The following is a 72,089-nucleotide window of genomic DNA, read 5'->3' as shown; positions in this document are numbered from 1 at the left end:
AATAAAGATTTTAAAGATAAGTTTCTCTAAGAAAATATGTTGGATGGCTAAGAGAACAGAATGTAGAGATGAAACATTATTTAAAATATATTTTAGATGGTTCTTTTTCTTCCTTGAAGCAAATTAAACTTAAAATAATCAAAGCCATGGATCAGGATAACTTGATTTTTACTAAAGGAAGATTTTAGGAATGCCCTTGTTTCTAATACAATTCTGTCACAGTGCCTGTGCTCTCCACTCAGAGCAGTTTGGGTTTCTGAGCTCTATTCCTTTGTGGTCAAGGTGGTGCTTTAAGTGTTTTCCGGACATTCTCTCTCCCTTCATTTTCATCTCTTCCCATTCTGTCTCTTACATTTCATTGTAGGGGGTGCCCTGTGTTCCACTGTCATTTCTCAGGAATTCTGCACAAATTGATACAATTGGCAGCCATTACCTATATATTCCCCTTAATTGAAAACCATATGGAGCTCACAGGAAAGTAGTAATACCCAGTTTTCTCTTGTCTAGTTAAGGCCTTTGCTTCCAAACTTGAAAAGCAGCTCCACAAGGCAGGCAAGGTCAAGAAGAAAACCGATCTAATTATCCCATAAATCTTCAAATAACAAGAACTATCAGACTCTGTATATATAATATAGAAGTGACCAAAAGACTTTAACAGTATGGGATCTTGCTTGGTAAAGGATTTCAAGAGACTATGGTTGGAATTAATTTATTTAGGGCAAGGAAATGAATCGCAAAATACAGCCAATGCTACCATACTGTGAAAATCCAGCACACAGGCACTACTTCTCCTGGCTGTCTTTTAGATCCCCTTGCATTTATTTTAACTAGTTGGACAAACCTTCAGACTTAAACTTTCTAGCAGTTGAGGGTTTTTCAAGGTGAGGGGTGAGGAGAAACAGGCTAGATTAAAGCAATGCAGACAGCTCATTCTGAACATGAGATTGAATTCAGCATACCATAGATAGTAATAAGCAGGTTAATTTCAATTAGGTGTGTCACAGATTTAAGGCTGTAAAGGCAATTTGGGTGACACATCCATGCTGAGGGGTTTTCAGAGTGAGCAGCCTTCTGCTGTTTCAAATAGAGGCAAATTATAAAACCTATGTTTTAAAATCTCTGTTTGGCTATAACAAACTGAAGTAAAACAGCTAAATTAGATTAAATATCTGTCTATGGTGAGCACACACACATGCCCCTCCACACAAACAGGCAAGGGCATCTGTCACTACTGAGAGAACGTCATTGCTTTCACAGGGAGCACTTTTTCCTCCCAACTTCTGCCTTGAGGTACGCCACACGCTCTTGTCCACTGGCAAAGACATTTTCAGTTCTCTGAAATCTTCCCAAAACTGAGGAGGGAAAGAAAAAGGCCTCCAGAAAAAAAGGGCTATGAACAATTAAGGGGAAGAGACATGGGATGGTAGATTAGGGCAGATGGAAGAAGGAAAATACATTGAAGATGGTGGTGAAGGGCAGGAGATGTATATCCCTTGCAGGGCTCAAGCACCCGTGCAAACCTCATGGATACCAGGAATGCTCATGGCATCCCCAAACATTCCAAGCAGAGTCACTAACCCAAAAAACCCTTCTTAGTTAAAATGCACTAGAGGCACAAGTCTTCAGAAGAAGAATCAGGGAAGGATTTAAACAACACAGTCTTTTTTCAAGTCTTTTTATTGCCCCAGCTCTAAGATTTACAGTGATCAGGTAAACAGGCACTGTCTTTGGGGGAAAAATAATAATAACTAAAAAAAAAAAAAAAAAAAAAATTGGAAGCATATCCTTCCTTGAAAATTAGGTTTCCTTTAAGACAGCTGGTTGTCATATTTTGGCAGAAATGCATATTTATTGAGTTTTTTCTCCAGCTGTGTTTCAGAACACAAGAAACTCTTCGCATCAATGAACCTGATAATACAAAAGAAGTAGCCCACAGGGGGAGTGCCTTAACATTTATGACTCTTCATTACTTTATCTAGCATTCTCAGACATTTTTTCACTAAGTATCAAGTCCTTTTACTAAATATAATACAATTTAATCAACACAATTTTTAAACTGATATTAAGGCAACACTTAAACTTGAGATGAGGATACAGAAGAAACAACCTGAAACAAAACAGGATTCACCAGGCAGCATGGAGTTCACAATTTGTTCACAGCCATATCTTCAATCTGCCACTTCATGTATCACAACTCCCACCACACTCTATTTCGAGAGCTGAGGTGGGATTAGATGAACACACAGATCATGAATCAGGGGGTTTTTTGCGTATGGGTGGATTTCACCTGCAGTGCTTCACATTTTGTATATTTTCACATAAAGAGAGGGTGACCATGCTTCTTCATTCTGTTGCCTCCTTTACGTAAATTTTAATGTAAATGTTAGCACATAGGAAATACAAGTAATGCAGTTACTTTAGAGAAAATGAATAGCAACTAGAAATAAAATATGCTGCTTGTATTGGAAGAGAGCAAGAATGCATCAGAATTAAGTTTGACTGCAAAGAGCCTGTAAATTTCAAACTATAATCTCTCTTTTATGTGGCTTAGACAATAGTAATTATAGCAATTTTTGTGAACAGTATTTGTTGAGCTACGTAAAATGAAACTGCACTAATGAGATATATTTGAAATCAGTAGGACTGCACTATGAGGAAAATATCCGTTGTGCTCCCTTGTTTCAGCTGCATGTGAAACCAATTCGGAGGCTTAAAATGTACGAGGAAAAAAAGCAGCGAACACTTGCCGTGTGCTACTTAGCGCACACTGTGACAGTGACAAATTCCCTCAGTGATTCTCAGGTGCCCTGTTATTATCTTTAACTGCCTTCTAGCCTGTCAATCTTCTGCTTCCAGATGGTATCGGTCATTCACACAGGCAAAACCTTGCTCAGAGGGACTTACACTTTGTGCTGGTAATAGGTGTTTTATCTTCCAGCGGGTTATTTGCCCACTATTCTTGTGGAATTCCACAAAAGGAGCGTCTCTGATTATCTGACAATTTATCTTTTGTACGGATCTTGTTGGAAATTGAGTTACTAGAAGGAGTTGGTTCTTTCAAAATGGAATCTCTCCCTGAGGCTTTCAGTGCAGGATAATAAGATTTCATCTTCTGCATCTGAGAAAGCAGGGGACAGGAAAATACCTACACCTCCAGAGTGCTTGATAGGGAACACCAGCAATTCTGTACACAGCACATTCTTCTGGGGTATCTAATTCTACAGCTGGCCCATACCGAAAGTGTATATACCCATAATCTCCACAGGAGCTCAGCCATGTTGTATATCTCCCTAGAGTTACCATTTATTGAGCAGAACACTTGAGGCAGGATTTTTTTTTCCTCATTTACTCTTAAGTAAAACCATGTTAATTTGTCCTTGACTAGGTGCTACATTATGCACTCACTAGTGAGAACACATTATCATGGTTCAAGGCACCACTAATTCCTCTTTGTGCTGGTGACACATCACTGTCCCACTGTCCTGAAGCTGTACCAGAGCTATGTACAGGTAAGAGCACATTAACACATCAAACGTGGTAGGCAATCCATCAACTCCATTTCATGTGATGGACTTCCCAATATCCTGACATTTTTTCCACAAATACTTTTGAAAACGATGTAATAGAAAAGAAATTGACTATTTTTCTATCTAGAACACCAGATGCCAGGTAAGTTTTGCATAAATACTGTGCTGTATGGCAATGTAATGAACAGTCTTCTTTATTAAAGTTCAGTTTTGTGTAAAGAGCTTAAAGTATTTAATCAATAAGAGACCTAATAGCTTACTTATTAAAAAGAACACTCTATATTGAAGAGACGTTCTTTTTATAGTTAATGGGCTAAATAAAATAATTGTCAGAATTCCTAGACAAAAGAAAAGAAAAAAATTGTTTCCATGAGTAAGTTAGAACTGTGGAATTCTCCAATTCCTACAGTCCATGCTGTGACTTTTGTTTCTTTGGATTGATTTGCTACTTTTTTTCAGCTGTTTAAAATATCTAAAGCATGGAAAAATACATCAGTGGCATAAAAATGGAACAGGTGCTGCCCATCTGAAGCTGGAGGGAGAAGAGGAGAAAGCTCGGTTCTAAGAAAAAATAAAAAAAAAGGACAAAGACATTGATGCTACTGAGGTAGTGCAAAAAAATCTGAAATCCAGGTGACATTTTTAAACTCAACACATTTACAAGTCAACTTTATATAAGAGACATTTTGTATTTTATTTTATTTTATTCTTTGTTTTGTTTTATTTTATTTTGAATGTGATTCCCAAGGCCTTAATGAGTTACTTTTTATTAAAATTAGTAATCAACACCTGAACAAGTGTTCTGAGAAGTTATGTAGGAGATTTATGATTCGACGTGGTGATCTTAGAGGTCATTTCCAACATTAATGATTCTGTGATTTCAGGGCTTGATGAAGTTAAAGAAGAGCATTTCCAGGGGGAAAAAAGCCAAACACATTTCTTTGTTTTTTTCTGCTGGCCAGAATCCATTCTTTTACTAGAACTAAATGAATTGAAGGACTGTGACAGCTCTCGCTAAACCAAGTATAACATTGCATGCATCCTCCACTCAGCACTTTTCTGTTTAGAATTAAAAGAGAAAACAATTAAGAATGGAAGTACAGTGAAGTCTACTAATTACAATAACGCCTTCAGGAGACAAATCAAGTTGTCTAACATAAATATGATTTAAGATGTTTTTTTCAGGTCATATCAGTAAAATGTCCCAGTTGCTCTCAACCTCTGTCAACCCAAGAGTGACTGGAAATGCTGACTGAGGGCAATGGACTCACTGCAATGTCTTTGAAACATACTGGTTTTAGGTCTCATATATAACAAGAAAATTCATTTTCATGTTTTCTCCTTTATCTGAAGTACACTTGTCCCTTCAAATAAATTTGTTCTCAGTAATAAGGTCCTGTTACCTCCGAACCCATTTTTCACATTCTGCAAGGGGAAAATACTTTTATACTATTTTCATAAGGAAAAACAAACAAGCCACTTACAAAAGCCAAACAAACAAAATGTTGATAAATGTAATGTAACACTGATAGTAGTACTGGAAATTAATACTGGAATGTTACTTTCATTTCCCATAGTTTTTTTTTTTTTATTTTAGTAAAAACAGACAGCTTACAGCTAACTTATCTGTGAGTTTATATTTCTGTCCTTTCTACTCTCCTTTAGTAAAAATATGAGTGTATATTCTTACATTACAGGTTATTTAATTTTAAGTTTTTTGAAGCTTAAGCCCCATGTCATAACTTGACTGCAAAACAAAGACACTGGTGATCCAGTTTCCTGGCTCCTCCTTGCTGACAATAAATTCATTATGCATAATGCACTCAACAGCTCGACCTTTGAAGGTGTAAATCTTTGTACCTAGACAGAGTTATTACTAAGTTTATTAAAACACTGCCAAATGTAGAGTACAACCTTTCTTTCTTGGCTGAGGGTCTGGTCACAGAAGGTTTTTATTGCACAACCCTCCCACAGTTCGTCACATAGAGGTATTTTGAACTAGCTGACACCACCAAACCTACAAGAGACACAAAAACAAATACCAAATAACAAAAATAGCATGTTTTATGTAAAAAAAAAAACCCAAAACAACCTTTCTTCCATTAGCAATATTTCAATTATAATGAGACCAAAATGAGATCATAAATATTCATTTTAAGCATGACTCTTGCACCATCTTTAGCAAACTTTTTTTTTCAAGATATAATTTTTAAATCCTCAAACTGTTCAATATAAGATACCTCTATTTTTTTTCAGAATATGAATAAAACTGAAGTGAAAACATACTAGAATTAAGGCCAGATTTCCTGAATCCTAAAGTCCCTCTATCTGCCAGAGGTAATTAAATTTGGCTAGACATTGATGTCAGATTTTCTTACAAGCAGCAGCAGAAATGGAAAATCAGAATGAGTGATTACACTCATCAGTGTTCCAGAGACAATAAGAGAAATTTTTTAAAAAATAAATCTTTTCTCTATGAAAATATTTGCACCCTGTGTATGAAATTTGCATAATTTAGTTTCATGACAGTTTTGGAGTCAAGCAGTAAAAACTTTTAAGGTTTTGGGTGAAAACAAAAAATGTGTACATTTACACTCATATTAAGCTTTGTAAAAAAATACTTTTTGTTTAGCAAGAAATACTCATACAGAAAATCCTTTCTGTCACAGCTTAAACTATGTTAATTTTTCACTCACTGTCATTATTCTAAGGGTTTATATTTTTGGGTGTTTTTCTCCTTGTTCTTTATCATTCCATTTATTTCACTAAAACTCTTAGGAGAGGTTGCAGAAGTAATTTGTAGCTGCATAACAGCTGGTTTAGATTTTGTCAGGATTTCTGTTACATTTTAGTGTGCTTTCAGATTATGTTGTCTTGTGCTTAATGTGTGTAATCCATGTCTGTATTAAGAGGATACTTGACCGCATTTAGTGTAAATAGTGGTGCCATCCAGTTGCCTGAAAACAACCACTAAATCAGCTCACAATTAGCGTGCTTCACTTTATACCAGGGACGAGGACTAATTCACAGTGCTAAGGATCACGGCAGCAATGCTTTTAATTAAATAGAACATCCCGGTTGCACCAAATGTAGGCCTTGAATTCTGACACAGTTAAATTGAAAGATGGATAATCCCAGCAGTCTTTGAATTGGTAATGCTGTAACCAGGAATAGATTAGAAAAGATTTTTTTTAATTTTTATTTTAGAAATAATAATAACAACAACAATAATAACAAAATATTGAACTGGTATATGGTACCTACAATGCAGCTCCCTTAATCCCTTTCGGATGGTTACCAATACATTAGCAGCCACTATTAGTAAAAAAAAATTCCTGTGAATTTTTGTCACTTGCAGGGGCTTTCATCAGAAACGCAGCTCTGAATCAATGTGCACTATGTAGTCCTATTTCTAAGTGCCTCATGCCTCTTCCCAGCACAAAGAATAGGAAGGAGGGGGCAGACAAAAGTGACGTTAGTTACCTTGGCATCTCCAGTACTCCCCAGAAATTTAGTCATCCACAGCTTGGCCCCAATGCTATTCTGAGCACTAAAGGCACAAGGCACACGACAGCTGAGATGAAATGCATTCAGCCAAACCACCTCCCTCCCTCCCTGACCTGCTCTCTCTTCAGCTGGGATATGACTGAACACAGGCAGGTGCAAAAAGGCCAGTGCACTGTGGTCATTTATCTCTTGCAGTCATAGATTTGGAATATAAGACAGAGCCTCATATAAATACTCCTACCTTGTCTTCCCTCTTTTTGGCTTATTAACATGGTTTATGGACCACAGCCATCCAAAGACAATGCAAACAAAATAGTTGCTTTTCTGAATCACAGATTATTTCTTTTTTTCAGTTTTCTGCAGAAACCTTCTGTGAGATACAGGCACATAAGTACCCAGAATATTCCTTCAGAAGCTCCAGGAAATCTCCCCAGGAATGGTGCTGTGGATGAAGGAAAGTACATAAAGCTGTTTTAAATGAAACAAATCAGGCTCAGTGATGTGGTAACTTCTCACTAAACATGTTTTTGATTGCTTATGACCCTCTCTGCTCTGAAAAGCTGCCTTGCACCATCATTTCAAATTATTTTGACTATTTCTTCAAATTATAATCAAGTGAGGTGCCGTGAAGGAACTGCACAGACAGTGCTGCAAACAGCATTACACAGAAGGCACAAGTTACTGCCAGTGAGAAACCAAGGCTCTTGCAAGTGCAGTGAAGTTCTGAGTTTCTGTATTTTCTACAGCAAAGGACAGAGTGCCCGGTTTTCTGTGATCCTTGTGAGAAATCCCACTGCCTGGCCTCGGGTATTCAGGGGGGCTCTTTGCTTACCAACCCCTTTGCCCAGAGCGGAGCAGCACACAGGTACATTGGCATGTGCTGCTTGTAGCTTCCCCAGCTTGTGCCTCAGTCATACCCACCCCAGACACCCACTGAGGTGACATGCCAGCACCACACACCCCCTGACATCACCTGTCACCATCTCACACCCTCTGATGTCACTCACCAGCATGGTACACGTCAGAAGCAGAACTGAGAAACTGAGGTGAGCTGTCATGGAGCAGCCCAAGACAAGGGATGTCCAGCCATCCAATTTATGCCTGTCACCAAAGACTATCCAAACTACCCGTGGGCTTTGTACCGCCAAGCAGTAAAATCTAGAATAGTCACATGGCAAATCTGGAAACTTCATTTAGCAAGAAAAGGTGATTATTACTGTTTTTATTATACTCTTCCAGTCCATAATACAAAATTATTTTCTTCTCGGCTTCTTTCCTAGATAGGACTCATTACATTTAAATGACTACCCTGTGACTAGCCAAACATTAATGATTGTGAAGATGAAAAGTATAGTTTATATTGTGACAAATGAGCTCCCTGTGGCAGTTACAACCAGTTATTAAAAAGTATACCTTCCTTACAAAAGTTTATTGTGATGCTCAGGAAAGTGTTTTTTTTACCTAATGGCAAAAATTCACAAAGCAGTAAACAACATCTGACTGTAAGTTTGCATAATGTCCAAAAAGCTACCATTAGGTGTCCTCTATTATTATATTATTTGTGCTTTGTTTCAGATGCTTGTGTTTGTAAATATGCTATTTACTACTTTTAATATGAATGCCTGGCATTTCAATGGGACATGCTGATGGACTACTCATGTCTCTGGAAAGTTAATGCTACACAAATCAAGTAAGCTTTACAGGAACTTCATTTTATAAGTGTAAGCAATTTCTATAAATGTCAAAATATCTCATTTCATCATTCTGGGAACCAAATGCTTTCCATTTTAATTTTCTTTTAAAATTTATATTTTCAAGTTTTAAAGCTTTATGTAAGTTTTCCAGTAAAAGATGTTAAACTTAAAGAATTAGGATGCTTCAGTCAATAGTTATCTATTATTTTGTCTTATGCAGACTATATATTTTTAGTTTTTTGCTTCCTTTGAGATAGAAGCTGAACTCCAAGAGCCTGTCATGCCTTCACAGCCATGATTATTTTATTTGCTTTAAAATTAGCCCCTGCAATATGAGAGATAGATCTAAGGGCAAACAGGCTAGGAAGGAGTGGTTGAATGTTACAGTCAGATAAACTTTAACACATGGCAGATTCTCATGCTGGCTTTACACCTAATACTCCTGAGCATCTTACAGCTAAAATACAAAGTAGTCTGTGGTGCTGTTAGGCTTTAATACTTTTAAAGACACATTGAGTGTTAATGGGGTTCTCTGGACTTAAGACTTTGTTTATTATACCCAGACTGCCTGGGTGTTGTCTAATGACATTGTCCAGTATGTCACCTAATTCCTGACCTGCTGTTAAAATCAGAAACCCCCGGATTATCTCCATCCACCTCCCCACCTGAAGCAGCCTCGCTTCAACAGTGAGTCACATCCCTCCCAAAACCATGCTCCAGACCCCAAAACATGCTCACACCCTGCATTCCATCAGCATCTCTGAAACACAGGTGCATGTATGGAAACATGAAACCAAACAGTGCATCCCAATTGCCAAACCCGCTTGCATTCCCCATTGCTGCACCAGTGTGATACCCAAGCACAGCTCAGCAGTGCTGACTTTCCATCTCCAGTGCAGAGCTGCACCCTGCTAAAGATCCCAGCACCCAAACAGCAGAAAGAGGCACAGTACAGAGAGCAGGAAATTGCATAGGCAGCCAAAGAGCCCAAGGTGAAAACTGAGGACAAATGGAACTTCCATTAACAATGTTCACTTGTCATCAACACAAAATTCACTCCTGGAAGCTAACAGCGAGCAGGGCTTGGGGTCAGGAATTGGACCCCGTACTTTATAAATGGCTCTGGTGGCTGGCTTTACTGTGCAGCTGCCTGCCAGGGGCAGGGAGAGGTTATTTAACCAACCAACCAGCAAACAAACAAAAAACAAAACAAAAAAGAAGAGGAAAACGGGCTTTTCCAGACTAACCTTTACTCAGAAACCTTGAGCATATGCAAACCCATTCGTCTTTTGGGTTCCTAACTCTGGAGCAATGCTGTTCTCATTTGGATAAGCTAAAATTGAAATAGAAGCAGCATCAAAGAGTTAATGCCTCTGTTCCTTCCTCTTCCCAAGGAAATTTTCGGTCTTCTGCCATCTCAATCAGCAACAAGGTTCCCAATACCTCTCGTGGCGTGGGACTGGGAATCCACAGCACTGCAAAAAAGAGGTCAATCACAACTACACATTTGACTCTTCATAGGCATTGTAAAATGAAATTCATAATCACAATTTTTTAAATATTTCTAATAGATTGGTCTCAGCTACAGTAAAAATAAATCTCTTCACTTTTGACTTGCCCAGTACCACCTCCCAAACCTGTATCAGGTTTTCCTCTCAGATGCTACATTTTAAGGTTTTGAAATGGGGATTTTGAATAATCGTAAAGGTTTCTGCTAGGTGTTAAAATCCCATTGAAATTCAGTCAAAGTGCCTAACCCCATTAGAGCACTTGAAAATTGAGACATAAACTCAAAGGAACAAACCAGTTTGTATCCTGTGGTTTTTTTTAATTCAAGGAACAATGAATAGCATCCAAAAGTGCCATATTTTTGGGGGGGCTTTTTTTTTTGTTTTTGGTAATACAAACAGTAATTTCTTACAAATCTAGAGCTGGCTGATCTCAGAGTTATCAGAGGGAGTTCATCTCAGAGCTGCACAGGGACAATGAGAGGGAAGATCGTGCAGTTAGAGCAGCAGCCCCAAGAGAACTCGATTTCCTGCTGTACAGATGGCTGTCTGTATTATACTAAAGAGAGACATTTAGGCTCATATCTTTAAAGGTTCTTCAGTAGCTAACTTTCATTGAAACTGGTGACTAAATGCTTTTGAAGGACTGGACTATAAGCTCTCAGATTCCCGTACGAATTAAGGTCCCTAATAAGGAGCTCAGGTAGCATTGGGGAAACTAACTCCAGGAGTCCAATTCTCAAAACTCTGCAAAACCCATTTCAGTTGGTGTCTATTGATGCCTATATGCTTTTCATTTAAGAGTTCTTTCTTGAGCAGCAAATGTTTGCTTCCATCTGTGTTGAGAATTGTCTCCATGTAGTTAAAGAAGGAAAATACTTGTGGTTATTTTCTAAAAGGAGAAATGTTCCTGCCATCTCAGAGTTATTTAACAGTCAGGAGCGAATTACATCAGAAAAAGCAGTCATGGGTTATTTACATACAAAAATATATCTGAAGGAGGAAGCTGTAGAATTGCCCCAGTTTTAAAATGGTAGCTCAGGTGCCAGCATGCCAAAGATAGATTCAATGGTTTCTTCAGCCTGAAAGAGTTCGATTGTGCATCTCAGGAGAATCCTACAGCTTCTCTGATGTAAGGGAAAGACATGGTGAAGGGAGCGTCTCTAGCTTCCAAGCCTGATTTTTTAAAAAAATCAGGCTTTTTGCCCCAGAGCCAAAGCAAAATTCTTTATTGCATTGATTAGAGCATGTGGCACAAGACATACTTCTGCTTCTAATCTTGCCCCCAGAGAAAAGACAATTATTTTGCATTAATACATTAGTTTACATCCAGTATTTAAGCAGCCCTTCAAGTTTTTGGTTTTGCAAAGGAGCAGTTTGCAGCTTTATTTTCTGATGAAAGAACTTGTAAACTAACCATCGGTGCTGATTAACGGAGCTGCCTCTCCCAGATACCTCCCATTCTTTTCCCTACTGTGGGTACTTCTAGTGAGTCAGATTTGTTTGTCGGGAAGATTAATATGCAGCTCTCTATGATTAACACCCTCTTACAGAGAATAATCTGAATAATCAGAGAATATCTGAATAATCAGCTATTCTTTCTGTAACCTAACTCCTGATATGCTGACAAGGCACGGAATATGCCCACATTACATATGACACATTGTATGGTGACATGTTTCCACTAGGTTCTTATTGTGCTGAAAATCTTCAAGTCCTTTCCAGGTTAAAAGTGACTAGCACATGTCAAGCAAAATTAAAGAGCTTTTCTTGTTGTTGTTTGATTTGATGTCTTGATATTTTTTTGGCCTATACCACAGCGTCTGTGGTTTTAAAAGTCATTCTCATTTAAAATGTTTCCTTTAAGTACAAAAAATGAGTATGTAATTTTCTCAAATCCTCCAGCCAACTAAGAATCTCTCTCAAGAGTTAATTACAACAACTTAAGATTAAATATATTCTTTACTCATTGCTTATTTAATTTGTTCAAGACTTTATATTGCAGTGCTTCCTACTTCCCTCTTTAGTCTGAATCATTTTACATTTTTCCTTAGCATTTCTATTTTAAGTACAGGACTGAACCATTTCAAGTGAATGAGCGTCTTTGTTCTGGAATTTTTGATAAATGAGAACATTAGATATACCCAACAGCCTAATGAAGTTCCCCACCTTGGTTTGGGTGCTGCAGATTGTTTATTTGATTATTTGGAGAAAAACCTCATCTTTGATAATGGTGCTAAACAATGCGTGGCTTCATTGATGTTTAATAGATAACAGACTTAAAACAACACTGTTGGAGTTTATCTTTTGTGCCCAACAGCTGTGCAGTTTAAACAAACAGAAGCACAATACTGTATTGTATACTTGAATTACACACTTAGTTTAAGGGATAAGAATCCCAGCAGCAGATGGCATTCCAGGCTGTCATAGCAGGGGAAAGAAAAAAAAAATAAAGCAGGCCAATAGTCTGCCTTGATATTATAAATCAACAGACTGGTTACTGCCGAACACATGAAGATCAATACATCAAAATCTGTGGGTTATTCCGGACAAATGAAAGTAGGGAACACCTTGGTGTGGACAACATCATGACAAAACTGTGCTTCAGACTCTAAAGTAAGTAGACAGAGAAGCCCTTATTAATTGAAGTTTCCCTAGTATATCTCATAAAGTGAAATTAGGTTCTCGAACTGCATTTTGGGGAAGAAACCTGAGGACAGATTCTCCAGTGCCGTGAAAGTCCAGCTGTTGCAGTATGACAAGGTATGGGAATCACAGCTCCCAGGCACATCACCCCAGAGATGAGCTTCACAGCTTGACAGTGACACTGCTACAGTGGATCAGAGAACCATGAAAGTTCATATATCCAGTGTAATCATGTCTCATTCCAGGAAAGAGTCCCTCCCAGCCTAGTTTCAGCCTCACAACAGACTCAGATTAACTGAGGGGGTTTAAATCCCTGGTCAACAAATAAAGGCATATGGTACGAAAAAACTTCCTTAAAGCTGGAAGGACTAAATCAGCTGAAACAAGTATAGTTAAGAATCCAGGGCTGGCAGTTATGTGTTTGTTCTCTGTGAGAGAGTAACTGTACTGCAGATTTGGACAGTGACTGCTAAGTGTTGTATGAAAACCACTTCAAAAGTAAAGGCATCTCCAGCACTATAATCACCAACGTGACACAACATGAGAATTCACACAAACACACAACGCACATTAAACTAATTACTTACTTACCACAGTTTGTCTGCAGCCTTCATGCATGGGATTTTGATGAATAAATCTCAATAAACCTTGCCTTGGCAACCAGGACATAGCTGCCAAGAATACGGCTCCCCAGAAATTAGCTGTTTGTCATCAATTGTATAAGACAAAAGAATTCACAGTTAATTCAGACATGAGAGCAGCAAGCATTATTAACAGATCGGAACGCACAATAAACTCTTAGGTGATCAAAAAAAAATCCCAAAAAAACTAGAAACATATAAAAGAATTGATGTAAAAACACAAAAATTTATTGATTGCCTGAATCCCAGTCTTGAGCCTCATGCAGCACTCTGATATTTTAAAAAGCACCTATGAGTTTTCAGGACGATTCCCAGTCATGTCTTTTTTTTAGATTTGCTTATTTCTATAGACTGTTAAATGCTGAAAAAAATCCTTTTTTCAGCTTGAAAAGACAGTGTATTCCTATGGTTTCACTGCCAGCATAAAATGATATTCTTTTTCTGTTTCTTTTGTTTTTCACTTGCATTCATCAAGTTGTCTTAAACTGGTTCTGCACTGCCATTGCTGTCCTCATTACAGTAATTGCAACATAATTACATCTATAATTCACAGGTTGTAATTACAATATTGTAGTATAAAAGGATTATAAAACATCAAAGAAGATTTATAAAACAAATGGTAGAGTGCACTGTATAACACGCCTACTATATAAAAAACTTATATCTCTTGGGCTGCCGTTTTCAAAAACAGGTGTCATGTCCTTTTGTCAAGTCAAGGGAATATTAATTCAGAGAGGATTTTCTTTTGGTTTTCATTCTATAGAGTACCAACATTTAAAAACTAAATGGTATTTGAACATTTTCAGTTGTTTCACCATTGTATCTTAAGGAAAGCAAATTTATCCTTTTTTTCAGATCTTCTAGACTTTGGGGTCTGTGATGAGAAAATCTGTGATAAGGAAAATAATTTTTACAGTGAAAAATGGGAAGTTTTCACAGATTATGAACACTGTGAGTTCACACAACTAATAGGTCTCATCCAGAAAGACAAAAATTTTCTCTATATATTATTACTGTATAATATTTATACCATTCACAAATATTCAGTGGACATCTACATTAATTTTCAATATTCTTTAGCTGTACAGTTCAGGCCATCATTACTGATGTCAGCATAACTTTCCATAATTTTTCTAGAGGATATCTCCTCTAAAATGGAGACTTAATACATTTTGGTCCTATTCATCATGATCGGAGTAGATGAATGGCTACTTATGCATTCAATCTGAATGACTCTATACTTCAGAAAAAAAACCCCAACAAAACAGAATCAAATAGAATGAACTAGAAAAAATAAAACCACTTTTGTTGTTCTCCAACTTGTGATATCATAATTTTCACAGGCCAACTAAACAGTATCTTCTGCAGCTTTGAAATGTCACAGATTGTGATATATTTTAAAATCTTTTCAGGTATTTTTGGTCACTGAAAATTAACAGAAATAGCTATCTTCACACTTACTAAAATATTTTATATATGCCATTTGCACTAAAAGAGACTTCAGAGCAGCTAATATTTTTGTTTCTTTATTTTTTCAACACAGGTCAGAATATGGAAGAGTTTCTCGTGACTTCTGCATTCCTGTGATTATTATAACAATACTTGTAGTTCACAGATGTGGCTGAGTCCTCAGATGCATTGGAGTTAGACACATCCGTCAGAGAAATCACATCACACTCCATAGTGGAGGTGAAATGAAAACCATCCATTTAGAAGAGCTGAATGAACTAGGGATCTCTGCTCTAACAGAGAAATAACTGCTGGCAAAATAGGTGAGACTGCTCTTCACTAATATAGAAAAACTACTAGAGCACACACAGTACATATTTTAAGAGGAATCAAGGCTGAAATCATCTAACTGGAGCTTAACGGTAATACATGTACAGAAATCTTGTGAACATCCCCAAATCAAGTGTCCCAAAGCCCACAAAATTCCAATATAAAGGTACATTAAAAATTAGAGTAAGAAATACACAACTAATGCTTATGAACTTCAGTTTATGATAAATAATATCAAAACCTATTAGATTAAATCCATAACTCAAGTTTATTTTACTGGGCTACTTAAATTTCCTTCTCTATTTTTCTATATTGTTTACTAGACAACATATTATGGATCAGTTATATTAAGCGACCTTTTAAATAATTATTCTAGAGTATCAAAATTCATTAATTATGCACCTTAAAAAACAATGCTTTGTTTAACAGTTGGAGAATATTGAATAAGAGCATAGGCAAAGCTCTTTTATATGTTTTATGTTGATGATGATTACAATACACAATAAACAAACATTATATGTTAATGATATAATTATTCCAATATCCAGTATTCATGTTTCAAAGTAAGTATACTTTTTAAAGGACCGAACAACTAACAGACATGCTTTTTTTCTCTAGGAAATCTGTTCTACAGTGAGAAACTGTCCTGGGTTGCAGTGTATTCTATTACCATCCCCATCAGCTGTTGAAACCAGGTGGGGCAGTGTTTCCTTGCCTCCTCCCCCCAGACTATCTTTCTGTTAATTGCCCATCATTGTCCTGCCGCATGACTCACAGATAACTCCCTCCGAACTATCTTCTGTTAATGAGCCTAATCAACACTTGGCCTCATGACTCATCACCCCATTGTGAGATGCTCCACCCAGAGGGAGGAACCAAGCATCCCATCGTGGATATAAGCTGAGGCTGAACACCAGAGACTCGGGCTTCCCGCTGGATTTCCAGAGGACAGGAGCTACACAGCCACCATTGGACTTCCTGAGGAAGAGCAGACTGTTTTACTACAGGATCACTGCTTCAGAGGACTGCAGCCACCATTCTACCAGACTGCTACCACCACCCTGCCTAACAGGGTGTCAGGTTGTACCTTGACTCTGTCAGTTTGATAGTGTTTTCTTTTACCTTTTTTTTTCTCCTTTTCTTTAATTTCCATTAAATTGTTATTCTGACTTGGTGCCTCCCACTGGTTTGTTTTCAAACTAGCACATAATTTGGCGCCCAATGTGGGGCAGCTCTGAGAGAAAGTCAGAATTACAATTTTGTGTTAACGGAAACCTACTCACCATGGTGCTCAGCTGGTCTGCATGGGTACTGTATCTTGCTCTCTATATTTTTCCTCACATGGGGAACTACCTGCCTGTTGTATTACTCCTGTTAAAACCAGGAAATGGTATGAGAATTGCTTTATTGGTTTATTATGTCTACAGCATAATAACCTGTGAGGCGATGAATACCATTCGGAATATATACTCAGTTTTGTTTGGCTGTCCTAGTCTGGGCTCCTATGTCTGGGATCTCCTCAACAATCGCACCCAGCCCCTGGTGGGAGGAGTAGAGAGTGGTTTCTTCCAGCCTTTCAGGCCAGGCACAGCAGTTTTTGAAAATATTGAATTCCCTCTAGATGTCAAAGACGGCATAAACTTGCTGTCAGTTCTGCTTTGTCTTCTCTGCACAGCCTGCACCATGTACACCATGCTTAGAATCAGAGCTATGGCACAGCATCCTCAGGATGAGGGAGGGAAAAAGAGCAGAGCAACAAACACCATGCCTACGCAGACTGACACAGAGGAGAAAGGAACCAAATGCAAAGCAACAGCGTCCATGTCTACGCAGACTGTCACCGAGGAGAAAGAACCCAGATGCAAGACAACAGCGTCCATGTCTACGCAGACTGACACAGAGGAGAAAGAAACCAAATGCAAAACAACAGCGTCCATGTCCACGCAGACTGACACAGAGGAGAAAGAACCCAGACACAAGACAACAGCGTCCATGTCCACGCAGACTGACACAGAGGAGAAAGAACCCAGACGCAAGAAAACAGCGTCCATGTCCACGCAGACTGACACAGAGAAGGGAACCAAAAGCACTGTCAGCGTCCCCACGCAAACCATCACTGAACCAGAACAGCCTAAACCGATTGCAGTTGCCCCCGTGCAGAAGAAGAAATCAAAAAGCAAATCAGTCCGCATAGTGACTGACGAGGATGCAGCAGGACCTTCGCACCCAGCAGAAGAGGCAGAGCCAGAGATCATCACTCGGTCGCTATCCCTGGGTGAGCTGCGAGACCTGCGGAGGGAATTCACCCGCCAGACGAACGAGTCTATCCTGACCTGGCTGCTCCGCATCTGGGACGCTGCAGCCAATGACACCATTCTGGACGGAAGTGAGGCCAGGCAACTGGGATCTCTGTCCCGGGATGTGGTCATTGACCAGGGGATCGGGAGAACCCAAGAAACCCTCAGCCTCTGGCGGCGACTGCTTACAAGTGTAAGGGACAGGTACCTTTGTAAAGAAGACCTCCAGGTGCACCAAGGAAAATGGAGCACAATGGAACAAGGTATCCGGTGCCTGAGGGAATTGGCTGTGCTGGAGATCATTTTCTCAGAAGATGAGAGATTTCCTAAGAGCCCAGATGGTGTCCAGTGCACGTCACAGATGTGGCTGAGGTTCGCACGCCTTGGACCAGAGATATACTCCCGTTACCTGGCAACGCTGCAATGGAGGGAAGGTGAGGACAGGGTGGGCGTCTTGGTGAACAAACTGAGGATTTACGAGGACACCGTCACAGCCCCGTTTCGCACCCATGTCTCATCCGTGGAAACAAGTCTTTTGGCTGAGCAAGTCCGGAGCTTGATTGAAGAAGGCCATCAGAAATTGAAAAAGGAACTTAAGGAAGAGATTTACCAGATCTCACCAGAACCAACAAGAGTCTCTGCCATTAGGAGCCGGCGACCCCCAACCAGGGAGAGAGGATACACCCCACGAGGTAACCTCTGGTTTTTCCTTCAGGAACATGGAGAAGACATGAGTAAGTGGGATGGAAAACCCACCTCCTCCTTAGCAGCTCGGGTACGTGAACTAAAAAGAGGGACAACTACCACAAGAAGCGCATCTAGAGTCAACATTGCTCCGGTCTCCCGCACACAGAACTCCAGACGGTACCGGAATGATAATATGACCGATCCTCTTGAAGGGACCTCAGGAACGTATTCATCGGAAGGGAGCAACATGCAACATGACCAGGAATAGAGGGGCCCTGCCTCTAGCCAGGTAGAGGAAAGGGAGAATCGGGTCTTTTGGACTGTGTGGGTCCGATGGCCTGGCACATCTGACCCACAAAGATACACGGCTTTGGTTGACACCAGTGCTCAATGTACTCTGATGCCATCAAGGTATGTGGGAGCAAAACCCATTTCTATTTCTGGGGTGACAGGAGGATCCCAGCAGCTGACTGTACTGGAAGCTGAAGTGAGTTTAACTGGGAACGAGTGGCAGAAACACTCCATCGTGACTGGCCCGGAGGCCCCGTGCATTCTCGGCATAGACTATCTCAGAAATGGATATTTCAAGGACCCAAAAGGACATCGTTGGGCTTTTGGGATAGCTGCTGTGGAGACAGAAGATATCAGACAACTGAGTACATTGCCTGGCCTCTCTGATGACCCCTCTGCCGTGGGACTGCTAAGAGTTGCAGAACAACAGGTGCCAATCGCCACAGCAACAGTGCACCGTCGGCAATACCGCACCGACAGAGACTCTGTGGTTCCCATCCATGAGATGATTCGCAAACTGGAGAGCCAAGGGGTGGTCAGCAAGGCCCATTCACCTTTCAACAGCCCTATATGGCCAGTGCGTAAGTCCAGTGGGGAATGGAGGCTGACGGTGGACTACCGTGGCCTGAATGAGGTCACGCCACCACTGAGCGCCGCTGTGCCGGACATGTTGGAACTTCAGTACGAGCTGGAGTCCAAAGCAGCGAAGTGGTACGCCACTATTGACATTGCCAATGCCTTCTTCTCCATTCCTTTGGCAGCAGAATGCAGGCCCCAGTTTGCTTTTACCTGGAAGGGTGTGCAATACACCTGGAACCGACTGCCCCAGGGGTGGAAGCACAGTCCCACCATTTGCCACGGACTGATCCAGACTGCATTGGAAAAGGGTGAGGCTCCAGAACATCTGCAATACATTGATGACATCATCGTGTGGGGAAACACAGCAAAGGAAGTGTTTGAGAAAGGAGAGAAAATCATCCAGATTCTCCTGGAAGCTGGCTTTGCCATCAAAAGGAGCAAAGTCAAGGGACCTGCCCGAGAGATCCAGTTCCTGGGAGTAAAGTGGCAAGATGGACGACGTCAGATTCCCACTGAGGTCATCAATAAGATCACTGCGATGTCTCCACCGACCAGCAAGAAGGAAACACAAGCTTTCCTAGGCGCCATAGGTTTCTGGAGGATGCACATTCCCGAGTACAGCCAGATCGTGAGCCCTCTCTACCTGGTTACCCGCAAGAAGAATGATTTCCACTGGGGCCCCGAACAGCAGCAAGCCTTTGCCCAGATCAAGCAGGAAATCGCTCATGCGGTAGCCCTTGGCCCAGTCAGGACAGGACCAGAGGTGAAGAACGTGCTCTACTCTGCAGCTGGGAACAATGGTCTGTCCTGGAGCCTCTGGCAGAAGGTGCCTGGTGAGACTCGTGGCCGACCACTGGGATTCTGGAGCCGAAGCTACAGAGGGTCTGAAGCTAACTACACTCCCACAGAGAAGGAAATCTTGGCAGCCTATGAAGGAGTCCAAGCTGCCTCAGAGGTAATTGGCACTGAAGCACAGTTGCTTCTGGCACCCCGACTACCGGTGCTGGGTTGGATGTTCAAGGGAAAGGTTCCTTCCACGCATCATGCCACCGACACCACATGGAGCAAGTGGATCGCCCTCATCACACAGCGTGCCCGTATTGGAAACCCGAATCGCCCTGGGATTCTAGAAATTATAACAAACTGGCCTGAAGGTGAGACTTTTGGATTATCCTCTGAAGAAGAGGAAGAGCAAGTGACTCGTGCTGAGGAAGCCCCACCATATAATGAGCTACCGGAGACTGAAAGACGTTATGCCCTCTTCACTGATGGTTCCTGCCGAATTGTAGGCGCTAACCGGAAGTGGAAAGCTGCAGTATGGAGCCCCACACGACGAGTTGCACAAGCTACCGAGGGACAAGGTGGATCGAGTCAGGTTGCAGAGCTTAAAGCCGTCCAGCTGGCTTTGGATATCGCTGAACGAGAGAAGTGGCCGAGGCTCTATCTCTACACCGACTCATGGATGGTAGCTAATGCTCTGTGGGGATGGCTGGATCGCTGGAGAAAAGCCAACTGGCAGCGCAGAGGGAAACCCATCTGGGCCGCTGAGATTTGGCAGGACATCGCCGCCCGAGTAGAGAAGCTGACCGTGAAGGTTCGACACGTGGATGCGCACGTACCCAAGAGTCGGGCTAATGAAGAGCATCGCAACAACGAGCAGGTGGACCGAGCTGCCAAGGTGAAAGTATCACAGGTGGATCTGGACTGGCAGCACAAGGGAGAATTATTCCTAGCTCGTTGGGCCCATGATGCCTCTGGTCATCAGGGGAGAGATGCAACATACCGATGGGCCCGTGACCGAGGGGTGGACCTTTCCATGGACAGCATCTCACAGGTCATCCACAGTTGTGAGACCTGTGCTGCAATCAAACAGGCCAAGCGGGTGAAGCCTCTGTGGTATGGTGGACGATGGTCAAAGTACAGGTATGGTGAAGCCTGGCAAGTTGACTACATCACCCTTCCCCAAACCTGCCAAGGCAAGCACTACGTGTTGACCATGGTTGAAGCAACCACTGGATGGCTGGAGACCTACCCTGTGCCTCATGCTACAGCCCGGAACACCATCCTGGGCCTGGAAAAGCAAGTCCTGTGGAGACATGGCACCCCTGATAGGATCGAGTCAGACAACGGGACTCATTTCAAGAACAGCCTCATCAACACCTGGGCCAGAGAACACGGTATTGAATGGATATATCATATTCCTTATCATGCACCAGCTGCTGGAAAAGTTGAACGCTGCAATGGACTACTTAAAACTACCCTAAAGGCACTTGGTGGGGGGACCTTCAAAAATTGGGAAGTGAACTTAGCAAAGGCCACCTGGATGGTCAATACCCGAGGGTCCATCAATCGAGCTGGTCCTGCCAAGTCTGAACCCTTGCACACAGTGGATGGAGATAGAGTCCCTGTGGTACACCTGAGAGGTATTTTAGGAAAGACTGTTTGGATTAATCCCACCTCAGGCAAAGGCAAACCCATCCGTGGGATTGTCTTTGCTCAAGGACCTGGTTGCACTTGGTGGGTAATGCAGAAAGATGGGGAAACCACAAGGAGACCTAATCTTAGGTGAGAACAGTGTGTAGGTTTCACTATGTATGTATATATATATATATATATATATATGTGTGTATGTATATATATATATATATGTATGTGTGTTTTAGAGTTTAAGAAGGTATTGATTTGGGATAATGTAGATGGTAATAGAATAAGGGGTGGATAATGTCCTGGGTTGCAGTGTATTCTATTACCATCCCCATGAGCTGTTGAAACCAGGTGGGGCAGTGTTTCCTTGCCTCCTCCCCCCAGACTATCTTTCTGTTAATTGCCCATCATTGTCCTGCCGCATGACTCACAGATAACTCCCTCCGAACTATCTTCTGTTAATGAGCCTAATCAACACTTGGCCTCATGACTCATCACCCCATTGTGAGATGCTCCACCCAGAGGGAGGAACCAAGCATCCCATCGTGGATATAAGCTGAGGCTGAACACCAGAGACTCGGGCTTCCCGCTGGATTTCCAGAGGACAGGAGCTACACAGCCACCATTGGACTTCCTGAGGAAGAGCAGACTGTTTTACTACAGGATCACTGCTTCAGAGGACTGCAGCCACCATTCTACCAGACTGCTACCACCACCCTGCCTAACAGGGTGTCAGGTTGTACCTTGACTCTGTCAGTTTGATAGTGTTTTCTTTTACCTTTTTTTTTCTCCTTTTCTTTAATTTCCATTAAATTGTTATTCTGACTTGGTGCCTCCCACTGGTTTGTTTTCAAACTAGCACAGAAACTTAAAGAAAAAATAATTACTTCATTTATTAAAAAAAGTGATTCTAAATATATATGCAAGAAAATAGAATTTTAATAAAGGAATTTTGATGCAGACGCTGGTACAATGTGACACTGCAGGGTATTGCTACTGACTTTGAATACATTCAGAAAAGAAATCAGGTGAAAATATTTAATAATAATGATACTGGAGCAAGTTATCTATTGAAGCAGTCAATTCTCTGTTGCAGAAAGTATTTAAAATAATATTAGCTATCTTATTAAACAATATCCTCTAGCTCAAAAAGAAGTTGTGGACTTGATTTGAAATCAGCTAATAAAATAACACATCATCAGCTATGCCATGATCCATGAGAATTATATTGATTTCCTTTAGTCTTCGAAGTTTAAGGAAAAAAAGTCACATCTACAATACCACTGAAACTTTTACAAAAAGTAGAGAACTCATTTTCATTAGTCCCTGGCCATTTCTATTATGTCAGCTTTCAGTGTAGAAATTTTTCATTTCACTGTGTTTACTTTAAGAGGAGTCATCCTTTACAATAGTCATTGAGTGCACATACAGATTTCTGTTGATTTCAGGGAATTATGGTCTGAAATATGCTGCAGTGCTCATCCTGAGTGCTGTCTTCCTATGTAAATCATCACCGTTGATCAATGGGATGAATTTCAAGATAAGATACCAATCAACAGGGGCTGGAGTGGAAGAATAAAACCTCTATGATAGCTTTCCCTCAGATTTGCCTTCAATTACTTTCTTCCCCCTAAACATAGAGGCATTTACTAAAAATGAAAAAGAACACGCTTTGAAATTTAAATTTTCCTACCAGTATAGAAATGCCTACTTTCTGAAGTTTGAGAGGCACATTGCAATGTTGTTTGTAACCACTTTGTTACAAAAGAGACAATTTATTTGTATAATTAATCAGCTGAAATATCCCCAAGGGTTTCTTTTTTCCCCAGGAAGACACCTTTGTTGTTTAGAAGTAATGAAAACATTTCATCAAGGCTTTCTAGCGTGATTGATAGTCTTTGCTGAATTTTGTTGAAGGCTTTCTGTCTGAACGATGCTTTGAGCTCTTTATTCACTTTCATGGGATCTGGAACATTGTTTTAATACTCTACTAGTAACAGGTGTTTCCCCTATAGGAAACCATTAGCTCCACATTCTTAAACAATGCAAATCTAATTTTTATTTCAGGTTTGAAAGTTTTCTGTTTTCCTTTTTAGGATAGACTAAACATTTCATAAGTCACAAATAAACTTCAGATCTTCATACAGGCAACTAAAGGAACACCGAAGGCTTCATTCAGTAAACAGGCTTCTAAGGATATTCCTAAACAAGTGAACTTTCACAAAGAAATCTGCTTATTTTTGATGTTTTTAATTCTTCTTGAAAATGTACCTGGAAAGAAGTAGGGTTTTTTTCTTGAATGCCCAAACTGAAGGAGAACACAGATGAAAAGCTGTTTATTGGTTTCAATAATCATTCTGAAAACATGGGCAGAAACTGAATAAAATGAAATTATTTTGTACTACATGGCTACTCTTTGAAGCTACTCACAGGCTAATCTTAACCTAGAGGCTACACAAGACAGAAAAAAAAGACAAAAGTAGTCGCTGTGATTATATGATGTTAAATCCAGCACCGACTAGTGAGTAGTGATGCAAATACCCCTCTGAAGGGGTAGCTTTACCCCTATGATAACTCAAAGTACATGTGGCTTGTAATAAAATCTATGGAGGAGGGGTTTAGCAAAAAAGTCACTTTTTGAAGTCCCCAAAAACATCAAATAGACGTTAGAAAAACTCCGTAGAGAAAAAATAACTGAAATGCATATGGGAGAAAGAAATTTATAATATATTTATTATGGGTAAGAATACATACAAATACAGATAAATATAAATTTCAAGACCAAGTTGGATGTGGCCTGGAGGAACTTAGTCTAGTGGGTGGCATCCCTGCTCATGGCAGGTGGTTTGGAACTAGATGATCTTCAAAGTCCCTTCCAACCCAAACTTTTCTATGATTTTATGAAATACATGTTCGTATGTGTGTGTGTGTGAATACATATGTATGTACAGGTTACTGGAAGCTAAAAGAAAAAGGAATAGAATTAGTCATGTGAGAGTGTGCTTTCTATTGCACGTGTTATTATTGATGGGACCATGTGCAACACATTTAATACAGAAAGTTGATTTGGCTGTTGAAATTTCTGAGCACTTTGGATTATCTTGGATTTTTACAGTTTGTCAGTATATCAAAGGCTGCTTTGGCCAGTGTGGCTTTCTCATTGACTCTACTGTATGCTCTCTATCCCAAATGAAGCTATTTAACTAACAGTGCAATGGAAATTACCATGGTAGTCACAGGATCATGTGCAGATTTGTCATCAATTAGGGTCTAAAGGTGGTTAAAAAAGACAAGTACCATTTAAGTTTTAAAATGCTTGCTTGATGAAGCACAAATAACCATTCAAACTGAGAATTTGGGTATGTACAAATATATTCATTATAGTTTGACTTCTTAAGAGAAATGCATTCATTACTACATGAGAAGTAAAAACATTGGCAAAAATAGAGGAACATGCCTTTAATCAATTTTTAATGTATATTGCTGTATAAAGCCATGAAAAACAGGATTGAAAAGGTAAGAACAGAATTGTAAACACTCAATTGATACAAATGACACTTTTAAATCTAAGGAGGTTTAAACAAACTAATTATTCCCAGCAGAGCGGATATTCTCTCACACAATGTTGATGGTAGATAAAAGCCTAATCCCTTTTTTTCTACCTGTTAATCTGCTCATTTAAGACTGCTTGTTAAAATCATGTACTGCTTTCCATACAATCCATGAACTGAATTATCAAGTGCAATAGTCCGAATAGATACATACATAAAAAATTGTAGTTTTTATAATCACAGTTTCATAGCATTGAAGTTTGGATTTTGCAGAGTGATAACTGGTCTTGGCAGCAGTGACATTGTTAGTGGATGTTTTCTTCATGTTTCATCAAAGATGTAAAATGCTGTCAAACAATTATTCAGTTGCCATATAAGTGATGTTTATCTGAGATCTTGCTCATACAATTAGAAGGAATGTAAATAGGTTGTCACTAAAACTGCACTAGTAGACAGCTGCAGGGAACACAAATTATGCACATAACTAATTTATAAAGGCCTTGTATACAAAAAAAGTGTTGTCTGAGCCTTTAATTGATTAAATTATTTAACTAGAAATAATTTAGCTTTATAAAAAGTACTAATTTACTTTTTTTGTTAAAAAATAATAAATGTAAAAATGTGAATCATCCTGAAAATTCCAAGCAACTTTGTTTCATCTGTTTTGGAAAAAATTAGCAAATAAATTATATTTTGTGTAATTTTGTATGTAGGCATGGGCTTATCAAAACTTTTGCTCTGAAAATTGTTTCCTTCTTTTCTGATGACATTCTTTCTACTTCCTTCTTGTTAAAATGACATTGGGACAAGGAGAAGAGCGTTTGCCGAAGTACAGAAAATGTTAATGATATCAAAGCAGGCTTTTAAATCAACTTTTCCCTTTTCTCTCTTTTAAGAGGGACTCATTCCAATCACTTTAAATAATGCATTTTTCTCTCAGATCGAATAGTAGAACAGCTTTGAGTCACCCTTGGACCTGAAACAGAAGATGGTATTTACTGGAATAACTCCTCAATCTCAGACGTAGAGGACCAGGACTAGCTCTGGAGAGGTGGGTGTCTTAGGTTACCAAGTTGCTGACACGTGGTTCTCTTTATAGCCATTACAACAACAAATCCCCACAGTTTACTTGCAGAGGAAGCTCTCCTAACCCTCCCTTGCCTCGCATTTCCTTACACGCCCATGCCCCCCACCATGCTTGCGTGCTTCCTTTCGTGTCCTCGCATTGCCAGGCCTACACCTTGTTGGCATTTCCTTGCCATTCCTACCCAACCTTGCACTTCCTTACCATTCCTGACTATCCCTTCCTTTGCCTTCCTGACCCATCCGTGTCCTTTCCTTTCCCTTCCTACCACTCCAGTGCCTTGCATTGACTTGCTCACTGATTCCCCACCTTGACTTCCCTACCTCTTTTTGCATGGCCTTGCCGTGTGTTGTCTGTTCCTCTTACCACACTTATTGCGTGGACTACCCTCCCTTGTTTTGGCTTGCCATTCCTATCCAGCCCTGCATTTCCTTGTCATTCCTGACCATTCTTTCGCTTGGCCTTGCTTCCACACAGCTTGCATTGCCTTACTGCTCCCTCTGTAGCCTTCTCTTGCCCTTTCTTCCCCCTACTGCCTTGCATTGACTTGCTCACCCATCCCCCAACTTGAAATCCCTACCCATTTTTCCAGGTCTTGCCTTGCCTTTCCTTCTCCTTCTAGGACTTTCCTTGCCTAACCTACCTCTCCCCTGCCTTGCCTTGCAAAGCAAGTATTTTTATCTCTTCTTACGAAGAGATACAACATACTTAACATCCAGTCAGCTCAGTGTTTCTCCTACATTGGCTGCAATGTGCTTCTGATCCTTCCCAAAAAACATGCCACTCTGTTGTGGTTTAGGAACGCTGTTCCCCAGTTTAAGTATTCCCACTGAACCCAAATCTCCAAACCATGTGCTCCTCGCTCACTTCCCATCCCCCAGCCCCTTCATGCCGTGGTGGGGTGGAAAAGAGAACTGGAGGCACAAAAGGCAGAGATCATAGGTTGAGATAAGAGCAATTTACTGGAAACAGCAATGAGATAAGAAATGAACAGTAAGAGCAACAATATTAATAAAAGGGTGTACGAGAAAGGCAAATGATTCACATGGGACAAAAAGCCCTCACCATGTGTAAGGGGGAAATTAATAATGGAATAAGCATGCCTCAGCATTGTTTGGATTTTGTTCTGAACTTTGTTTAGAATCTGGTTTTGCTGATGTTGACGGAAAGCACTAGAAAAGCTGCTCATGTCTTGGCTGTGACAGCACATGACACCACATGCACAGAGAGAGGCTCTCTTGCTGGACAATCCCCTCAGGGGGAAGAGAAGGTCTCTGGGCGGATTTCTCTGGACAGCCCCTCAGGGGGGTGGGGAAAGCCTCTACCACTAAGAGGATTTCTCAAGGCTACTCTCCCCGAGAGCAGAGAGAACTCCTGCTGCTAAAGAGAAATTCTGTATCCCAGCGATTTTCCGTGGACTATCAGACCATGACAGGGGCTATGCAGTATATAAGGAATTATGGACTGCATCACGTTGCCCAGCCTTCACTGTCCCAGCCCTTGCCTCTGCTCATTGCCATGTCCCTGCTGCCATCTTAGCCCTAGCCTGTATGCCATTGTCCTTGCTTCTGTCCTGGTGTCCCGCCATCTGCCACTGTCCTGCCTGCTGCTGTGTCATTGTCCTGCCCTGCCCACTCACTGGCCTGTCCCATTGCTGCCAGCACTGCATCGCTACTGAATTGGACCAACAGGATCCATGGTGGTAACTCTCTCTCTCTTTTTTCCTGCAGCTTTCTTTTTTTCCTTCCTTTGCTTCTGCCTTTTCTATCTCCTCTGTTAGTGCCAATTTTCTTGTTAATATACTGTTCATAGATGTAATATTGACCTCATGTGTGTCTAATTTCACCCTAGGAATCTTTAGAATCCCCTCACAGTTCCTTCTTTGGAATGTGACACCATGCAGAAAAAACAATACCCAGCTGTGCTGCCACACTCCCCAACCCCGGTTTCCACTCCATTATCTGCACCCCCAGCAATGACACGCGGTGCTATGTAACAATGGGCCCTCCTGGCTACTGAAAAAATGAACCCTGTCCTGGCCCGAAGGCAATCCTAGGACTTATCTGGGCAAGGATGGCTTGTGCAGTCTTCCAGGAGAAGAGGAAACTCCCAAATCAAAACAGGGCCCACCTCCCTTCAAGGCCCAGGGGGCTCCAGCTGGTGTCTCATTTTCCAGGAGGGTATTTTGCACACTGCACTGGATATTAGGCACCCTCAAGAAAAAATATTTAATGACTGAGCATAAATAATGGAGTGTGAGACTTGTGCCCACATTTCCAAATTTTTTCCTTTGTCATTCTTCACTAGAAACAGTCTAGAATTTATGATGGTTGAGTACCAGGACCATATAATACAGACATTCTATCTTTCTGTAAGTCACATAATCCTGAGGCTGTATTTTAACCACTGAACAAGTAGAGAGAAGAGAATCTTCTCCCCTTTTTCTCAGTACAAGAGCTGTATTTAGCTTCTTTTCAAATTTTGTGTGATAGCCAGCTCTGGAAATGGCTAATGACTAAATCAAGCCTTTTGTCAAGGCTAGTCTACTTCAACAAATCTTATCAGGCTTAACCCTCAGCTGAGTGCCAAGATACTTATCCATGTTAAAGAGAAGGCACGTTGTCATACATACAATCACAAATAAAGGAAACTTGGGGAGGGAATACCCTTAAGATATTTACGGATCTATGACACATACAAAGTTACTAGAGGGTGAATCGAGATCTTCATGGTCTTTAAGACATAAGCCTTTACTTTCAACCTTTGCTTTCCACTGAGTCTCATCATTGCAGCAAATGAGGCCATTAAGCTCTTTGGATAACAGGTAATGCATGTGGACTTTCAGCAGTTGAAGAGTAGCTGTGCCCAACATCACCTGGTTTTAATCTTCTTGTTTGGTGGGGGTTTAGGATTATTTCCAAAAAAACATAACACGACTTCACTGATGAAAGGGGAGCTTAAAGGCCAGTAGGTATCACCAGGACCACTTGATACTATTATTGGAACTGTTCCAAAATCCCTGGGACATTCATCTTGAACCAAGATTGGAGATTTCAGGGCACAGGAAATTGCCATATGAAAAATCAACTCTTCAGTCAGGCAAGGATTATTTTATAGTGAATACAAGATGTTTTTCAAAAGACAAATTTAAACACACTTTGACCTTTTAATTTATTTTCTCCATTATTTGAACTGGGGTTTTTTCTATTTTCGTCTGTAATAGAAGATACAGAGAAAATAAAACGTGGATTATGTTTGTTGTCAAGGAATAAAAATAACTAAGTAGCTTAGTTACCCAAAAGTCTGATCAAGCTATTCAGGCTCTATTAATGTCTTTGTTGCAAAGTAACGTAATTACCACCTTCTCCCTTGTTCTGGAACTCCTTATTTCAGCCAGGCCTATTTGATGATAAGTCTACATGGGAAGCCAGAGCACACTTTTGGAAGTGAAAGCAGAGTTAAACCTTGGATACCAAAACAAGGAAAGTCAGGGTGTTTCAGTCTATCCCAATATTTAGATACCTGGAGGTAAGATGGGTTTGTTTCTGATGCACAGCAAAGTTCAGCACCTTAACTGGCTTGTTTAAAATCCAGGTAGTGGACAGAGTCCTCTGTCTATATGGAGTCCACGTGTAAATCCACTAGCTTGCATTTTGCTAAGTAAATTTCATTAACTATTTAAACTGTTTACACTAGCAATGATTTTGGCTTGATTAGGAGTGCTCTTCCATTAGCAGGGCTGTGTACAGAGAGTCTGCTCAGCCTGACTGCTTCTATTTGCAGTATGAACCCACCCTGCTAAAAAAGGACTTCTGGTTCAAAAAGCAAACATTGAGTAAAAAAAAAATCATTTCCATGAGGGAATAATCACAAGATATATCTTAATTTTCCTTATATAAAACTGATCTTTTTAAAATTGAATGCTATGTCAACACACATGCATCCCTCAGTATGCAGCAATAATATTATACTAATAAAAGTAATTTCTCCCTGCTGAGGTCTCATGGAAATCAGTGTAGCCACGTAAGGGACAGGTTTGGCCTCTTAGGTCTTATCAAGCCAATGATCTAGGCAAATTCTGATATGGCAAAAGGAACTTAATGTCCAATTAAGAGCTCAGTAAGAATTAGAAAATTGAGTCATAATATAGCAGGTCTCTTATGGCTAGAAACACCATGTGTTCTTTCACCTCAGAACTACTATGGGAAGATCTCATAGAGACATATATTTGCATCATAGTGTCATTTTTCCATTGCTATTATTGCCACTACAAAACATGACCTTTGGGCAGTAATTAAATAACTTCCCTTCATTTCTCTCTTTCACCTGTTTTCTTTTGCCTCTGAGCCTAAAGCATTTGCAGTTAGCTACACATGCCAGCAGAAAAGGTAAATCCTATTTCTCTTTCTATGCATTTTATTTCGTTATAGTAGTGGAGAGGTGACAACAATCTAAAATATTCCTCAGGCTGCTTTAAAGACAGTAACAACTTCCTGAAAAACATCTAGCAGCAATCATGCAAATTTGTGCATATTTTTATACCATTCATTCAGTACAGGCACAGGAAACTCTTTAAAAAGAGAAACCATAACAAGCAAAAGAAGGGAAGATGTTTGAAGACACATGACCATGAAAGAGAGGCTGCTTTAATGTGAAAGTTTCCACAAATGTACAAAATCTCCAGTGGGAAAGGTTGTCATATAAAGTCAAGGAGAAAGAAGCACAAGATCAAGCTGTCATCAGAAACATAGTTATGAGCTCATGCCAGAAGTTATAGTTACAAAGTCAGAAAAATGAAGAAGGCAGCATTAAATTGGATTTTAAGAAATGGGTAACAAGTTTTAGGCTATTAAAATGAGCAGACATGAGGTAGGCTGCCTGATATGTCTGATAGAAGCATTACTAAACCCTAAAAGTGAGAGAGACAACATTTAGCGAGATCATAAAAATGGGAATTATGTTAGTCAAGATGGAAAATTATTATTTCTGTAATATTTATTTTTTAAATTTGTGGACCATTAGAGCAATAAGTGCTGACGCATGACGACACCATGATTCATGCCTCAAAATTCTAGTGGATTCTTAGGTAAGCATTAAGATTTTACAGTTCCATTAGATTTAGCAAAATCCTAATCAATTAGTACAACATCTAGACATTTGTCAGAATCATGAGAAGTGGTTTTGTTTTATTTTTAAAAAGACTTGAGCACAATAACCATACTACTGCTGTAATGTACTTCTTCCACGTTTTCTAATATATATTTCTCTAAAGCTGACTGCTAGGTTTCATTCAAAATAATGTTATATTTCTGGTATTTTATCTGAGAATGCTATGCGATATGAAACATAATTTTAATATATCCTTTAAGTCATTATAATTTTACTTTACCTTTTCTTCATTTCAAAAGATCACATTTTGTTGCAGTGTACTGCAAATAGTTACCTGCTGAGCTGAATAATGTGAACAAGTGCTATTTAACCTTTGTTTTCATTTGTACTCTAAACAAGACTTTCATCTTCCTGGTGAGTTTAGAAATGATGACTAATACTTATTAGGAAATGGGATTTCTTCCAAGTTGCAGTGCTGCTGGACATTTCTTCTTGGCTTGGCATGCTACACTTCAAGTAATGCTCAAAGTTCTGAATTAGTCCTTGATAAATCATACAAACTTGAAAGTAAACCAGCAACACATCCTGGAGCAACAATCCTACAGAATGTCAATTTTTGGGGAAAAAAAAAGGAGACAAAGAGAAAAAGAAGAAAAGAAAAAAGATAAAAGAGACCTTCTCTCCCACACACTTTTATCCAGCCTTGTAAAATGACCATGAACTGAAATCCACCTCTTTGCTGTGATGCACCAAAGAGTTAGTAGTGTTAGTCATGTACTTCTCTTACGAAGACAGCTTGAACTGGGGTTTGTTCAGCCTGGAGAAAAGCTGGCTCTGGGAGGACTTTATAGTACCTTCCAGTACCTAAAGGGGTACAAGAGGGCTGGAGAGGAACTTTTTACAAAGACATTGAGTGATAGGACAAGTAGAGCAAGAGGGAATGGCTGGAGAAAGCAATGTAACAGTTGTCATTCCTTTGGAAGCCATTCTCCAAATCAATAATAGCCTTCCTGTGCAACACTTTTAGTCCATCTTCTCACTTAAACAACACTGACTACATTTTTAGGATGTGCAGAAATAAGTAATTGCTTCAGAAAATAAATTTTTTGCTTTTGTAACACAGCCCTGTCAACACAATATATGATTTACTTTATTGTTTGAGGGGAGAGGAAGCTATTGGTAAAATGTTTAAAAACAGTAGTTTGAATAACTCAAGTGGTCTAAAGACACCTATTAGAGTGTACAGAAGACAAATTAAAACAGCACTTCAGATTTTGTTAAGATGGTCACTGAGGAGTTTAAAATACAACAGAATAGAGAAGGAGGAGGAACATTTGTGTTTGGAGGATCAAACAACACTCAAGTCTGCTATGTGTGGATATGAAAAATCAGAACAGCATTTGGTAGGGTGGCCTCATTCAGCTTTCACTTTTCTGGTGTAGTAACTTATTCTGAAGGTACTTTTAAATGGTTTTACATCTTTAATTTTCACAAACTTACGAAGGATTTCTAAAGAAATTACAATCTAAAAAATATAAAAAATGGAACAAAGTCTGTGACATGAAACTGCTATTGTAACATGAAAAATGTACAGCATCAGTTTCAAGAATATTAGATCTTTAGATTTGCAAATTGTCAAATGAAACTGAAAATTTTATCTCACAAAAACTTATGCCCACATGTATGGGAGAATTTTTTATAACTAAAAATAATTTTTAAATAAAAAATTAAAACAATCAATTAGAAATTTCTAGATTTAGCACAAATAGGAAAAGTAACAATGTTATTTTACAGAAACATTTTTCTGTCTGACAAATAATTTTGTTACTATGCAAGCACTTTACATACTCACAGTTTCTGCAGATGTGCAAACAATAGCCCAAGATGAAAGGCAACATCATACAGAATTTTTAGCCATCCTGGATATCAATGGAAATGTTCCAAATATTTTGACCACAGATCCTGTATTACAGCAGTGTCACTAGATTTAAAATTCCTCCCTACATGTACATGCTTACATAATAACATACACACAGTTATCAGAATTATCACACAGAGAGTTATGAGGGGGACACTGACTTACCTACAAACTGGAGTACTGAAGACTGGTTTTGGATCTAGTTTGTTGTCAGGTCTTTCTCTGTTAGCTGTTTGAAAGTGTTTTTCCCATATTTGTTTTGTTTTTATAAGTACATCACTAGGAAGAGCTTTAAAAAGTGCTTTTAAAGTATCAGAAAGTAAAATTACTCTCTTGACAGTATTGGCTCCCAGAACAGCATGATTTATTGTTATATTTTACCATCAGTTTGGTAGGCACTAAGATTACTGCCTTTTCTCCTTTCAGAAATACGCAGTAGAAGAATTAAGGCTTTTTAAATGCAGAAAAAAAATTAAAATAAAGTGACAAAAACATAAAGGGAAAATGTAGCTGTTAGTAGTCTTAACAGCAGCAAAAGGAGAAAAAAAGGCTGTCAGCATTTCTTGATGTCATATATTTCTAAGAACCCACTGGGCTAGAGGAAAGGCCATATCCACATTCATATCCACTGAGTGCCACCCTGCTGCTTCTTTACACCTTTGCCAAATAACCCTTCTCTGACCACAGCAAACAGTTTAAGCCCAGATAAATCAGTATTATATATGTTAACTGCAAATTTTCACATGTGCTCAGATTTTCTCCTGTATTATGCATGCAGAGACAAGCTGGACTTCAACCCAGAGACAGATTTGCACTTGATTTTGGAGTGCCAGCCAGAGAGAATAGAAGTGCTTGGTTTACACCTTTTGCACTGAGCAAGTAACTCAAACTGCAGTCCAATGTTACTTGCCATTGCACATGACTTAAAGCATTACTTGCTTACAGTGTTTTCTACTGTGGCAGAAAAGCTACTTTTCCAGGATTCCTTGAGTTGCTAAACACTGGAAATCCCAGGAAAGCTGATGAATGGTTTCTTACTGGAAAAACAGGAAATGATAAAATGCTTCCCAAAATGAAGGTCTTCCATTCCATGAAACATGCTACAAACTTCATTAACAAATAAACCCAAGGAAAATAATGTTTCTCCATCTCAGTTTCTCTCTCTGCCTTTCTCTTTTTTCACATACACTTTTTTTTATCTCATCACATACATACATGCTTAAATCTGATTTTAAGACAGTTTGTTCTAGTGATAATGTAAGCAGCACCATGCATCCATGGCAAGACAGACTATTTTCCCCTCTGAAGTGCAACTCCAGCTGAAATATTTGCACTGGCTGGTTCACAAAAAATTCTGACTTCCTTTTGTACGCAAAACTACTTAGTTTGATATAATACTTTTTTAACAGGAAAGATATTCTGAGTGTTTACTAAATGTTCACACACTAAATTCAGTGTAAATTTACCATTTCTGCATGAGTTCACAAAATATATTTATTCCTAGAACCAACCAAAGATGTAGTTGAACTGTTTCACTGTGTTTCACCTCAGGTCTGCAAACTCAAAAAACCAAAAAAAAACCAAAAAAACAAAAACAAAGATAAATTAAAAAAAAAAATAAAACAAAACTCATGTAAAAAAATCACAAAAAACATAGATCAAAAAAAAAAGAAAAAGAAAAACCCAAACTCAAAACCTATGATTATTATATAATGAAAAAGACAAAAAACCCCATCAAAAACTTACTGTTCATCTTACTGTACACTTGACAACCAAATTAATCTATTCAGATTCCATTTCAGAAAGTTTTTCATTAACCATAGAAGCAGCATTTCCAGAGTACTATTTTACACACTGCTATCATCTTGCTTCCAGTATTATAATTCATAAAACAAAAGAAAAAGCTGAAGAGAATATTAATGCCTTTTTTCTTTACATTACTGCTGACATTGTGTATTAATAGGAAGCAAATTACAAAGAAAGAAAAAATAATAATTTTTGAAATGGAAATTATTCAAAGTATTCAAATCATTTGTGTTTGGAGCCCTAAAAATAACTTACAGTGGAGCAAAAGGGCAGTTCAGTTGACTGATAAATATTTGGGGACAAAATCTATTTTTCAAAGCAGGTTACAAATATGAGGAATAATTAGGCAGTAGAGATCCTGTGGCTGAGCAAGGAAATCATAAGTCTAGAAAGCTTGAAATCAACATTATTTCAATTCCCCTTACAATAGGACTGTATGACTTATAAGTTTCCAGAAGTAAGATTAATAATCTCTTAGCTGTCAGGCTATAAATAACATGAAGGCATGGAGCTAAGGAAGAAGTAGCAGGCATGAAGGAGAGTGCAGAGGGGGTGCCAGACATGGAGAGGATGGATGGATGGATGGATGGATGGATAGGTGGGTGGGTGGATTGCTAACTGGGGCTTCTCTCCTTCAGTCTAAACCTGCCTCCCTTCTAGGACCACTCACGCCTGAGGAAATGTTCTAGTGCTTGTGTACCTTACCTGGAGGAAGTTCTCCCATCTAAGGAATCTTAGCTCTTTCCATAAAAAGCAAAGGAAAAACAAACCCAGCCTCACAGATTTCTTACACAAGACACTGAATAAGAGAATGGATCAATGCTCAGGGCTGAGCAGTCACCTGTGCCTGCACAGAAGAACCCTGCCCTTATGTTTGCAATTACTTCGGTAGGAGAACATGATGTAACTAAATTTTAAAGTGCAAACCGTTGTTTTAGACTGTGTGAAAATGAGTTTTGGAGCAGAAAGAGTTTATGTTCTGAATATGAGATGTCAAATTGCATAACCTGAAACTTACTGTTAATTAAAATGGGTTCTGCTGTAGTTGCTATAACTACCTGGGTCATAACAAATAGCTTGTTATGCGATTTCCAATACATATCTGTTTACCAAGTTAAGAACTTAATGCAGTTTTATAACAGGTTCACTGATTCTGCACAAAAGCCTTGATTTACAGCAGTAGTGACATGAGGTAAGAGTTATAAACTTCTCCACAGTGTGGAGACTTATATAGGCAAAAGAAGCCTTAAGCTGCTTATATGATACCAGTTACAAAGACCATAACAAAAGGCTTCGTCGGTAAGATTATCTATATCATGCAGATAAACAACACAGCTGCCCCTTCTGCACACTAGCTTATTTTAAGGGCAGAGTTTAAGGAAAACGGAATCTTTAGATAGGATGCCCATTTTTAAATATGTTTTAAAACCCCTACCCAAAATGTCAACCAATCGGATCTGAGGAGCTACTTGTCCTCAGCAAATACTCAAGACTGCTCACTCTAAAAAGAGGTGTTCAGAAAAAGGGACATTAACTGAATGCCTTTTACATCAAGCTAAGAAGCTTGCTTTGTCTCGGTTTCCTTACTCAATTCATCCAGTTCAATTCCGTTTACCACTATGTGCTGTGTTTGTACTAAGGAAAATCTTTGTCAGGTACAATAAAATAAGTTGGACTACAAATATATAATTAATTGGAGTCTTAAAAGGAATGAGGAGACCTGTTTAGCAAAATGAAAAGGTTATAAATTATTTGAAACTGGGGAGGCAAAACCAAGATGAGCCAACAGAGATTTGTAAAGAACAAATCATGTTAAAATTGGCTCATTTCCTTCAGCAACACGGTATCCAGCTATGTGGTTAGGGAGAAGAAATAAGCATCATGTACCTTTCCTTTAAAACATGACATTATTTCACATTACAATCTTATAAGCTAGGGAAACATGGTCTAGATTGAATTGCTATAAACTGGGTGCAAGAGTGGTTCGATAGTACCTCCCAGAAGACTTGCCAAATGTTCTCTGTCAAAATGGAAGCAAATATTAAAAGCCTCCCCACGGGGCTTCAGCTTTCATACAGATCTGTTCAATCTTTAATTAATGAAAGAAGAGAGGGCAGGCTTCTGTGTAGAATTAGAGAAAACATGAAGTCAGGAAGGACTGAAAATTGGGACTAGCAATCAAAGAGAACTCAAAAAAGTAGAGAAATGTTCCAGAAGCAGTTCGGGAGGGAAAATTACAAGTCGCTATACTTAGGAACAACCAGCTGCAGATGTACCAAGCAGGGAGCAACCAAGTAGACAGCACTCGTCCAGGAAAGGGCCCGAAGGTAATGTGGTTTTACATGCTCAAGCAAAATCGACAGTGTCATGTTTTCATGAGACAGGCAGATGTCACCATGGTATGCATAAACAGAAATTCATCCTGAAAAATAGATGAAGCAATCCTCCTGCTCTGCTGAGTGCTTGCAAGACCTCAGCAGGATACTGAGCCTGCCTCCGGCGCTTGGTTTTGGTAAAAGGACAGACCAGCAGAGCTAACCCCAAAGGAAGGAAGGGGTGTGACGGGTGTGAAGAGGGAGACCTGCAGAGCACTTCTGGAACAACCAGGGTCTCTTCCTCTAGAGAAAGGGGGGTAGAAAGGAATACCAGGGGAAATAGTGCTATCTTCGCCCTCAGGTGGATAAAGTGCTTTACTGAAAGGAAAGGGAAAAATTTCTTCTCCATGCCTGTGCCAGTTAAGGAAAAAATTACAGGGTTGCCTCACTTGCCCATCTGCAGTCACTTTTTAAATAGTTAGGATAGTGAGCAATCAGTTTGGTCAAACTTCTGTCAAAAAATGACACTAATATAGTACTTCACCACTTTGATGAAAGACTGATTTCTGAAGGTCCCTCTCAGCCAGATGTTTTTAATACAGTATATAGACACATACTGCCTAAAGTTTGTCTGTAACATATATAATTCATTATTGAAAAATTAATTTTCAAATGATTGGATGACACCACCAATGCTTTGCAGTCAAATAGGACTGACTCATAACCTTTGCTTAAAACACAGACAAAAAGGGATATGAAAAAACTCTGTATTAGGAGTAGGTATTTATGCAAAATTACACTCATTATTCTTTTCATTTATTTACTAATTGTTAAAATAGTCTGGTAAAAAGACACTAAGAGTAGGCATAAGTATTAAGCTGGGTATTTAACCTCAAAGCGATACTGTGTAAACAGATGCATCGTAAATATTTAAAATTCTATGATTAAGCCTCACATTAATCCTTATTAACAGACTTTGAGTGCATAGAACAAGAATATTACCCATACTCCTTCCCTAAGAAATGTCCTGTTAGAAAGAATGTTGATAAGCCCAACCTCAGAAAAAAAAGTGTGTAATCTTTTTCTGCCTGTTTCTGCAGTGTGGGTCACTGGGTTACATGCTCGAAGCTGAACTGGAATTAGTTATTTTATTTATGAATACTGTGTGCATATCATTTCATTGCTATGAAACAGTGAAAGATGCAAAGTATTAAAGAGTTCTGTGTTCCAGATTTACAATAAGTATCTCAGGTGGCTGGAGGGGAGTTCCCATAACAATCACCACAGAGGTTTGCAGATGTGATTTTTCCATGCCTTTTTTAAAATATGCAAATGGAAACACAAATATTTTAAGGTTCTTAAACTTTATTCTGCCTGTGAGAGAATTAACTGTTCACAAAATTCTTACATTTTACAAGATTCATTTTCCAGAAGGAATTCTGAATTATACAGTTTAGTGCATAAAGCTTTTTTTTTTTTTTTTGACAAAGGAAATTATAGTGGTTAGCTGGTTAGTTCTCTTGAGTACATATGCCTCTAATGTTCATACAAGCTTATTTCAGATATTGAGAAACAGCATAGGTCCTCATGCTTATATTATTGCTGAGACATCAAAGCACCTTTTCGTCCCAGGCCTTGGAAAAAAAGTCCAGGTATAGTGGGTTGACCTTGGCTGGGTTACAAGTGCCACCAAGCCTATCATTCCCCTTCCCAGCAGGACAGAGGAGAGAAAATAAGATGGGAAATGACTAGTAAGGTGCGATAAGGCAGTTTACTAAAGGAAGAAAAAGAAAAGCGAATGCTTGTGAACACATAAGCAAAGGGGAAAAAAATTAATCTCCAGGTTGATGCAAGTACAGACCCACCATCAGTGAAAGAAGAGTATAAGCACTGTTACAAGAACTTGACCCCTACGAGTCAATGGGCCCTGGCAATATCCACACGAGGGTGTCGAGAGAGCTGGCGGATGTCATTGAGAGGCTGCTCTACATAATGGTTGAAAAGTCATGGATATCAGGGGATGCCCCAGAAGTCTGGAAGAAGGCTAATGTCACTGCCATCAAGAAGAAGGGCTTAAAGTAGGATCAAGGAAATTACAGAGCAAGGGAATCCTCCAGGGGGCGAACACAAGTCAGATGAAGCACATGATTGGAAAAAGCCAGCTTAGATTCACCCAGGGGCAAACCATCCTTGACGAACCTGATCACCTCTCTGACAAAGTAACCTGCTCAGCTGATGTGGGACTAGTCATGGACATTGTCTACCTGAATTTCTCCAAGACTTTCTCTATAGTGTTCTACAGCCCCCTCCTAGAGCAAATGATGTGTTATGGTCTAGACGAGTGGTCCATGCACTGGGTGGGAAACTCCTGGCAAGCAGCACCCACTGGGTTGTGGTAAATGGCTCCTTTCCAAACTGGCAACCTGTTACAAGTGGTCTATACTGGGTCCAACGCTGTTTGATATCTCCATAAGCAACCTGGAAGATGGGATAAGCTCACAAAGTTTGCTGAGGGTACCAAACCGAGTGAGAGTGTAGAGCTTCTTCTTTGGAAGGAAGAGCTACACCGCAGGAAGTCCGATAGACTGGGTTAAGGACCTTATGAAGTTCAACAAGGACAAGTGTAGTCTTACAACTGGGAAAATGTAACCCAGGAGAGCAACAGGCTGGGATATACCAAGCTGGGGAACAGCTCTATGGAAAGGTTCTTTGTTAGTCCTGGTGGGAAAACTCGTTGCGAGTGAATGATGTGCTGCAGTGGCAAAAAAAAGGATCCAAGAAGCTGTTGGGTTTTATCAAAAAAACATCACTACCAGAGATAAAGAAGTCGTTGTCCCACTCTACTCAGGGCTTTACAGGCCATAGCTGAAATACTGTGTTTAGCTTTGGTCCACACTGTATGAAAAAAGGCTGATGAAAATCCAGGGAAGGGTGTCAGAAATGAGTATTTTAAGGTCCCTTAAAGACTCACTGACAGAGTTATCAACAAAACCAGATTTTATATGAGAGCAACAGGACCGGGAAGTCTGCCATGTGAAGAAAGGTTGTGAGAGCTGGGTTTTTTCAGCCTTGAGAAAAGAAGGCTTGGGGAAGACCTTATCATCACCTTCCAGTATTTAAAAGCTGTGTACGAAGAAGATGGAGAATACCTCTTTCAAAGAGTTGATTAGCCACTGGAATAATCTCAGGGAAGCGGTGGATTCCCCAGTATTGGATACCTTTAAGATTCATCTGGACAGGGTGCTGGGCCAGCCTATCTAGACCACGTTTTTTCCAAGAAAGTTTGGACCAAGTGATCCTTCTCTTCCAACCTGTTAATCTATGATTCTATGATTTTCCTGCTTCCTCTGGTAAGTGCAAAAAAAAAAAAAAAAAACAACAAAAAAAACCACATAAAAAACCTAAAATAGATTCGTTTAAGGAGTCTCTTCTACAGAGACACAGTAATGGTACTGTATGAGCTGATAATGCACAATTCCTGTTTATAGTGCATATAAACTCCATCTAGAGATTGAATTTTATTTAACCTGATAGATTTCCCATTAATGACAAGCTTTCAAATGTAGCTTTAAGAAATCATATTGCATAGATTTTTCAATACAATCTAACAGCTTTCAAGTGAGCAGGTGATTATGAACCCTCTGTTGTGGTCTGCTTCTGATCTTGGATTAAAAAAATGCCGGGTTATTTAGCTCGATTTTCCCACCTCCTCCCATGTAGCATTCAAAGGTATTTGACAGCACAAGCCTTTTGTGCATCATGCAATATGCACAGTCCTTTTAACTCTCCATTACTGCATGGAACTCTATGAATTGTCTTTTTCTCTCAAGTGCCTGAAGGATGGCCCCTCTGCTTTCCTGCTCATCGCTCCCAGTGACTGATGCCTTTGCCTGGGCAATCCCAGGAGTCATCCATTCAATAATATGTCAAGGGCATCTCAAGTACCAAAAAAAAGGGCAAGTTGAGAGGTCTCTATCAAATAAGAAAGAACACAATTTACTGAGCAGTATTTCAGTGCTGTAAAACTATTGCCATGTTTTTATTAGGAACATTTACCAATGGACAACTCTTTGATCCGCACTGATAAACGTGTCATGGCCGGGAAGCAGAAAACTGTGGAGGTAAATTATATTAACTGTTTGACCCACTAGGTCAATCCACTACCATGCACAAAGAAAGGTGATAATATTTGTGGACAAAGTGAAAAATCCAGTTTGCTGGATATGACAACAGACTATGTCTTTGAGATGCTTTGTTTTCCAATCATGGGCAAAATGACTGCTCAATATTTGTTCAATAAATTTTATTTGAAACAAACTGATCTATGAATCATAAGGGTTTCCAATAGGAAAAGACCTACAATACACTTAAAAATCAGCATGTTTAGAAACCAACAAATTTTGTTGAGTTTTTTAAAATGGTATGACTAGAAATTTATATTTTTTGAGAGTTCAGTGCTTTCTAATTATTAAAATGGGTTTTTTCCCAAATCCACTAAGGCATATTTGCTGTATGGATCCCAGTGACTGCCTGCCAAAAAAGACGGGCTGTCAATTGTATACTTTTTTAACTTTTTCACATTAGTACCTAAAATAGATTTTTATGAACTCTGTATGAAACATGGATGCTTTGTGTTCTCAGTCATGCTGAGTATTTGCACCGTTTCATTGTGCAACTTGGTTGACATCACATAAAATTCTCGATACCTAAATAACTGTTTCATTCAAATCAGAGTGAAGTCACCAGAAGTCTTTCTGCCATCATCAATGAACCCTGGATCTGGCAGGGATGAGCCAGCTGAATGATATTAATTGATGCCAGCAGGAAGAATGAAGGGAAGAACAAACGTTGACTTGTATACTTATATCACTTACGCTAAGAATCAGATTACTGAGGCAACAAGGGAAATTGAGAGAGAAAAAAGTATTAAAAATACTAGAAATCTGGTTATGAAAATAGCATATACTCTGTATGAAGACTCACAGTCTAAATGAGAGAAGGTGACAGCAAGTTATTTGTTATGCTTTATATCCCATAAAAAAACCCCTACTTTATTATCAGGGGTGATTTCACTATGATCTCCTCATGACATCTCATTCTTCCCATAATAAAAAAATAATTAGTGAGCTTCTAAAACAATTGTCAGCAACTGGCATCTACTTTCTGAAGTGAGTGGTCTGGCATGCTGGACTCTACGTCAGATCTCTTTCTCACAGAGAGAGTTGGATATCACAACTTTAAAGACTGCTTTCTCAAGTGGCATCCATGTAGCTCAGCTGTTTTAACATGCACAAACTGTAGGTTTAAGCTGTTAAAGTCTCATAGCTGAAGAAGTAAATCATCATCAGAAGAAGTAATCATTATCAAATAAACCATGAGAAAAACTAGGTAAGAGAAAAACATAGCCATGATATTCATGTGGAATTTTGGTCCCTGTCTTAAAATTCTGCTGAACAAGAGACCAGGCTAACACAAGTAAAACAAAATCCCAGCATTCTTAAATTAAAAAAAAACATGCATTAAATAGGAAAGGGGAAAGCACATAACAACAAACAATATTAGAAACAAGGGATTTAGCAAAATACCAAGGGAAACTAAAGGAAGGAAAGATGATCTCAGCAAAGAAAACATAATCCAAAACAGCTTTTATAGCATAAATTATGGTTAGAAAATATTTTCATGTTTTACTGGTAGGTGGGGCCTCATTTAGGACAGCAAATGAAATAATCAGTCTGACATTAATTGCTAGAGTCAGATCGAGGAAAAAAGAGCTGCATGTACAGAGGACACCAGGCAGGAATACAGAAATGTTTTCCTACTGGGGGAATAACCAGTACTGGCATAATCTGACTCTACTACACTTGATTTCAGAAGTCACTGTAAAATTGAAAAGGTAAAGAGATATGAGAATAACACTAGAAGTCACATTTTGTTTCTAAAAACCACTGGTAGATCATCGAGTCTATTTATTCCATCTTTTCAAACAAGAAGTTAAAAAGTAACTTGAGCTCTAAATAACTTGCCTGTAGAATATTAATTTGATTATAGAGGGATGTACAGTCTCTCAAAGATTCACATAGCAGAAGCCAGTCATGACAAATTCAGACAGGATGGCAATTGCTAATCTAGAAAAAGATAGTATTTTTTTAAAATACAGATTTCTGACTGAGGCTAATTAATAATAAAATCTGCACCTTTTGCAGCATTTCTGAGCTAGAGAAACAAAAATTATGTTTGCAGTCAAAAATTCATTTGTTAACCTGAACTTTTACATGCCTATTCAAAGACTTACTATCCCAGTTACAACAACACTAATGCTGACTGTTCAAACTATATTATACAAAAAGCCTCATTAATAGCACATTTTAAATTTTTATCCATGCACCTTGTGTATCTAAGCTTTCACTGGTGTTGTGCTCCCCCTTCCCCTGCTTGTCCAGATCCTGAAGTCAGAAATGAGAACTCTCACAAGAGGAAAAGGTGGAGAACTTGGGATGGGAGGTTGGCCTTCTACACTGCGAGGAGTATGATGCTGACAGTGGGTTTTCTCCTGCTCCCTGCTCTAAGGTCTGCATGACATTGATTGTGACTGTTTTTAATCCATGCTATACCTTGATGTTCAGTAGCCTACACCTCCAGATTATATCCTCATATATTGTGGCACACACAGTGTGTGCTGCATATTCTAGACATTTTCTCTTCCTTTTGTTTTGCCCTGTAACTGGTTTTATTTGATTCCCAAGGCTACATTTCTTGGAAACCTGGGCAATTTGTTTATTGCATGTTTATAACATCTGCTGTCATCGCCAGGCTGTGCCTTTCAAGGAAGGCCTTTGCTACCATCCTTTGCCTGTTTCTCCTCAACTCCATATTGCTTTTTTGGGGGTCAGAGGTATTTCACTCTAGAGAGAGCAATATATTACTATTACTGGTTATTACTTAGAGAGATGCACAAAATTATTATAACACTGCACCACAGAATTGCACAGAGCTAACCTAAAGAAAAACAAGTTAGTAAATATTCAACTGCTCATCAGACAAAAAGAGCTGAACCACAGTTTTATGCAAGCCAGGAAGGGCAGCCAAAGCAAGCCTGGCAGGGCTCAGCTTGGGTGAGTTGCAGGGCTAATGTAACATCTATATCTTTTGGCTAGCAATGGCAATACCAAATTTACTGCACCACAGAGCTACCAATCAACTGACCTACAATATAGTGAATTCTTCAAAGCTTCATTTAAATCTCAAATTATATATAAGCTGGTTTAAATGGGAACTAATTCAGGAATTCAATGGCCACTGTCATATACGTAGTAAGTTTAGGTGACTGTTATGGTCCCTTTCTGGGTTTACAGTCTCCAACTGGAAATTCACAGTGTCCTGTGTCTTGAAGAGCAAATTAATTCCTCTCCAAGTTTTGTATTTGGGTGTAAAACACAGCCAGTCAAACAAAATATGCTTATTTATTTCTCTTTCAATATTTTGCCTTTGGATTGTATCTAAGCACTACTTGAGATACCAGAAATTAACAGCAGTATAATTCCCTCAAACTTTGCATTCAAAGCTCCAGCTTTGTCCAGGAAAAAAAGATCAAAGGTTTTAAAAATCATAACATAGCTTTGTGAGCAGAAGAGTAACTTTTTTGGATTTTTCCCAGTGGTCAGAGATCTTTAAAGACCTGGAACAAAAGGTGATGTGATATACAGATCATCTGTTCACACCTAGAGTTCAAACCAAGACCAGACAGATGGAAAAAACAGGTTTTGGGTCACTAACTTTCTGCAGAAGGACAACTTTTCTTGCATGTAGGGGTTCTTTTTACTACATTTTATTTCTCTACTTATTCTATGCCTATTCCCCTATATACCAGCTGTGCATTGCAGCCTGCCCTTTAGCTGATAGGTGATACCTTCTGGGGTTTTATAAAAAAGTTCTGGACCAGGTGGCATTGCAGAAGTAATTCCGCACCAGGGACAGATTCCTCTTTCTTGTGTTCTCATTTGTATTTGCTGCTGGATGACCTGCCAACCTCTTCTAAACATAGGCATGGCTCTCAGCTACACTCGGCTTTTTCACTAGCCAGAAAAGTTTGGGTTTCCTTACTAACTGGAGACTCAAGGCTGTGTTTAAAGTTTGCTTTATGCATCAGATGAACTAAGCTGTTCTCTTGTAGCTTAAACTTGGGGAAGAGGCAGTACAATATTTAGTTGGTCTGGAACATTAGGTCAATGCAGGTAAGTGCATTACAAAGCTATTGTATTTACAAGAGCTGCATTAATCAGTAATCACATTACTATGAAATTTATTGAAGTACTGTTAAAGAGGGCTACAACATTGGTAGTGTGACTCTACTTCTGATGTACACTTATTACCAATACACCAATAACTGCCTGTATACCACAAAAGGCTCAAAACTTGTTTCTTAAGCAACAACAAAAGTAAACTAATGAAACGTTACTTTGTTAATGTACACCTGGTGTTATTCATGATATTCCAAATGTATTTTTACCAACATATCTTCTTAATAATACTCCATCAATTATTAGAAACAGTGCTTCATCCCAGGGGGCAGGAGTTTCTTGGATATCTTTATCCGAAACAGTTTTCTGCATGGCAGCAGCTTTCCCACCAGGAGTCCTTTTTAGTATTTCTCTTGTCAGGGATCTTCCTTTCTCTTTGATGAGATCTCCCAGGCATGTCAAAAGCTGTTACTTCAGGGCCCTTCTAGCTACCGAGTTATCAAGCACAGTGCCTTCACACTATGACTGCCAAAGTTATACCAGCTCCTCGGTGTGTCAAACAAGTTTATTATTTTACCTTTCAGTGACTTTTACTTCCACAGATTGCTTGCTAAAAATTTTTCTTTGGTCTATCAACTATTCCTGCTGTTCTATATATTAGCATTAATAAAATCCATTAGTTATTCACAGTGCTTTCCTCATTAATTAAATATTATAGCATTGAAGTTTCTGGTCTAATGTGTGGTTAAGCAATTTCCAGAATTCTATTTAGTTTGCTATAAGATTGAATACACGTAACATAAAAGGAGTTAAATTATTATTATCTAGAAATTTTGAAATTAAATTCAAAAAAGAATTTCATTCACAATGGTTTTTAGCACATTTAACCATTGACATGATGTGGCCTGCATGTTATTTTTCTTTAAAATACTGCAAAAGAATATGACTTCTGCTGTGTTAATGATTTAAGGTGAAATCTTTCTTAGCTTTGCTTGAATCAGATGCACTGAATACTTGTAAATACAAAAGTAAATATCGTGGCAGGCTGACAGCTAAACAAGGCTTAACTCTTCCTGTGCTTTGCCCAGAGCACAAAATATTCAAATAATTGTTGCTAGAGTGAGTGAAGAATTCTTATTCGTCAGTGTTTTATCCCTGTGCACAGACATACACACACGCTGTATGCACTAAAAAAGTAAACCAGCAATGCTGTGAAGACAGCATGAATTGCTGACACTCTGGGATCTGGGAATTCCTGTTCTTCAGGCCTACCTAGCCATGAGATCACACATATGTTTGAAAGATTTTCCAAGTCCAGAATAGGTTTTTAGAAAAAGTTATGGAAGAGAAGGATGGAAATCTTCAGATACTGTATTTGTAATATTCCTCGGTAGTCTCTCTTCTCTGCTCCAAAAATCTTGACCTTTTCAAAAAGACAGTGAGTGCTGGAGTTCTGTGGGGGAGCTGGGCAACAGTTGAGAGCCAGCTGCAAGAGAAGCCTTGGTCATCAATGAAGGTAACATTGCCATCCAAAGCCCTGTGGATTAAAAGAAGGAAAGAACAGGTTTATGTAGAAGTTTTACTGAATTCATTGTAGTAAATACAGAATCACAGAATAATTTAGATTGTAAAATACCTTTAAGTTTGTAGACTCAGACTGTTAACCCAACACTGCCAAGTCCACCAGTAAACCATGTCCCTAAGGTCCACATCTACCCATCCTTCAGGTACTTCCAGGGATGGTGACTCCACAGCTACCCTGGGCAGAATGTTGTAGAGTCTGATAACTCTTTCAGTGAAGAATTTTTTCCTAATATCCAGCCTATGTCTCCCCTGGCACACCTTGAAGCCATTTCCAACCAATTACAGAGAATGGTCCTTTATGTATCACTTAAAATATCTGTTGAGACCATGTCATTCACTCTCTATTTTGCAGAAAAGAAAAATATTGGGTCAAAGACTGGTTTTCGTAAGTTCCTAAAGGTATGCATCCCTAGGAGGCCTTGGGATGCATTTTCACATTTTGAAGATCCCTGCTCGAAATAAGTCATAGAGTGCTCAGATATCTTGTGAATTTCCATTTACCCTCGTCTTCAAATTTTACTTTTCATCACAATGTAAATTAGTACATTAGTAATTTTTAGTAGCATTCCTTCCTAATATCACACATGGCACTCAAGTATGTACTGATCTCAGATGCTGTGTTTCTTAACAGTACCCTTAAAAATCTGTGTAAGTGCTACCTAAAACCTTTGCACGATACGAGCAGAAGATACCATGCTGTTCTGAGTAGATTCCTTTAACTGCTTTTGCAGACTGTAGATGAAACCTGGTTTTCCCTTATCCACTTTAAAATATTTTGTGCTTTACTATTCATCTCTCAAAATGAATATTTCTTTCCATTTAGTCTCACACCAACAAGCTCCACTCAAGTGTTAAGCTAAATGCTGCCAATGCTTTAGTTGGTGAGGATAATCCTAACTCTGGTCTCATAATGTACTCCTGCATGTACTCTGACAGTACCAATCACACATATAAAAAGAAGTTTCACTCTTCTGAGGTCACAAAGCTTGTTGCCAAAGCTTTCAGTACTGATGCTATGAACTTCTTACCTCTAGCTGGTGCCAAAGATGAGACCAGACTTCCTTTTTGTACAGGATACCCTCACAGAAATGCCATGACTCTTTAGTGCCACAGATTACTAACATTTCTGTAGAAGTGATTATGGTTTTGGTTTAGTGGATGCCTAGGTGCAATGCTGATTCCAGTTCCATTTAACAGTGTTTGACAGCAACTAAGCCTGAGGATGAATCAAAGTTGACATATTTAGAACAAAGCAGTGGAGCACTTGAGTAAGCCAATAAATAGTTCCAGCTGGGACTTGTCCTGTCGTTAGTGATGAGGACACTGGGGGCAGTTTCTGTGGCAGTTAACTTTAGCTAAGGATATTTGGCATTTACAAGGAATAGAAAATACTTTTTATCAGGGTTTTTGGGTTTTTTTTTTTGCAACAATTTTATCTCACCCCCCCCAAATATGCGTCAAACAAAACCAACTTGTTTCAATTACTATGCTGAGCCCCAGCATAGATCTGATTGAGAGTCATTAAATGCAAAATAAACTTAATTACAAAGTTTAACTGAAAGAATGTGTAGAACAAGTTTAGGAGACACGGACTGAGAAGAAAAACTATTATGGTAACTCAGCCTACACATTGAGGGCATTTCCCTAGATACTAAAAAAAAAAAGCAATCATCCTATTGAACTCTAAATAGTCTATGAACACTTAACCAGCTGCCAATTGGTAACAGACATTTTAATAATTTTAAGAAATTTCTATGATAAATACAACCTGCAAACACTTAATCAGAGTTCTAGAGTATCCTGTTGTGCTTATATTCTTTCCCCTCAAGAGAACCCGACCACCTTTAAGCCCTGCTCTCTGGCAGAGAGCAACAGAATATGTAGAACTCACATTCTGTTTTGAAAATTGCATGTTAGCACTTCCATATTGTATAAGTAAGTAGTATAAGAAGTATAAATAAGTATGTATAAGAAGTATAAATAAGTATATATAAGAAGTATAATTTAAGGTTTTCTAACTATTTACTTTTTAACTTACATGTTGTAGAGCAGACAGAAGAGGTAGTTTCCACCAGAAGTGCGGATAGCTTGATGCGGGGGTGTCAGAGACTGAAATATTACAGTTTATGACTTAAACATTTTCTTGAAGGACTTTTAAAACTGTATTACAAAAGCTGCAAAGAAGACTACCACACCCTGAATGGGGCCCTGACTGAGGCCTTACACCGCTCGCTGATGAAGATAAGATAAAGTAACAACTCAGGGCTGGGGTCATTCACGGAGAACAAGCTTAACACCTCCAAGGTGGAGACCACAGCCCCAGGGCTATCAGCTGCTAGGCTCGAACAGACCCTCCCACCAAAGGGTGGGGGGAGGAGAGGCTTTGGGTATCTTGGAAAAACCTCTGGTCAAAGGCCCAGTGACTGCCCATCCTCCGCTGTGCAGAGCTCAGGTGAGGGATCCTCACTGGGGGGGGAAGCTTATCCACAGCAGGAGGGGTGACATGGCCCATCACAGGGGCCCCCCTCAAAGGGGTCCCCAGACCCTGCACCAGAGCAGCAGAGATGATGCAACAGACCCTCAGTGTTGCAAGGGACAGTGTCAAGCTAGCCCCTACAAGAGGAGGCACGTGGGCATTCCCACCTGGCCCAAAGCGTATATTAATCCACGGGATTCTGTACTCTTTGGCATGTGGTGGCGTGGTGTGGCATGTGGTACGGTGGTGTGTGGCATGGTGGCATGTGGCAGCGTGGCCACAGCGGTGACGGGGGACCCTCACCACCAGAAGACCAGATGGAGGGGAACAACGAGACGTCGTTGGGACCCTCGGATGGGTGATCTGCTTCCACCTAACCCCTGTCACCTCTCCCCCTCCCTCCACTCCCCACGCACACTTCTTTTTTCCACTTCTTTCTCTCTTTCTTTTTCTTCCCTTCTCTTTGCCTCTTTCACTATTAAATAAAATACATCAATTTTTTTGGCATCAACATCTAACCTCGTTTGGTTCAATCTTGTTTCTGGGAATATTTTGAACCTACTAAGTTCTTTCCAGTTTATGCACTGAGACTTAGCTTGCTTTGCTTTTCTGGGTTTAAACCAGATTGTAACAGGGGGAAAGGTTACTGAAAGTTTTTCATATGCCACGGTTATAACCATGGGCAAGTCATTCTTACCAAATGTAAAGAAAATATTGCTCCTCTGCCTTTGCTCTCTCTTTCGTTTTAGTAGTCTGCTTTTGAAAAGTAGATGTTTTGGGTGTTATGAGTTTCCTGGTTTGATTTTCTCATCTAGATCCCTTGCTGTATAATATGATGCATTCAACACAGCATAACTTCTGAAAACAATGACATTTTGTAGGACATAAAAATAACATTCTCTGTTTTCAACCCCTTCTTGTGCTGATTATGAAATCTGTATTCAGATAGGCAGTGTTTTGCACAAACATTTTCTTTCACCTAATTCATACTAATCTGCATTCTACATGCAGTCTCACTACAATATCACCTAAATTCCCTTTTTTCTCTCTGCCCCTGTGAGAGATTATTATTAATATCACTTTTATTATTATTGTCATTTTTTTGTCCCTTCTTCCCAGATTCCAAATCAGGTACAGAGAGCATGAAAAACACTTCTTTTAGATTTTGGTTTGCAGTGAAGAATAATGCAGCTTACATAAAATCACGTAGTTCATATTCCAACCAGTCTTCAGCATGATTATTCTCAGTGTTCTTTTATTTTCCTTCATTTTCGAATCACAGAATCATTACACTGAGAAAAGACCTCCAAGGTTAAGTCCAACCTTCAACCATATACTGCCATGCCCACTAAAACAGATCAAAAAGTGCCACACCTACTCGTTTTTTGAACACTTTCAGGGATGGTGACTTGACCACTTCCCTAGGGAACCTGTTCCAGGGCTTAATACTTCTCTGAGTCGCACCAGAAATTTATCTTTTTTTCAGCTTTGACTTATAAAATGGCACCAAAACAAATATAAAAGTCAGACAAGAAGTGCTTTTTTCCCCTTACTGGAAATGTCTATCAAGTCTTGAAGCTTGATATCTATCAAGTCATGGAGTGGTTTGGGTTGGAATGGACCTTAAAGATCAACTGGTCCCAGCCTCCCTCACCATGGACAGAGACACATTTCAATAGACCAGCTTGCTCAGAGTTCCATCCAACCTGGCCTTGAACACTTCCAGAAATGGAGCATCCACAACTTTGGGCAACCTGTTCCAGTGCCTCACCATCCACACAGTAAAGATTTTTTTCCTATTATCTAATCTAAACCTAGTCGCTGGTACTGATTCCCACCAATGAGACAATAAGCTTCGTAACTAACCATGTTTACGTGCAAGCCCTAGCAGAATGCAGACAGATCAAAAACATAGTTTAGGGAAGCACCATGCAAAGAAATCTTGTGCTAAGCATCTGCGCCCCATGATTTTAGGACTACCTGGAGACTGAGTGAGAAGAGACTTAAACTACCTCACACAAAGAGTCTTGAAAACTACTGAATTAGATCCCTCTACAACACTAGTAGCTATTGATTCATATAAAAGGACTTTGTAGAATGTACACAGTAGGATGTGATTCTTCCTAACCCTATTTCTTGTTTTCTTCTCTACCACTACAACTGTAGCTGCAATGGAGGTCTCTTTTGAAGCTCAAAATTTTCTATTTTGTGAACACTGGAAAGAATACATAAGAAATGTCATGTAATTTTCTAACAGCAGACAATTTCTCCTGAGAGCATAGACTTTGTTCAATCTAGCTGAATCTTTTACTACTTCAGGGAAGGAATAGAAAAAGCAAGACTGCCGAAGGAAAAAATAATTAGCCATCGTGTTTTAGAGTAGAATGCTAAAAACTCTCTTTTTCAATTTTTCAGACTTCATGTAGGGGTATCTTCTTAACCATCTATTTTCTTACACTTGCTGAGCACATGCGATATAGTACAGATTCTGAGGTTTCTTCAGTTGTGGGAATTTCAGTCAGTGGAGCAGTCTGAAGAAAGTTGTCCTGAGACCAGAACCAAATACACTTTGATGGTAATAGCTTTAGTAAGATTTTTTTTGAGCTTGACCTGTTAAGGGCTTGATGGATTTTCTATAAGGCCCCATCTGACATATTTTCAATATACTTTTACCTACTCAGAAGCATGCTTTGGTAATTACAAATCTGAGGATGTCTCAGCTTCAAATGAATCCAACTTTCCCTACCAAGCTGAAATATTATCTCCATTAAACAAGTTTTCAGCATCACGATACAATATTCTTCCAATTAAATTGAAATGTGTTATATAGAGCATAATAATTTGGCGACTAAAAGTGTGAATACTTTTAATGTGGCATATAATTTCCTAATGCAGAATACTTTTCAAATACGATCTCCTGCTGAAAGAGCTCATTGTATCAAAAAGTAGAAACCTGTCAATAATACCCATATGTCCTATAAAATGTTTTCATTTCTTTCATGGTACGTTATGCTTCATCAGTTTCCTTAATCCTAGCTGCAGTTCATGTTGCCGTGCTGAAACAGCTCGCTGAGCAGTAATTTATCTCTTGACTGTGGCATAACAACCACAAATACAGGTTATTCTGGGAGTGAGGATTTGCATTGCATAAACTGTATTTTTAAAATCATTTTCAAATGAGATTAATTCATGATAGGGAAATTTTCCCTCTATTTTTGGATCTGGTTTCCAAGACACTTGAGGCTGCGTCTTGAGTGTTTTTTGGGTATCAGTCAGAATCTTCATTTGGGGATTAGGGATTTCTGTAGAAATGAAATGATACCGCAAGAGAAATGAGAAGATGTTTCCCCCATTTACTTTAATACCTATTTAAAACTGGCATTGGAAAGATAATGACAGATTGCATTTTAGCTGAATTTTTCAGCTGTGCACTAGATGACTTGTATTTCTTTTCAATTAGGTTGACTGCTTTAGCATGGTGGGAGATTACTTCTCCTGCATGCTGAAAAGTTATTAACAATTAAAATGGAGGGGGGAGCGAGAAGCAGAGGATTATTGCACTCTTCTTTGCCAAATGACTAGGGTTTCTCTTTGTAAGAATCTTGTTTTAATGTTTGCTGCTAAGTGAGTATGGTAAGCATAGAATAGATATAATTATTATGAGAAATATGTATTTACATATTTACAAATGTAAATATTTACATAACAGTGGTACTTAAATAGCTTGGCCTCACACATCAGAAGGAAGCAAAGTTTTCTTAAGGCATTACACTGTGTGAAATGCATTTCTCAGGCTTTCAAGGCCCAGATATAGTAAACAACACTTTTCTTCCTACTTCTTTTCCCAAAGTAGGGAAGAAAACCAAGGGATGCACAAATGTCTCCTCTACAGCACTGGAGAAACAGGATGTTGTGGAGGGATGTGGGTGACCCCTATAGCCTCAGCCATCTGCTTGGATGCACCTTTCTTCTCCTCTCCTTTGGACAAACTTCACCTAAGTTCCCTTGGCTACGTCTCTGCATCACTGAGATACTCCTGGAGGAGTTCTCACAAATTGTTATTGATTTTGTCAATGGTAATGAAACTCAGAATAAAAATAGCAAACCCCCACTTTAGGCACTGTGCAGTTAACCAAACTCTTCTCCAAACTGCCCTTCTGAGAAACCGGTCAGAAATATCGCAGAAATCAATGGGATCCTGTAACTTTTATGTTCTCCCAAAACAACTCCTTAGCTCTGTTTTTTTTCCCCCTTTTGATTACTGAAGGATTTTTGACTGCAGAGGCATTCTACATTGCCAATGCCCTTTAAGAATGTCTGACTATCTGGCTTACCTTGATGTACTCTGTTTCCACCCTGCTGATTTTTCCATAAAGGCTTATATTAATCTAAACCAACATTCATTTAATAAACATCTCAGCAACCAAATGAATATTTAGCAATCATAACTCCATTTCCATCACAACAGGTATTGGCACAGCTGGCTCCAAATGATGTCCACTTTTATACCAGCTGCACAGACACAAATCCCATTGTTATTATTTATATTGTTATGTGTGTAGGTTACATCTATAAGAGGGTTTTAAAACAAAACAAAAAAAAACCCAAAACAAAACAAGAAAAAACAAAAAAGAGGTGTCTGGAGAGATGCCTACACAAAACATAGAACTGTATTAAATCAATAAAGTTAATTTGGGTTTTGTGCAAAATTACCAAGTCTCACATGCAACTATTTTTTTTCAGAAATCACTCTAAATCTTGGTGAAGGGACACCAACACAGTGGTTTTTTCTTCCAATGCTAACCAGGACTATTGACTTACTAGTGTACAGCTATTCCCAGAGAGTCTTCTGCAATATTATCTAGGACCAATATCAACAACTTTTTTGATTAATTCATCCTTGAAAACAATCTCTAAGATCCAGACCTTCCATTTCAGTAAATTTGCCTAGTGCAATCGATCTTATATATACTTACCAATTAAGAGTGTTTGAAAAGGTATGTATCTCAAGACTGAATTAACTCTGTGAACATCTCTGGCAAATTTTTCGTTCATGTAGTCTAGGGACAGGCAAGTATAATTACATTTGAAATCTAAGTAGTGAAGTCCAAATGACAGCAGATTAAAAAAAAAAAAGTCCCATAGCATTTACATGAACAACACCTTCAAATAATTCAGAATCAAACATTTTATGTTCTAGATCTAATTTCTTCTTTTTTTTTGACAAAAATTCTTCTAGTAGCAGAGATAATTCTGAAACTAAAAAATACCTTGATACCTATGCCTACACAGAAAAAGACACAGATAATTTCACATTTATATTAGTCCTGTATGTGTAGCCTGATCTTCCCACATCCTTTTTAGACTAGTAAAGCTCTGCTAACTTCAGAGCAGCTCTTCCTGATTTATGTCATAGCTATACTCAGAATTACTCCTGTCCTCATATTTCACATGGAAAGGTTCAGGATCAAGGTCCTTGCGCCATGTGAAGATCTGAGCCTTCTATGTTTTTTTTACTTTATAAATTTGGGCAGTCCCTATGTGTCATAGGTTAGCAAGCATAGTCCCGGAAGGGACGTCCTTGCTAAGGGGTGCTTACAGTTTCCTCTGGGAACTGATAGAACCTATCAGCTGGCCAGGTTGAATATGGACAATTCTCTAAGCCACTTAAAGTTGTGATCACCTCTGTGATCCACATTTAAGAATAGGCAAACTCCCCCTCCAAGCTCTCTCTCGTTTCCGGCGCTGGGACAGGTGGCTGCGGGCCCCGTGTGGGGGCCACCGGGCCCGGCCAGGCCCTGCTTGGGCCAGGCCGGGCCGGGCCACGGCCATCCTGGAGCCGATGGACCTGTTCCAGCTGTGGAACCCCCCCCCACTGCCTTGCCGTGGGCAGCCGGAGCGGCTCGGCTCTCCCCCCTCTCCACTGCGATGAGAAAAATTCAACATTCCAGCTGCAAAGCTGCAAGGCCGAGGTGAGATTAACCCTTTTATTGCTGTGAAGAGCTGAAAACCTGAAGGAAGAGAGAGAGGAGATGCTTAAAGCTGAAATTCTCTTGTGAAGCTATGATATATCAGAGTATCCTGTTGTAATTTCATGAAGATATGGGGGGTGGAGTGTTCAACTCGTGAGCAGAAGCACCTGCGCTGAGATAGGCAGATGCTGACGCAGCTGTAATTTCATGAGAAGTTTAGACAGGGAGAGATGAACCTGATGAGGACTTTTGCTCCAAACGGGAAAGGAGAAAACCTCAGTCCGTAGAGATGAACCAGATGAGGACTTTTGCTCCAAATGGGAAAGGAGAAAACCTCAGTTCCTAGAGATGCTCCCAGAGATAGTCCTAAAGATGAAGATGATGAAGACCCTTTGCTCCCAGGGAAGGAGAAGGGCCTCTGTTTTTGTTTCTGAACGGCTCGACCTTAAAATTGTACCCCAAAAAACTTCAAGAGTGGACCCTCAAAAGCAGTTGCGAGAAAAGCTGCAAGTCGGGGGAAAGGACTCACACGCAGGCAGAGAGACTCCTCTTCCTAAATGGACTGAACAATATTTGGAAGTGGGCGGCTGTCTCGTTGTGATAATGTTTTCATAGCATGAGCAAGAAGAGACTTCTCTTTCTAAATGGACTGAACAAGGTTATTATGGAAGTGGTAAACAGACTGAACATCTTAAGGGTTGTCTTTTCACATTGTCAGTGGGAGAAGGGAGGAAGGTGGGGGGAGGAGGAGAGTTCTGGAGGTGGTATAATTTTTTTTTTTTCTTCTTTTAGGTCTGTTAATAAACTTCTTTATATTCTTTCAAGTTTGGTGCCTGTTTTGCATTTCTCCTAATTCTTATCTCACAGCAGATAAACAGTAATGAGTATTTTGGACCAAACCACTACACTAAATTGGTGTTTCTGCCTGGTTATAAACCGAACCCGCAACACTATGTTATGTGGAGTTTTATTTAACAAAACACAATCCAAATTTTGGCAGTTGAAGTGAAGGGATACACAAAGGGATACACAAAGGCAGAATGGATTGGAGACAAAACTACTCAACTCTCATTTGAAGCCAAAATGAACCAAATAAAATGCTCTCTAAAAGTACCTGGGAACAGAATTTATGAAATAGGCTGAAAAAAAACGTGCCCTGTATGGTGTTGATGACAGCAATAACTCTTGACCATCCGAAAAGATGCCTCTTGTGATAAAAGCTGTGGTTTAAAACATGAGGTGAGGGTCAGTACACAGAAATCAGGTTTGTGTGACTGACGTTTGTCAGTGAATTAGATGATTTGTACCTGCTAATGGTAATTAAAAGCTATTAATAATTTTTCGTAACAGTCATATGTCTGTTACGAAAAATAATTAATATATGGCCATGGAAAATGCTTTGTCCTTGTCCCAGCTCTTTCTCAAAGTGCACAAACTCAGAAGCCCAGGGATCAGCATCTGGAGGAGCCCAATATTGACTTCTGTGCTGAGATGACTCAAGTTACAAGCAGCATTACATTTGAAGTGCCAGCTGCAGGGTTTTTTTGTGTTCTGCAACCACACAGAGATCTCTGTGGATTCCTGTAAGAAGATTCCTGTGTATCCTTGTTGGGCAAACTGCTTAATTAATTTTTTGATTACTTTTATTATATTTCTAATGAGTAGGTTCACTTCTTTAATGATAAAAATAATCTGCATTTATGCCAGTTAAATAGAACTAATATTATTTTTCTTGGAATCCTAGAAAAAGAATAATAATTTGTCATAAAGGAGTGAACTTGTACTTCATTCTATTTAAAGAATAAAAGTTAAAATGGTATCAATTCAGGAACTATATTAGGATCTCAGGTATTAACAAATGGACCATTTCTGTGCAGAAGGTCAATAAGCATCCCCAGTAATCTTCCGAATATCTAATACCTAAAATAGCTTCCAAACATCTTATATCAAATGTCTATAACGTGTCTGGAGTTAGTTACATTTTTTTACTCATTAACAGCTCTTTTCCAATCCTTAGTTCATCTTTCTTAGAAGTTTTTTAATCAAAAGATTATTGTAAAGATATTTACAGTGAGGATCAATGGTGCAGGAGGATTTTAAATGTCAAGTTCCCACTGACAGTCAATATATTTTGCTATGAAATGGCACTGGACTGTAACAACAGACACCTAGAAAAATCCAAGTCTCTAACTTGGACATTAAACTAGGAATCAAAATTAAGTGAGCTCTACTAATAATCTGAGGTTTATGATAAGGAGGAATAGGATTTTTTTTCATATATATGTATAAATACCTGTGCACATAAGTGTGTGTGCATTTTTCTTCAGATGAGAACAGATTTGAAATTGTTCTGATACTGGATATTTTTGAGTCTTTAATTGTATAGACTAACAAAATGAAGAAATGTCTTCATGTTAGTAGGGCATTTAAAAATAATTTGGGGAAGGATAAGTATAGAATTTCTCTCTTGGACAGTTTCCAAAAGAGGCCTCTCAGTATTATGGTGATATATCCTCTTCCTTTTCCTTAGGAATTCCACTACTGTGTTCTTGCAGAGTTATAAATCTGTGGCAGTCACAAAAAATTCTAAATAAAGATTTCTGCACACAAAATACCTTCATAGATATTTCCTAAAAAAAACATTATAGGCATTCCCTAAAGCTGGGAGAGGAGAATAATTTATTTCCAAGAACCAAGCAATTAATTTATTGAATACTGAGAAATTATGTAAATTATAAGACATTACAGAGAAGCAGAGACTTCTCACTCATCTTCAGGACGTGGAATTAAGTTTTAAAAATAAATTTTAAAAACCCTATTTTTTGCCTTTACAGGATTGATTCAGTTTACACTGTTCTTAGTTCAGGCATCAGATGTTCAGTGAAGAGTGTCCAGCTGTTATCACCTTCATACCACTCAGCAGCAGTAAGCAGTAGAGATCTGGTAATGATGTATATGTGCAGTCTAAATCACACAGGTCTCTTACTGGGGACCTGATACACTATAAGTGCACATGCACATTTGTGCTTAAATACATAAATAGAGAAATAAGAGAGGTAACATTATATTGAGAAAAAGAGGAATTATTGAATTCCAATGGTACTTTCTAGACCTCACAAATGTATTTTTAATGTATTTTTAATTCCTTGCATTTCCAACATTTAAGGCTTTACAAAATGGCTTAACAGTTTAAACAGCAGATATTACAGCTCTTGCTGCTTCGCTTTTCCACGCCTAATGTTTGTAATGGCACTCACTTTCAGTAAAAATGTAATACTCAAAAGTAGAAAGTCTCAAGAAAGAACTTCTTAGAGACAAAGAATTTTGGTAGCAAGAAATTCCAAGTGTAGTTTTGAGTTCTTCACCTACAGATCTAATAGCAGCATCTTGGCCAGTACTAAATGTTGTTTGTTCCACACTGAGAATACTGCTTCAGGTGGCAAACACCTGACCTCCTCTCCTCTGCCAAAGCCAACACTGCATTGGCTGTGAAAAATAAAACTCTGTATTACTTTATAGTACCTGCAGATCAAAATATTCTGATGTCTTACTGGAAAAAAGAAACTCAAGCCAGGGGCATTTGATAAATCTTTGTCTATCATTACTGTCCTCTATCTTGAGCATCTCAGAGATAGAATAGCTGCACACATATAGGATTTTTACACACATATATATACACACACACACACACACGAACAGGCATACACTACTCAAGGAAGTCAATGTAAATTCCAAAGAATAATAGTCATCCCTGGAGATTGGTGTATTGCAAAGCCTAAGGAAAAAAACATTCAGTTCTATTGCAAACATGCTCAAGATATTTGGATTTACTCCAAAAGAAGCTTCAATAGAATGTGCATTTTTGCTCAGCTGCCCCTCAAAAATAGCATTGCAATTTTCCCGAGTACAGCTGAATTGAAAAGCACATTATGTAATTTTTACTGCAGAAACCCAGTGATGCTGTTTGATCACTCAGTTTCTGTAGGCCACACAGTTTCCACTATATACAGATCAGAGGAGACACAAGCGAGGGATTCTGTCAGCTGCTTCTGAAGTACTGCAGGCTCAGGCTGAAGTACTTCAGATCTCATTTTATTGAGGTGCCTTAATTGCACCAAGTCCTACTCACCACAAACACATATATGCTGCACTGAGGCCACGTGCAGCCCATGCATTCATTGTCTGGGTGAAGACTTCAAGATTAGGCCCCTATTCAGAATAAACTGCATGTCAAATCATAGAGGAACAAATTTTGTTGAGAATAAAAACCAAGACAGCCTTGCAAAACTCTTATCTTGGTCCAATCTTATTTTCCATTTATGTTAACAATATAGAACAGGTAGCTTGGAGCTCTTTATCTTTTCATTGATTATACCATTCTGTATTCTGTACGCACTTCATTGTCCTCAGTTATAAATGAGCTATAACAGAATTTTAATAAAATTCAGGAAACATTTTCTGATTCATGCTTGCTATTAAGCACAAGTAAAATGAAATTTATTATTTCGGTTGGGGTAGTACATTTAGTGCTGATATATCGCCTAAGATATTAACTCCTAATCAGATGCTACTGAAATATATTTCAGCTTGTAAACACTCAAGTATTTTGTTGGGCTGTGCTCTGGGTTTTTTTACTGCACAACAGAAAGGGTAATTGAATAACTAGATTTTCTGTACTCTAACATGTTTTGTTAAATTCATTCAACCAAGCAACTGCGAACTCAAGAAATTAGTTACTTCCTATCAAAGAGTATGTCAGTGTAATATGATGGGTGTTTCCCACATGATAAGAAAGAAAACATAGACTTCACTTTTGCAAGTTTTCTTTGTTGCAAGAATTTCCTCACATTTTCTTTGCAGCTTACACAGGCTATTGAATCAGATTTTCTTGGGCATAAGATACCTGGATATATTGGGCACATACTCATTTACAGAGCATTACTTGTATGAAATATATCAACATATAATGTACTTATATAACTTGTTCTTATTGGATAATTCGGTAATACAAATTGCATGTAATTAATCATTATCTGGTAGCCCATGTAGATTATTAATAAAATAATTATTTCAATTTTTAACAGTCCATTTTCTATCCCATAAAACTTTATTTAATTCTTCTCTCTGAATTTTGGCCACAGTACTGCAACTTTATTCTTGATTTATGAACATACTCTCTTTGTCTACCTTGTCCCTTGGAGGGATAATTTGCAGATCAGTTATTTGACAAGTACTGGGAGAAAGCCATTTCCTCTCTTTTTGCCCAGCTGTTCCAGGCAGTGAGAGTAAAGAGACCCTATAAACCACTTTACCTTCCTTAAAGTCCACAGAGATCAATAGACACTGCTCCTTTACTCAATTCCTCAGCCCCATATCTAGGTCATATTGTTACACCAAAGTTCAAAGATTGCAGACAGAACTTAGTATCATGGCTTTTTCAGCACCAAAACTTTGTCTCCTTCTTCATTCCCTAAGATCATTTGTAACAACTCCAAAGAGAAGACCAAAATTCAGACCATGAAACAGATTCAGTGTGGGTAAAATTGCCAGGAAAAAATGGACACATTCAGAAGTCTTCTTTACAGCAGACAGAAAGTGATTTTTCTCCGTGAATGTCCACAGAGCTCAGCTGGGGATGATAAGATGCAATATTTTAGATTTGCTCTTGAAAATCCTGAGAATCTGCTAAATCTCTGTGTTCAAAGGTTTTTCTCTTTGTAAATGTCACAGCTCACTGTTATTGAAGGTTTATCTATTGTAATGGTACACTGAAACAAAAGCCATATTTAAAATTTTGTCCTTTTACTTGTAGAGAAAAATCCTGAGCAACAGAAGCCTTTTCCTAATACTCATCCTTGCTAAATACTGATTTAATGTTACTGTTATGGCTAAGGGTGAAAGATGCATGGTAGCAACATGATGCAAGATATTTGAGCATTGAGGTTGTTTTCTTTTCTTGCTGGAGATTTAAGAGAGAGCAAAAACAAAAAGGGAAATAACACTGAACAGAATGAGACGGAGGGCTTATCATGTATAGCCTGAACCAGGACAATGGATGATTTGCTTCAAGCCTGTTATAGCCCTTGAAATAAGCTAGCCGTATGAAAATGCTAGGATTTTAAATATAGCTCTGTCTAAGCGCTTCAGTTTCCCACTGTTCTACAATAGGAAGCGATAACTTCACATATTGAAAGAGTCCATTTAAAGTCACCTAAAGAATTTTAAAATACATCTCTATCTGATGTGATGCCAAAGCCTGGAAACTTCTTCAATAGGTTTATAGAGAGTACAGAACATCCAATACGTCTCTCCTCTGTAAGGCAGTGGGAACGTTGGACACTGAAAATCAGAGAGCAAGCCACGGCATCTCTTCTTTGGCCCACATTCTCCCTGTGTGTTCCCAGTGCACCTCTTTACACATCCAAACCTTTCATCCCCAATGAATGTTTCCAACATATTTGCTAGAACTATAAAAACCCAAACGTGTTAGAGAATAGTAATTTTAAAATAAGGTCAATTATAATATTTAATCTTTAAAGGAGGAACTGATCCTTCCCAAATCACAGCCAGTCCATTCTTATTACGTTAACAAGCAGAGAGTATTTTTCCCAGCTTAAACTACTTGGTGGCTCTCCATGTATCATTTCATGGAACTCAAAGACAAATAAGTCACCCTGGGAGGGTCTCAAAAGTCTATTTAGTTGCACATGAATAACTGGAGAAATAAAGCATTCACTTAGTTTCATTTAGATTTAAACCCTAAGCAACGCAGTTTTAAGGAAAAAAGAAAGATAATTTGCTCTTACAGGTCACTACCTCTTGCAAAAGCAGTGGGAATAGGAGGGCTTGGCAGCTGCATTTTTAGCAGTTCCCAATCATGTGACAGGACAAGGCTTGACAATGAAGATAAAGATTCTTTGCCTTGGTGACTGAATTTCTTGCTTTGCAGAGGTGGCATCTTATGACCTCTGAATCTCAAACTTCTAACCTTTCAGGACTCTTTTTCTCCCTCTTCAGGACCTCCTCAAGTCACAGACAGTCGCTCTGCCAGCAGGGGCTCAGCGAGGAAGACCCAGGCATGATCACCTGGCACAGACTCAGGTGCTGCAATGAAGAGGATGGAAAAACTTTTATGGAGAAGTTGTTACAGGGACCATGACTACAGGGCTCTTGTCAGCCACAGTGGAGCTGCTGTTGTGGACAAAAGCCACAAAACTGCTTTGGGAAGTGCTTCTTTGAAAAAGCAAGGCTGTGGATTAACTCACCTTCCCCTGAGAGAATGTACCTCTTTACAACCAAAATCTTTCTTGAGAGGTCACTGACGAATTCGGGCTATTACCCAGTGGTGTTGTTTTCACGGTTGCTGGCCACTAGTATGTGAATTTTTGTAAATATGGGCTCTGCCTAAGGACCGTAGTGGTGAAGTCTCCTAACCCAAGAGTAGAGAAGAAAGATTGCAGAGTTCTATATAACTTTGTTTGAGAACAATTTTACCTGAAAGTAAAGCATATTTTAATGTGACTGCCTTCAAAACTGACTTGTATTACACTTATTTCCCCACTTTTCCGACTGAAAATAAAAAAGTCACAGTTAATCAACAGTTAATCAACAGGAAGTACCTTAAACGTTTCTTTCTGTATGAAGTTGATTGTGTTTAGGATGTTTAGCTAAAACTGTTCATATAAATTCTGATCTAGATATTGGTTTAAAACAGGATTTGTTAAATGTGTTTTAATAGAAAATAATCAGTGCAGTATATATGGACATTTCCATTGAAGAGTGCTGCAGCATAAATACATTTTAAAATGTATTTTAAAGAGTTTGTGTTTACAACATATTTTCATTAAAGAGACCTGTGTTATAGAAGCTGCTTTTAAAATCAAACAGTAAACAGTTTTCATTATAGAATGTGTTTCCATTAACACTATCTGCATAAGGAAAAGACATTTAGGAAAAAAAAATTCTAGTGATTGTTTTGCATAAAAGGTGCATTAGCATGGAAAATTTCAGCAAAAACTATAATCTATTTTTGACAGCATTTACCTGCAGCATTCATGGTGGAAGCACATACTAATCTCATGGTAGGTGAGTTGTTTTGGAGAAGAGAAATATTCTTCTTAATTGCTTTAAATGCAGTATTTTCTCTCTAAAGTATTTCTGATGGAAAAAATGCTGGATGAGAGAATGGTTTGCATCACAGCAGCATCCAGAGGTTCAACCCAGATCAGGGCAAGGTGGTACACCAGGACAAAGTATCTTCCCTGAAGAATTCCACTTTTTTTGAGGAAAAAGGGAAATAAAGGAGGTGGGGGGAAGGGGGGAACAGAATATCTGAGGTGATAGGCTTTATTTAAGATCGTATGCATATCCTCACCACAACAGGGAAGAGAAACTGGAAGACCACAGTTTGAATGGAGGTCTAGTAGAGCTCCATATTTGGTATATAAAGTTTTTGACTGCCTTATTCTCTGCTCTGGTTTGTTTCTCACTGGTGGTGGCACTGCTACGTCATAATCTGCTGCCATTTTAGGGATCTCAGCACAAAGATCACAGATTTACAGACAGCCCACAGGGAATGTCTTGAAAGGGACTGTCAGTTCCTTTATGCTCCTGCTGATCACTCTGATGCAGTACTTTAGGTAAATACCTAATTGTGTTAGAACTGCACTTATTTTTCTACCATGTAAACACAGGTTAAGGTTTGGGACTTTTTTATTCTAGCTCACAAGACTACAACAGTTTATTCTGAAGCATTCATAATTTCAACACATTTGCCAGAGGTAGCTATTTTGTAAGTGGCTTTATAAGGATTCACTCACTACACTCAAAAATGAATAGACATATTTTAACACTACAAGGTCCAGGAATTGATTCAGAACTCATTTACACTTTTATAAATTAAAGAATTCCATTCAAGTCATTTTGCTATAATGGTTATAAGCCATCAGGAATTAATGCAGAAAGCTAATACTTGTATCAAGAATGTGAATAACATTTTCCAACTTGCATTTTGTTACTGCTTTAAGATATTTACATGCTAAAGAGTGCATATTGTATGTAGTATTAATAACTTTAAATCAATTTAATATTCAGTGCAACTACATTAACGTAATGTTATGGTTAAGAATTTAAATGCAAAAATGACAAGAAATTTTAAAGCTGTTTCCCACAGCAAACATAACTCACTTGTATATAAATTTCAACGTAACTGGAGTAGTGAAAATATGAAAATTAATTCTTTAAAAGAGACTTTTAGAGACAGGAAAATATCACATTTGTGATTGTTCAATGTCTTATAAGCACTTTGCTGTTCAGTAGCTGCTCTGAGTCAAGCAATCTCAAATGAGTCTTGCTTCATCCAGGTCTTGGACAACTCCTACAGCCTGCTCAGAACTGTTTCTGACTTCATTTGTGGGTGTAAGCAAATTTGTTCTGGGTAACACTACGGTTTCAGTGAGGAGTACACAACTGGTTTCAATTAACACATACTCCTCACCAATTGGTTGAGGTTGGATGAGGTTTTGAGCAACCTGGTCTGGTGAAGGTGTCCCTGGCCATGGGAAAGCCGATGGAACAAGGCAGTCTTTAAGGTTCCTTCCAACCCAAATCATTATATGAACACTTCTGGTTAATTTTCTTAGTCTCTTCCTCAGTCATTCTCTACCCCAACCCGGAGCAAAGTGTTGAGCTGTTTTAGCAGCCGAGACACTACCAGCATCGGTGTTAGGATTTAATCAGTTTGGAGGCACAAAGTCTTCACCATCCTCAGAAATAGACATGGGACAAATAGTAACACTGAGGACTACAGATTACTCAACTGCTGCTTTCAGCTATCACTACTCTTCCTTAAGGTTTTCCTGCAAATTAAATTTTCCCAGCATTTGCTTTAGCTAGGGCAGGCAGAAATTTTTCTGTGGTGTCCTCTATTTTTATTCAGCACGTAGGATGAAAAAGCTTCCTTCTACTCAAGTACCAAGTAAAACAAGCTATGATTAGTAATGCGAAAGTGAAACCCTCTGTAAGGCCTCAAAAAGCTCTCTTGACAAGGATTGTAAAAGGGCTTATGATTGTTCATGTAATTTGAGTTAGAGGCACAAGACAAATACTGACAAGATATTCTCAACAAAGTAACAGAAAATACTTTACTGGCAATTTTAGAGAATCAGAGAGCTTTGGCAAAATGTTTAGAGCAGCATTCAGTCAATATGAAACACTTTCCAAAGTATTAACTTAGTCCATTCAACTTCACTATGTATCTAAGGCCAAATTATTTATGTCTGCACAGGAACTCACCACAAGACCTTCTCTCTCTACCATTTGCTAAAAATTGTAGTTTAAGGAACAAATGTTTTGAAATTGTAATCAATCAGGTGTATGAAACAGGCATCTGCTCACCCATGAAAGCACATGAAGTGGCATATGAAGGTCATAACAGGAAATTTTGACTTTCAAGCTAATGGGGAGTCAACCCGTTGGACCACATGCACCTTTTTGGATGGCAGCACACTCACCCAGCATCTGGCATGTTCAGGGGAAGTCAGAAACCCCATTCTAGGCTCAAAATCCCTAGGAATTAATCACAGAGTACTTGTATGTATTCTGAGGGAGCAAATCCTTACTGTAGCTGAGGAATCTGTGTGTCCAAATCAACAAGTGGAAAAAAGACCAACCTTGTAAACCTAGAAGCGTTGCTCAGAGAGAAAGATCTCTAATATGTCCATTGTCCAAAAAGGGCTAAAAACATGGTGAAGGGCCTAGAGAAGAAACGTTGTGAGGAGGTGACTTGGTCTGTTCTGCCTGGAGGAGACTGAGGGGAGACCTCATTGCAGTTACAAATTCCTCGTGAGGGGAAAAGGAGGAGCAGGCTGCAATCTCATCTCTTTGATGATCAGTGGCAGCAGCTGAGAGCATAGCCTGAAGTTGCATGAGGGAAGGTTTAGGATAGCTATCAGGAAAAGGTTCTTCATCCAGAGGGTGGCTGGGCATGGGAACAGGCTCCCCAGGGCAGTGGTTATGGCCCCAAGCCTGGCAGAGGTTCAAGAAGTGTTTGGGCAATGCTCCCAAGTACATGGTGTAATTCTTGGGGCTGTCCTGTGCAGGGCTAGGAGTTGGACTCAGTGACCCCAGTGGGTCTCTTCCAACTAAGGAAATTCTAGTATTCTATGCATTTTAATGATAGGATTTCTACAAGCATTGTTTGTATACACTCTTACTCCCTCTGGAGCTCTTCTGAACTTGTATAGAAATGGTTTGTCATCCTTTTCTGAGACATAAGCCTATATATATATACACACACATTATATATTATATATATTATATAAATATATTTTTAAGCAAATGACTTAAAAATTAAAGGAGAAAGCAAAATTGAGACAGTAGCTACTAATTAAATGGTAGTGTGAGTGATTTTTGCAATTTTTCCTAAGCACATCACGTGGAGAATACCTCTTTCTGAAACAGCTTCTGTGTCCTCTTGCATAAGTCAACCATTGATGGAAGAAAACTATGCTGCTAGAAGAATTTTTAATTATTTGTTGATAGTTGTGATCCAGAGCCCAGGGAAGACTGTAGTCATACTACTCAAGGGTTGACTCTTTGAGACAATGTAAAATTTTTACAAAAACATTTCTAATATTCTATGTTGATTACAGATTTTATGAGTAATACCTCTTGAGGAAGGTAAGTGAACATACAACCAGCTTTAATGTTCATACAAGCACTTATCTTGTGGTCAGCCACATTCTGAAGGCCAATTGATTTCATATATTTTAGTACCCACCTGAAAACATCTTTAGAACTACTGCAGCTTCAGAGAGCTATTATAGTACTTCTAAAAGACATTTCTTTTACCTTGGAAAGGTCTTAGACAAGGGGGGGATTCCTTTTGGGAGGGTCAGTAATTAATTAGAATTACTTTATGACTAGGAATTTTATTTAAAAAAAACCCAGCAGGACTGAAACTTAATGCCCCCAAAGAAGGCACATACTTGAAGTATTATAGGAGTTGGCACAATTTCCAGACAAATTCTCAGGCACTAAAAGGTCCTTCTTATAATTATCATTTTAGAAACATATGGCAAGTGGTTAATGTCTGAAAGTATGTACTTAAACAAAATTATGCTCTTTTTACACAAGCTAGTTGTAAGTCAAGTCTTTTTAGATAAGACAAATAAAATATTGATTTATTCTCTCTTCCTGTTATGCATGTAGTCATATGAGCTTTTTAATCTTGTCTTTTTATATTGTTTTACACATTATCATATTTATATTCAATATTTTAGGGATCTATCATGTTCAGTTTCCAGATTCAGGGTTCTATTGCAATTTTTTTCCAGTTTAAAGGTTGCACAGGAATAGGAGACTTGTTTTTTCTTTTGCTACATATGTTTGTGTCTGCTGAGGATATCTGTGTCAACACGCAAAAGTCATCATGAATGATATAATATGACCTCGAGTCATTGTCAGAGTTGGGAAGATCTATTTTTCGTTATTATTATTGGAATAAAGAGGTAGCCAGAAGTGTTCATCACTGTGTAGTAACCAGTTTAATCATTATTACTTTTTGAAAGTGTCCTAATATATTAGAGGTCACCTTGCAGGGAAAAGTCAACAGGACCAAAAATGGCCAGGGCTGGGAATCACATACATCAAAGAGCCTGGACAGCAAGCACCCGCTGAGGATCCATTTCCTACTCAAACACTCCAGCCAGAAATCCGGCTGGCCAGTTTTGTATGGTTGCTTCTTTTAAAAAACAATCAGTGGCTGCCCAGCACTTTATTACCTTGCAATACCCACACATGTGCACACACGCACACCAGAGACTGCAGCTGTGGGAATGACTTTACACGAATAAAAATATGCAGTTTTTCCTAGGGGAAAAAAAAAGATCGAAAATTCAAGCTGCTTGCAACTCATCAGCTTGACAAAACCTATTATTTCTACGTTCACACCCAGCCTTGTGCACCATCATTTGTTACTGCAGAGAGGTGGAAAAAACAGAGCTGGCACAGAAGCAGGGAAAAAAAATCAACCTCACCCAACACTTACCCCAAGCGTGAAAGTCTTTGGAGGCTGAATTCTGCACTGCATCGTGGGAGGGACAGTGCTGCCTACGCAGCCCACTGTCTATTGGCTGATCATCAGGCCTTCTTTCTCACATATGTAAGTTAGTAAATTAATACTATTAAACTGACTTAGTAGAAACTGGGGATTTATATGACTAATAAACACTTCTGCGAGTTTTGGGGTCTCTGTCCAAAATAGGGAACACGGACAATAGACTATTTTGCTCAGGTTATGCTGCCCATAAATAAGCACAGTAGTAGTTTTGACTATAAAAAAGATTACAGGCTCATGTATCATTCACCACAAAGCACACAGAAAACAAAAAGTGCCATGAAATTTTTCATTTTCTCCTGTAAGCGCCGGATTAGCTGTAAAAAGCCAATATCTGTACCCCACAAAACCATGATACAATTGTGTGCTTGGGATGGAATTCCACACCATGTTGAGGCAGGCTGGCCATTGACATATTTACATGATCAGCCTGATACACATGTAGAGCCAGACTCCAGCAGTGCTGCTTTCTGAGCTATCAGCTCACCTGGGCTTCTGCAGGTGACCCTGTACATGGGGATCTTTTATTATAGCTAATGCTTTTGTTCCATGATAAGAGACAGAGATGGACATTCTGAGTAGGCCAAGATGTCCATGAAATCAGCTAACAGAAGATAAGGCCCCCCTCTCATCTCACACTCTGTATTTCATATTGCTTATCAAAATACTTCTATTTCATGTTATTTCTGGTTTTGACATATTTTTTAAATAAATACTACAGAAAGAAATTATCCCTCTAATTCTAGCAACCGAACCACAAACCCTCTGTTGAAAATGGAAGGAAGAAGAGAGCCCACTCCCCCTCCCCAACATACACACAAGTGGCAGAACTAAAGTGATGCTACTGTTGCCTGGTTGAAATAATTTTTTTTCCTCATTTGTGTTGTCTTATTAACAGTAATGCATTTTCTAACAGATGAACTTACTGTCACTGCAGAGAATATCTGTTTGATTGATGAAAAGAAGAGAAAATCACTAGCAGCCATGTTGGTGAAGGTGCAGACCTTGGTAGAAACAGAATGGAAAATACAGATAGTATATTAAATGGAACAACTCTCAGGAATATGAAATTAGTCAAGTGCAAAGGCAAGTGCAAGACAAATCACTCAAGGAAAAAGAGCCATACAGTTGAAATATTTGCAAGTAGTCCAGCCCTGCTAGCCAGAGTCAACTCTGTCATATTAGGGGACCCAAATACTCTGGTTACTGAAAAATCCAAGATTATTGACATATTACAGGGATTTAAACGGCTCTATAGACTCAGCTGGAATGAAGCAGGGCTTGCAAGGCATGGTTCAGATCTGTCCTCAGCTGACCTGGGCTGGTTCCTTGCACAGCCACTGAACTGCCTCCACACCCCTTGGCACTCTACTCCTTTGGGATCTTATTACCCGGATCCCCACGGCAGCCCAGAGCCAATGCTCTGAACTCCAGTGGCACAGTACTTCCCAGGAACAGAGTTTTTCCTGCCTAGGATGAAACCAGCTCTGCCTGGTGGGGCTGTCGCTGAGCTGCCGCTGGCCCGACGCCACTGTCTACAGGGCCATCTGGTGCTGCTCTTCTCTGGCTCCCTGGCCATGGCAAGGGGCTTGCCACTGTGCAGAAAGCACTGGCAGCTAGCTGGGGATTAGCTGCTTGCTGCTCTGCCTTTATCCTTCCATGCATTTATTATGTAACATACACCAATAACAAAGGAGAGATGGGTAAGGGATGAGTTCTGAAATGATGTATTTTAGTATAGTCAGATCAACTTTATTCCTGGAATTTCTCACATGTCCAACAAACACAGTATTTAAGGACAGGTGTAATTTTAGGCAGGCAACTAATCTCTTGATGTTTTGTGTTTGTGTTAAGCATTTGCCATAATATACAAAACCCTACGAAAATTAGAATTCATTTTACTAAAAAAAAAAAATTCCATTGCTCAAGAAAAAAAAAAAAAAAGGCTGACAAACAAGATAATAAAGAAATATATGAATAACTTTCTATTGTAATCTTATTACAGTCTTCAGGAAAAAACCCCAGAGCTTCTGAACAGACCTTTTGCCCACTGAGTATAGCTTAAAGGACATGTTTTCCTTCGATACTTAATATGAAATTAAAGTGAAGTGAAACCTGAAGTGAGACCAGAAATCCTAGTGGACTGCTCTGCTGGAGCTAATTAGTACGTCCTGAAGCTGCCTCCCAGCCAGGAAAGGCTAAGGACACTGGAAGATGCCTGCCTCTGTTCCCGGGCTTGACTGAGGCTTCACATGTGGTAGTAGTGCCTTCCAGGAAACTACTGTGCATAGTGATCAACAAATGTTAGAGCTGGACAGGAATTTTCCACTGAAGTCTGTCCTTCAGCAGAAAAACCCCACAGTCACTGTAACAGCTACTGCCTCTCTCCCTGACCCAAATCAAAAGTTAGGATTTTCATCTGCACAGTCCCCCTGGCATGGGAGGATGTGGTGGTAACTGATGATGAAAGCAGTGTATCAGGGAAAGAAGTGAGGAATGCATTTTAAAGCCTTCTATTTCATAAACACATCCATGTATTATTTCATATATGCATTTAAAGCTATAAAGCATTTGTTTTACACTGAATTTTATTCTTTTTATTAGACTATAATTCACTTCTGTGTATAATGTACCTACATTAATAACATCATTACGGGTTGCAGTGATCTTATAAATATCTTAAACTTGCAGAGGTCAGAAGAATCCAGCCTCATAGCTACTCAATCAAAACATCCATAATCATCTAGTATAGTCATATTCCAAACTGATGTGTCAACATATCATGGTGAAAAGGAAAATTGCAAACAGGAACCAAAGACAAACCACTGCAATTCTCCTCTACCACATCATTCTCCTCTACTCTGCCATTGTTATTTTTTAAGTTGTATCACTTGCAGAAATGAGTTGGTTTGCTTTTTTTTCCAGCAAATTCTACTCCTTTATGTTGGAATGATGTTTTACTTCCTTCCCTGTTATTTCATTTAAACAACAAGTCACTCCAAGGTGTTCTCCCACCCATGTCCTGAAGAAAACTCCTTTCTTCTTTTATTGCATTTTGTCCCCCATGGCCTTGTCAATCAAAGTTTCCCTTAGAGAATTCTCTACTCTAGTTCACACAGGTTGCACCTAGGGAGATGCTGTCAGTTCAGGGAGCCATGGAAGGAGAATGATTCCATGAGATTTTTGAACTCATTGGGGCAAATCAGTAGCAGAGAAAATACAATTTAATATTGAAATCACACAGAAAATCTGCTTTACTGTTTCCTCTTTTTTTTTTTTTTTTTCCCAGGCACTTGATAAAAAATTGGGTGAAATTTCGATCTTTCAAGTTTGACCAGAT

The 72,089-nt window shown here is 39.1% G+C and overlaps 2 long non-coding RNA genes across 3 annotated transcripts; one reads left to right on the top strand and one right to left on the bottom strand.

The window, feature by feature from the left end:
* Window positions 1–35,555: 35,555 nt before the first annotated feature.
* Window positions 35,556–63,237, top strand: LOC116444812. Of its 2 annotated transcripts, none has more exons than XR_004240534.1 (4): window positions 35,556–40,713; window positions 41,410–41,484; window positions 43,804–43,930; window positions 62,650–63,237. It is a non-coding gene; the product is annotated as an uncharacterized LOC116444812 (long non-coding RNA). The 2 variants fall into 2 exon arrangements; XR_004240533.1 differs by lacking the exon at window positions 62,650–63,237 and adding an exon at window positions 49,232–49,356.
* LOC116444811 lies at window positions 56,488–67,077 on the bottom strand. Its single transcript, XR_004240532.1, has 3 exons — window positions 67,067–67,077; window positions 65,733–65,737; window positions 56,488–56,582 (listed from the first exon to the last, which is right to left on the bottom strand). It is a non-coding gene; the product is annotated as an uncharacterized LOC116444811 (long non-coding RNA).
* Window positions 67,078–72,089: the final 5,012 nt, after the last annotated feature.

The sequence above is a fragment of the Corvus moneduloides genome, chromosome 5 (assembly GCF_009650955.1).
Source record: "Corvus moneduloides isolate bCorMon1 chromosome 5, bCorMon1.pri, whole genome shotgun sequence".
In the NCBI taxonomy this organism is placed as follows: Eukaryota; Metazoa; Chordata; class Aves; order Passeriformes; family Corvidae; genus Corvus; species Corvus moneduloides.
The sequence above is the reverse complement of the archived record's forward strand: the minus strand, read 5'-3'. Positions and strand labels throughout refer to the sequence as shown.